Source organism: Leucoraja erinacea, chromosome 3 (genome assembly GCF_028641065.1).
Source record: "Leucoraja erinacea ecotype New England chromosome 3, Leri_hhj_1, whole genome shotgun sequence".
Taxonomy (NCBI): domain Eukaryota; kingdom Metazoa; phylum Chordata; class Chondrichthyes; order Rajiformes; family Rajidae; genus Leucoraja; species Leucoraja erinaceus.
In genome coordinates, this window is record NC_073379.1 from 46,897,346 (window position 1) to 46,969,434 (window position 72,089).

The following is a 72,089-nucleotide window of genomic DNA, read 5'->3' on the forward strand; positions in this document are numbered from 1 at the left end:
GTTAGGCATTATCGCATTTTCATGTTCACAAGTTATAAGTGCAGAATGAGATCATTTGGCACATCAAGTCTGCTCCACCATTCAATCATGGCGGATTTATATTTCCCTCTCAACCCCATTCTCTTGCCTTCTCTCTATAACCCCTCACACCATAACTGATGAAGAATCGGTCAATCTCCACCTTAAAAATATCTATTGACACCCTCCACAGCCTTCTGTTCAGAGACCATTGTTAATTTTGCATTAGCATGTAGTAAGTGTTCTCAGACTATTTGATTATTATGAGGCATTTATGGTGCAGTAATGGCCACCTTAAGGGCCTGTCCCACAGGCGACTTTTTAGGCGAGTGCAGGAGACTCTGCGCTCGCCACATGGTCGCCACATGTTCGCTGGTGGTCTCTGGTAAGTTTCCTTCATGGTCGTGAGGAGTTCTCGCATTCTGGGAACTAGTCGTGGCCGCAGTATAGTCGCCACAAATGTTTCAACATGTTGAACATTTTCTGCGACCAAAAATTGGTCGCCATGGAGAAAATCGATACTTTTGTAGTCGTAGGTGCAGTTGTAGTAGGGTCGCCATGTAGTTATAGGTAGTCGAGCTAGTCGTAGGTAGTTTTAGTTTGTTTGTGTGTGTTCCACTCTGACACTCGCCATTCCAGTTCCTGATTTTTCAGCGAGTGCCGCAAACTTGACAGTCGCCGGCAGTCCACTGAAAAATCACCCAAGTGGGACAGGCCCTTTATTTGGAGCAGCAGGAGATCATTTCACAAAGGACACAAGTAGAAACTGAGCCTGCTTCTCCCTTGGCCATCTCAATCTAAGAGCAAAGCATTCAACAGCAGAATTCCTGCAATTGGCTCGGCTCATTACAGAGCTCATTACACAGAATGCACCTTCATATCAATATGGTTCTTCTACACTTTCAGATAAATCATGGAACCACTGAATATCATTCAAATATCATTAATTTTAAATAAAATCTCACTATGTGTTTGTCGATTATGTCTCGGCATCCATATCTCCTCTGAGCCTTTTCTATTTTCCCTATTGGTCTGCCAAAGATCAGATGAGATATAAATCGTGGCATATAGATATTATCTCTTCTGGTGTTGCCATTTTGGACTTCAAATGGCAACCTATGTATCAACTGGAAGCAACTGATGAGCCCTGAGAAAATAAATGTGGAATAGACATTTTATTTTGTGGAAGAATCTAAAACAGGGATTGCACACTGAACGTTAGGATTTTTTTCTTCAATTGGGGGATTGCAAGCTTTCAGACCTTTCTTCCTTAAACAGCAATGAAAATACAGTCTTTGAATATTTTTAAAGCACAAGTAGAATATTTTTTGAAATGCAAAAAAGTGAATTTGGAGATGAAGTTTCAAACAGATCAGCGATGATCTTATTAACTGGCAGTGCATGTTAGTGTAGTTTGGAGATACATTGCGTAAATAGGCCCTGTGGCCCACCGAGTCCACACCGATCAGCGATCCCCGCACTAACACTATCCTACACACTCTAGGGATAATTTACACTTATACCAAGACCAATTAACCTGCAAACCTGCACATCTTTAGAGTGTGGGAGGAAACTGAAGATCTCGGAGAAAAGCCACGCGGTCACGCGGAGAACATACAAACTCTGTACAGACAGCAGCCATAGTCGGGATCAAGCCCGGGTTTCTGGTGCTGCAAGCACTGTAAGGCAGCTAACTCTACTGCTGCTCCACGGTGCCGCCCATGAGGCCTGTTCCTACTCTTAATTCTAAACAATATTTCATTATCCAATGTTTTTGAGGTTTCACACTGAGTAATCTAACTATTGGTCCTCAAAGGACCCACCGGAAATCTCCTGCAATATTATCACATTATCACAATAACTCTACTTGTCCCCACGAATAGCTTCTAATCGCACATTACATTTTTTTTTTACAAACTATGACTGGCCTGGATGCTCTGGATGAACTGGATGGACTGAAGAGTTTCTCATCTTTTCGATGATCTCGCTGCTTGCTAGTATTATTCAACACTGATAGCTCTCCAGTTACATATGCTGTAAATGAAGACCAGTTCTCAAAACTGAACTTAAGTTCCTGCAAGCAATAGAATCTTGAATCTAATTTTCTGTTCCTATGTCATATCTTTTAATACTTTTCCCCAACAATAGTCTGTAAATCTGAAATGTATTAAATTGTGCAAATTTCTGAAACTTGTGTCATAGAATAGTGCAGCATAGGGACAGACCCTTTGGCCAACTATGTCCAAGCTGTGCATTATACTAATCTCCTCTGCCTGCACGTGATTCATATTCCTCCATTCCCTGCATATCCATGTGCCCATCTGAAAGCCTTTGTCGTTCCCTGCATATCCATGTGCCCATCTGAAAGCCTTTGTCAAATGTTATTTCCCAATGAACCCATAATTTTGAATTTAGTTAATGAAAGAAATATATAAATCATTCTTTCATAATTTCTAACCCACTGTGCAAAATAATGCATTTTCACTAATTAAGAGGAGTAGCAAAATGTGGGTTTGGGATTTGGAAAGTGGTTAAATCACGTAGCTTCATACTAAAATTGAACAGATTGTTTAGTGCAGGGTGGGAGTGGAACCTAGGCAGATGGCTTGGGTGGGTGTTAAGGAGGAATTATATCAGTATTAGAGTATCTGTTCCTGTTGAAACAAAGCACAGTTTTAATATGCTTCCATTAACCGAATGCAGAGGCGTTAGTTGTAACTTTAATTTTTGATGGCTGGATAGGCACATCTCCTGGATATGTAAACTGAGGGAAGAACATCAACTATAATTTGCAAAGAATGTTTAACTTAATTATGAGGTATATTTTTTTGTGGGGGATTTTGTCATTACATATTTAAAAGATGTAAGTTGATACATTTCTCGGATATGAACAAATGAGACCAATGCTCATTTGAATCCATAGCGATAACTAGAGCCAGGATTTTTTACATAAATGCTGTGCCTTTTCATGCCTTGTTTGATGATTTCACCAATATAATGCCTTTTTCACGATTGAGTGCCTATTTTGGCCATTTTACCCGGACGGGACGCTGAAGGATGAGAAGCCGAAGCCAAGATACCGAACGGACATCACGCCGAAAAACAGAACGGACACGATACCAAAAGGACATGACGTCGAAAAGCTGCTGAACAGACATGTCGTCTCCGGGGACAGGATTGGTCCACCTTGTCAGTCATCGACAAAGTTCAGCGATTGGTCCAGACTCCCGCGTCCATTCGCCTGCATGTCCGATCGGTATCTTGGCTGTTCGGCGTGATGTCCGTTCGGCATCTTGGCTTTGGCTTCTGTAGCTTGTTTCTGGTATGCACCAGTGATCTCAGCTGAGGTAGAAAGACATTTTTCACAACTGAAGCGTATTACGTCTGACAGATGGCAGTTTGATAAACACCTGATAATTTGAAAAAAAATGCTAGTAATTATGTGCAACCAGCCAACTTTGGTCATTTAATGTAGTTACCTTTATATTATCATTTTTAACCATATTTTGGTGGTGGAAACATGCCTTTATGCCTTTTTTTGTCTATAAATGCCTTTTTCGTGCCTTTTTTGTAATTTTATTATGCCTATATGCCTGCCTATTTCAGAGTTTTTTAGTGCCTAAACATCCTGGCTCTAGTGATAACTCAATTCATAAGAAAACAAAAATCATTTTTCTGAAGAAGCAGCAAAGTGCAAAATCTCCCAGTTAACAGTGCGTGCCTGTAATTTTCAATGATAGATGGCAGAAAAATATTTATTTTCCAACATATATTCCATTAATATGATTTTTATTATGTTTCCTCCAACTAACATTATCAATATAATGATTGAGGGAATCTATACAGTGAAATAACTAATCCTGATTCATCCATGGGTATGTCATGTACCTTTTTAAAATATTTTTTTTGTAGACAGTCAGGAAATCCATAGGTGACTGGTCTGAGATATTCCAAATTATATTTACCAGCACACTACTAGTGGGCAGAGCAACAGTTCTGAACATTTTTTTCATATAATATTTTTCATTTAAATGGAAAAACTCTATCTGTACACCAGATTTGTCATATGAAATTGCTATTTTTATACAGTCATAAGGTCATAAGTAATAAGAGCCGAATTAGGCTATTCAGCCCATCAAGCCTACTCTACCATTCAATCATGGCTGATCTATATCTCCCTCCTAACCCCATTCTCCTGCCTTCTCCCCATAACCCCTGACACCTGTACTAATCAAGAATCTGTCTATCTGCCTTAAAAATAGCCATTCACTTAGCCTCAACAATCTTCTCAACAGCCACCCTCTGACTAAATAAATTCCTCCTCATACCCTTACTAAATGAACACCCTTTAATTCTGAGGCTATGACCTCTAGTCATACTCTGCTCAGCTGATAACATGCACGCTCCTAAACAAAAGTGAGTGGGATATTTGTTATACCGATTGTATTGGGAAGGGTGATTATAGGGTGATGGGTTGTATTTATGACTAAGAGATACTGTATAGTATATGAGGGTTTTTTCTTTTTTTTTCTCTCTTTTTTTGTATGGCTTTGTAAATATTTGATTAGTGTATAAATGTAAATAAATTGGTGTACATATAGCTGCTGGTGTACTTATAGTGTACATATAGCTGCTACATTTGTATAAGATAATTATAAGCAGTTGAATAAGGGGTGGGAATTAATAAGCTTTGGCTTCTTCCTGCTCCTTTTCGGACACATACAATTTCATTTATTTATAGATATTGTTTATGACACTTTATAAATATTCTTGTTTTGTTTTGTGTATGCTTTCACACTTGCTTTTTATTCTTTTATTCTGTTCGAAATAAAGAATTAAATAAATAAATTAAAATTAAATAATAACAGCAATGGGAACAACACTGAACCTGAGGCACACCACTAGTCACAGTCTTCCAGAACGAAAAGCAAGCTTCCACCACCACCCTCTGCTTCCTTTAATGAAGCTATTTTTTTTAATCCAGTCAGCTATTTCTCCTTGGATCCCATGCAATCCAACCTTCCAGAACAGCCTACCATGCGGAACCTTGTCAAATCTCTTGCTGAAATCCATATGCAAGTTGTCTACAGCTCTGCCCTCGTCAATCGTTTTGGTCACGTCTTCTAAAATCTCAACTGCTATTGGTATTGGTTTATTCTTGTCATGTGTACTGAGATACAGCAAAGTTTGTTGAGCTGTTCAGGCAAGTCATACCATACATGAGTACATCAGATGGTGCAAAAGTGAAAAATAAATGCGCATAATCTAGTACGACAAGTGCAGAATAAAGTTTCAGAACATAGTGTTGCAGTGCAGAATATAGAGATTTTCTTCAGCAGAATTTTTGATGCATTTTTTTGAATTTCAATGACAATGTTATCCAAAGGCAAAGACTTCTCTGTGGCAATTACAGAGGATGAGCACATTGTATTTCTTTGAATTGAAGTCCTGATAGTTGGAAACTCCCTGATTCTGTGTGCAGCATGAATGGTGACCAATGACTTTCATTCTTTTTGAAGTTAAAAAGATCCTGCCTTATTTGGGACCATATTTGCAATCTTACTCAAAGACTACAGGCATGATTTATGCGGAAAATGGAAATGTCACACTGCTGCATTAAGAGCTCCTCTACTGTGTTTCGTATAGCCAAACCACAGGCACTGAAACAAACTTTGCACTTCATCATTCTCTACAGGGATTGGAGATTCTTGAAGCGACAAAGGGTTCTTGAAATGGAAACTCCTCTTATTCTTCAATGATAACAATGGAAAATTAAATATGAAGAGGGTTCCAAATAGCTAAAGTTTTTATTCTAATGGTGTTCAGATAAATATGGAACTGCAAGTAGAGAAGAATACAATGTTGTTTCTTAAATAAAATAAGACTTTTGTTGCTCCACATATCCAAATCTGATAGAGTAACCATTGCTGTGAACTTGATAAATTCAAGGGATTAGAATTTCCTCAAGTTCACAACTCGAGTATTTTTTTCTGTTTACATAATGCTGATTCTATATACAATTTTCTTACTTTGTTTTGCCATTTCGTTTTTTGTGTCATATAGTCACAAAGTCGTACCGCTTCAAAACAAGCTCTTTGGACCAACTTTCCCATGCCGACCAAGGTGCTATACTAACCCCACCTGCAAACAATATCCAAAACAATTCAGACAACTGGTTGCTTCTGGATTTTGTGGCATACAAAATGATTAGGGATTTTATTTTTAGGGGAAATGTACTCCCAGATGGACCAGGATTCATTATTTTACTCTGTATAGCTTGTCTCAATAATGTTCATCGGAGGAAGAAGAAACAAATACTTTTGACCCAATATATATTGAAAACAAAATAGGATACATAAATGTTCTTACAACACAAACTAACACCTACTGTTCATTAAAATTGTTGTTCCCCAATTAATTTCCACGAGCATTTGTCGGAAAGTTGCAGCCAATGAAAGACCGCAATATTAGTGTGTTTTCCAAAGACATCTGGAACAGACAACTGTATAATCTGTACTGAAAAATTGTTTATGAATGGCACTGAAACTGAATCAGTCAAAATTAAAAAGATGCATAATCAAATTCGCTGGTGAAAGTAAAACAGATGTGGGAAGATTTGCTCACGAATGGAAAAAATGTATTTTAAATCTCCAGAAAACTGAAGGAATGAAAGTTACATTGCGAAGTTTACCTTTTAATGATAGTACTGTAATTTTACTTGAGTTTTCACAGCATTGAAAAGAGTACTTTGGAATGCACAATTCTGAAAATTGCAGGGGACAAGTTTGGTTCATATTCACAGTAATTTCATATATACAGTCATAATCATAGAGTGATACAGTGTGGAAAATGGCCCTTCAGCCCAACTTGCCCACACCGGCCAACATGTCCCAACTACACTAGTCATACAATATATAATATGCAGTAAAATGTTGAGCCGGAAAATGAGCCACCATTTTTTGTGGAAATCAGAAGAATGGTACAGATTGGAGTTGAATTTTTGGGTTAACCTTTGTTTGCATTAAAAAATGTTTGTGGAGTGATTATTCCTATACATATATTTGATTGAGTGTAATCTAATTTGCAAAATGGAAGGTCATTTACACAGGTTATTTTTCTTTAAATTCTGGACTAATATTTCAAAAAAATGCAATTCACACTTAAAATATATTGGCATTTAAGTAAAATAAACTTTATTTAATGGAAAAAAATGTATATTGCACATCTGCGTTGAACGGTAATTAATGGTAATGTATTCAATTCCATCATCAGGCCTCTACGATGTGAATGAAAAATTCAAACTACATATGGTTTATCACATCATCAGAACTCATTTACTTTAAGCCTATCCATGGTGAAAATGACTAACTAATCTTCACAGTATAATTGAAGAACACAGTGGCAATGGAGAACCCAGCAGGAACCATTTGCACGGAAAGGAGTATGCCAAAAAAAAGGCTTTCCTTCTCATTGTGAAAAGACTGAAGCTGAAAAGAATTTTTATTTTTACCACTAATTTCTAGAATTGGCTGACAAACAACAGTCGGAAACTTGGAGAGTTGCATTTTCTCCTTTTTCTTCCCTCAATGACATTGTCAGTCAAAATGACAAATTCCAATGAAAGGTCAGCGTTCAAATAGCTTTGAATTTGACATCTTGAATTTTCCAGCATTGACACAGATAACTTACTGGAATTGGGATTTTATTTTTTATAATCAAGTCTGAATAGCTTAGAATATAAAACAAGAACAGCAATCTTAACGTAATGCATTCTGACACATTTCCTGTGTAACAAGACAGTCGGTTATATTAATATCACTGATAATACTTTGATATATGAGGTCAGTAAACTTGTTAATGAAGGCAATTTTTGACGTTAATGCTTAACGAGTAACCATAATGATTATTTTTTTTTACCATTGACACACTCCAATTGTATTTGTAAATTCCAGAAATGACACATGCATCAGAAATGAAACTGCAAGAATGAATTAACAAATGTCACCACATCTGCAGGGGTTAAATAATATTACTTTTTGTGCTCACGAAGTTCAAGCATTTTGCATATAACACCCAAACCCCCTGCAAGGGTGGAACATATCTTATTGGTCAATCCAGTTTTTTTTTAAATTTCATGGGCATGCAAGATACAGCTAAGAAAATGCAGAAGCAACCGATCATGCTGGTGAGCGGGTATGACACAAAAGCACTTTGAGGTGCAGGGTTCATAAGTATATGACTAACAATTTTGTAGTGGAAAAGGACAGGGAGATGTAAATGAAAATTAAAATTACATAGATGCTGAAATTCTGAAACAAAAAACATTGGACACTGGAAACACTGAGCAGGTCAGAAGGCATCCGTGGATAGAGAAATAGAGCTAACATTTCAGGCTCCAATGAATTTGACCAGAAACATTAGCTCTATTTCTCTTTCCAGAATGCTACTTGACCTGTGTGGAAAAGAACTGCAGATGTTGGTTTACACTGAAGATAGACACAAAGTGCTGTACTAACTCAGTGCTGTATCTCTGAAGAAAAGGGATGGGTGGTGTTTCGGGTCGGGTCCCTTCTTTGGAATCAGTGATCTGAAACGTCACCCATTCTCTTTCTCCAGGGATGCTACTTGACCTGTGGAGTATTTGCAGCATTTCCTGTTCCTGTTTCAAGTAGATGTGAAGACTAAAAAGATGTTGTGGGTGATAAAAAATCTTCAATACGATGTGAAAACGAGAGCATTTGTTAAAGATTAAAGTCTGGTCCAAGGTCACTGAACGGCCTGAGATGGCCGTATCTTGTAACCCAGAGGTGTTGTGTTCACTTTAATGTTGGATATACTTTCAACAAATGTTATTGTGAGATCTGATGGTAGTTGTTCTTTGCATTCCACATATCTGCTGGGCTGAACATCCTGGACATTTTCGGATTTGCATAGCTTTAGTATTAATTTAGCTTTAGATTATTTGTTTGCTTCCTCGATTGTGATTTCACAAAAGGTGCACACAGTTTGATGTTAAATGGCACTAACTATGAAAAAATATTCAGTCACTTTACATACACATCTGATGAAACTCACCCTAGAGCCGCACCCACTAGGGGGCATGCAGTTGTGCTCCTGTATCACACTGCAAGGGAAGGGTTCAAACCCTTACATCAATCTGATAAAACTCCCCAGCTTCATCAGCAATGCTGTAATGGTGTGATTATGCTGTGATTCTGCACCAAGGCAGGTTAGTAATCAAACCTAGTCTAAAGATGGGACTCCATTCCTTCGCTCCAGAGATGCAGCCTGTCTTGCTGAGTTACTCCAACTTTTTGTGTCTTTCTTTGGTTTAAACCGGCATCTGCAGTTCCTTCCTACACATGATGATCAAATCGGTCAGGTGCGTCACAGCCTGAATTGAAGTTGTTCTTTGTCGATAAATAAACAAGATCAGTATCCTACCCCAGGTCCTCTCTAGATTACAACAGGATTCTGTTCCTGAGGTCTATTCATAAACTGAACTGTTTGGAGGTTTAAAATGTGGCTGCCCGGCAATATAATTAAGCAAATGTATAGGCCAAACAAGGGCAACATGCAGTTCAATCAAGAAGTTTAACTCAACCATTCAGGTATTGGCACAAATGTATTGCCCACCGAGCAGAAGATGCCTGCAACCCTGCAGTAACTGACAAAATCATCATACTACTTTCCCAAACTCTGTTTGTATGGGCTGTCTAGAAGTCAGGTATTCATCACCTGGAGAGGACCTGTAACAGTTGGGAAAAATAGTTTAAAAAAATTATCTATTTAAATTTATTGACGGCTGAAAACTTTAAATTATTGCTTTTGCATTGTGGATGTTTGCTGAAAGTTATTTTTTACTAAATAATGAACAATTTACTTATTCCAATGCTAGAACAGAACTGACAGACATCATTGAAATCTAGTGATGCCAATGGTGTAAACTGCTGTTCTCCATTAATTAAGGAATCCATGATTATATTGACCAGATTGCCATATAGTGTGGTATGTTCACAGTGACTTCACTCATTAAAAATGTAGTGGGATACATTGTCCTTTCAGAAGGATATATAGATAATTTTACCAGGGCATCATTCTATTGGCATGCAGATGAAAGAATCACCATCCACTTTTGAAGCTCTCACTTTTTCAGTTATTAACTGTTATCAATTCAACAAAAAAAAGCTTTAAGAAAAATATAAATGGAAGCTGACAAAAGAAATGACTTAAAGTTAAGAAATTAGAAAGAAAATGGCTCAAGCAAGTCCTCACCATTGTTAGTTTGTGTGCATGATCTTGTCTTATTCTTACCATATAACCATATAACCATATAACAATTACAGCACGGAAACAGGCCATCTCGGCCCTACAAGTCCGTGCCGAACAACTTTTTTTCCCCTTAGTCCCACCTGCCTGCACTCATACCATAACCCTCCATTCCCTTCTCATCCATATGGCTATCCAATTTATTTTTAAATGATACCAATGAACCTGCCTCCACCACTTCCACTGGAAGCTCATTCCACACCGCTACCACTCTCTGAGTAAAAAAGTTCCCCCTCATATTACCCCTAAACTTCTGTCCCTTAATTCTGAAGTCATGTCCTCTTGTTTGAATCTTCCCTATTCTCAAAGGGAAAAGCTTGTCCACATTAACTCTGTCTATCCCTCTTATCATTTTAAAGACCTCTATCAAGTCCTCCCTTAACCTTCTGCGCTCCAAAGAATAAAGACCTAACTTATTCAACCTATCTCTGTAACTTAGTTGTTGAAACCCAGGCAACATTCTAGTAAATCTCCTCTGTACTCTCTCTATTTTGTTGACATCCTTCCTATAATTGGGCGACCAAAATTGTACACCATACTCCAGATTTGGTCTCACCAATGCCTTGTACAATTTTAACATTACATCCCAGCGTCTATACTCAATGCTCTGATTTATAAAGGCTAGCATACCAAAAGCTTTCTTTACCACCCTATCTATATGAGATTCCACCTTCAAGGAACTCTGCACGGTTATACCCAGATCCCTCTGTTCAACTGTATTCTTCAATTCCCTACCATTTACCATGTACGTCCTATTTTGATTTGTCCTGCCAAGGAGTAGCACCTCACATTTATCAGCATAAACTCCATCTGCCATCTTTCAGCCCATTTTGCCAAATGGCCTAAATCACTCTGTAGACTTTGGAAATCCTCTTCATTATCCACAACACTCCCTATCTTGGTATCATCTGCATACTTACTAATCCAATTTACCACACCTTCATCCAGATACCTCCTGATAAACAAAATAAAAAGATAAATGGATTTTTTCATCTCGAGTATTGGGTAGTTAATAAAGACCTCAGTCCCAGGAAGTAAATAGCATATTCTAGTTTTGCGTTGTTCAAAACATTATGTTAATGATTTAACATGCTCTATCACAAAATGTCTTGTGTATTTATGACGTTAACATAGAGCTTAAAACAAGCAGTTTGTTGACAGGTTTGGGTTAATAGAAGAACCTTTGATTTATCCCAGTTAATCTTCTAACCTGAGACAACCCATCTTTAAGTTCTTCAGAAGAGAATTTTGTCAAATGGCCTCTCTTGACATCTGCTGAGTCATTGACATGTGGTACCTTGCTTAATGTGCAGTCTGGGAACTGTAAAATAGACCCCAGGTGCCAATATTGATGGGTTTGAGTCTAGCTAGAGGAAGACCTGGGAAATTGGACATGCCTGTTCAATTCTTCAGTGAAATCTGAAAGAGTTATTTGCTGAAATTGAATTCAGTGAAAGTAAATCAGCCCAAACTCAAATTAATTTGCAGAAGCATGTAAAGTTCAAGAGAGTTTTATTGTCATAATTATTGTCATAATTGTCTTATTTTATTTGTGCATTGCGTCTTCTCTTCACCCTTCCATCAGACATAATTTAATTTGTGGTTATGCATTTTGTGATTATTTTCTAACTATATTCAATCTTTATAAATTTCACAATCAGATATCCAGTGGGACTTTGGCACTTTTTGCAGAGGTAGTCAACTGCATCTTAGCTGATAGTCCATTGTCCAATGCTGTATACTGTTGTAGGGAGGTTAGGGATAGCATCAAACATGAAATTAGGGATGCGTGTAACAAAGGTACAGCAGCTTTAATGGGTGACTTTAATCTACATATAGATTGGGCCAACCAAATTGGTAACAACGCCGAGGAGGAGGATTTACTGGAATGTATACGGGATGGTTTTCTAAGCCTATATGTATCGGGCCAACTAGAGGGCTGGCCATCCAAGAATGGGTATTGTGTAATGGGGATGGATTAGTTAGCGATCTTGTTGTGCAAAGCACCTTGGGCAACAGTGACCATAATATGGTGGAATTCTGCATCGATGGAAAGTGACACGGTTAATTCAGAGACTAGGGTCCTGAACTTAAAGAAAGGAGACTTTGACGGTATGAGACGGGGATTGGCTAGGATAGACTCGCAAATGGTACTTAAAGGGTTGACAGTGGAGATGCAATGGCAAAGATTTAAGGATCGCATGGATAAACTACAAAAATTGTTCATCCCTATCTGACAAAAAATAAAAGGGGGAAGGGTGGCTCAACCGTGGCCAATGAAGGAATTTAAGGATGGTGTTAAATCCAAGGAAGAGACAAAGAATTGGCCAGAGGAAGCAGCATGCCGGAGGACAGAGAGAAATTTAGAATTCAATAGAGGAAGACAAGAGGTAAATTAAGAGGGGGAAATAGAGCATAAAAGAAAGCTTGCGGGGAATATCAAACTTATTGTAAAATCTTATTTGGATATGTGAAGAGAAAAAGATTAGTGATAACAAATGTAGGTCCCTTACAGTCAGAATTTATAATGGGAAACAAGGAAATGGCAGACCATTTCTTTCACGTTATATACTGCATCTGCCATGCATCTGCCCACTCACCGAACCTATCCAAATCCTCCTTTTTGAAGACAGAACCAAAGTACTTGTAAATCCTCATAAATCTTCTCTGTATCCTTTCCACCTTAACAACATATTTCCTATAACACTGTGGCCAGAACTGAACACAATTTATAAAAGTTATATGTATGGGATACTGAAATAACTAATTACAAGAATGTAGTTTTGTAAATTCCACATTTTGTAAATGTAAAATCTGCCCTTAGGAAAAGACTCACACTGTGATCTATTTCCAGAAACTTTCAGAGAGATCTGAAGAGTGTAAAGGATTAACCTCCTGAAACACTTCACATTAGAATCCATTTCCACGATTACCCTGAGGCAAAATGTAATGGACACTATCTCCTTCAGCATGTAATACTTTCATCGCAAAGGCATCTGAACACAGTCCTGGACTCTCAGGCGAAAATCAAGTTACCTTCTGAGCAAGTAACTCTCCATCACAAATTATAAAGTCTAAGGTCTTGATGGATGTCAGACAATTGATCATCTTACTATGGACCAAGCGGCTGGAACTCATGAGCAAACAAAACCCACAATGTATTTCTAATATTTTTCAGGTGTGTTTACTTGTTGTACAACTACAGGCATTGTTTAAATTGTAAGCAAACATCAAGAATCATTATTAAAATGTTACAGTCATGGACTTGTGCAGTGCATGACGGACCCTGAAGTCTAGCATGTCCTTGTTGAATTTTTAGCCCAACAATCCTTATCACATTAGGTTTGTATTCTTCCATGCCTTGCCTGCTTCTAAATGTCTTTTAAATGCTGTGATTGTATTTGATTCCACCACCTCCTCCAGTAGTAAGTTTCAGATATCATCCAGTTTCTGTTTTAAAAAAAACTTTACCCTCAAATACCTGTTAAAACTCTTTCCGCTCACAAACCGAATCGACATGCATCCAATCCTTTGCCATTTTCTCCAGTAATTTTCCCAACACTATCATAAACCTCCCACTTGCCTCTCACCTTTCACTCCTTCTCCTCTTTCCCATCAGACCAGAAGTATTTATTTATGATCTCTCATGCATCTCATGGCTTCACACATGGATTACCACTGTGGTTCAGAATCCCCAGTCTCCAGCAGGATTCTTCACATATTGTCTCAAAAAACATTCATCAAACCTATAATATAGTAGCCTATAATATAATTCCATCAAACTGATCACCCCTCTTTTATACTTAAACTCTATCGATATGGCCTCATCGAGTTGCAGGATGTGCTCTCTCCATACTGCTATGATGGTCTTGCTCATATTTTTGACACAGTGGCACAGGTAGTACAACCACTGCCTCACTGCACCAGAATTTCAGCTTAGGTCTTGGCCTCATTTGCTGTCTGAATAGAATATGCATGTTCTCCCTGTGGGTTCTCCATGTGGATTTCCTCCAGGTATTTCAGTTTCCCTCCTCCCCACCTCCTGGAGAAGTAAGTTAATTGGCCATTATAAATAATCCACGATGCACATGAGGGGAAGAAATTGGGGGAATTGATAAGAATTGGGGTGAATTAATGTGCTGCTGCAGCTGGTTAACATGGACCACATGAGCAGAAGCACCTATTTCCATGCCCTGTATCTATATTACTATGTTCTTAAGTTTTTGTTAATCAGATTTGCGAAATAGTTAGGGCAGATATTAAGTAGTAAGCCAGCTCCTCTAATTTGGTCTGGACCCATACAGTATTTATTTGTGCTGATGGGTATTCTTCCTGTGTTATTAAAAATGCCAAGGTTTAGACGGATCAGATTATGTGTGTTTGGAATTGAATTTGTACAGTGATAAAGAGACTTGATAAAGAGACTTTGTACTCTGAAGTAATCTTAGACCAGCAGGTTCTCAGACCTGGACCCTAGTTAATCACTCTGTTGCTGATTGTTTGGAATTAATTACCTTACCATCGTCCAATTAATAATGTTCTTATACATCCATTATTTAAAATGATTCATGGTGAACACAAAGTTTAGAAACAAATAAAATTATCCTCCCTATAGTCTTTAAAAAAAATGCACTTTTAACACAGCTGGTTAGATAGTATGGGATTATGTTAAAATGCACTTCTTTTTTGAAGCCATCAAATAAAATTCCAAGTAACTTTACCTTTGCTGCTGCTGGTCAACTTGTTCTAACTCCTCGACAGGTGTCCTCATGCAAAGTAATGAGGCCGTATGAATGTGGGAATATTCAGTGCGTGCATTCCATATTATTTTGTTAGAGCTATCGAGAATATTTGGAGCTAACTGCCTCATTCCCATCATGTTTTACTCAGGGTAACGTTATCAATGGCAATGCAACTGAGGCTCCAGTCTATGACCGTGGAATGATTCAAGTTGCCACTTTTGTTGGGATGCCCATGAGTGTTTTTACGTTTTAGGTTCTGTACTCCATATTGAGGAGTGGGAATTGCCTTATTTTAGTGTAGGGCAGCTATTTTGCACCAGTTATCACATGGGCTTGACAGAGCGAGGTCCAAGTAGGGAGTTCCAAGAGGACAGGAGACCAGCATTCACTGCATTGACTTCAATGCACATGTGTTAAGGCTGTGCCCATTGGTACCTATCACCAGACATACGCACACACATATACATACACATGTGGTCATAGAAGCCCATTCCTTCCTCCATGTGCCTCCCATCTCCTTGACATCCTCTCAGTCCTTCCATGAATTCCATTTATTTTCCTATCATCCAATTGCCTTAACATTCTCCCATCTTCCCTCAGTTCCTCCTTCTCACCAACCTTCATTTTCCCACCCTATCTTGTCCATTCTGCATCCATCTCTGCTCCAGGTAACCCAACCACTCTGAATCTCCCTTCTCCCTCTTCTGTCCTGCTCATCCTCTCACCTGGTCCTAGACACCCATTACCACCAAGTCCTCTCCAGCACTTAACAAATCTCAGGAAAGAGTTTAATGATCACAATAAGTTAAACATCCTTGGGTAGAATTTTAATTGATGCCTCTGGTGACTTGAGCAACTTTCTAGTCAAGATGCTCACCAAGACCTATGGGGATCTTTTCCAAAAAATAAGGTACATTGCAGCCTCTGCAGATCCAAGATGGTGCCTAAGCCAGGCGGCTCTTTGTGTGCCGGTCACAAAATTAGATCTGCAATCACGCATAACAATTTCTCCACTTTTTTCACTGAGGATGGCTCAATTATAATAATGTAAATAGCATTGGTCAATTTACTGTAATATCTATATTTCTCTATAACAACTAGTTTCCCTATCCCCTGACTCTCAGTCTGAAGAAGGGTCTCAACCTGAAACATCACCTATTTCTTTTCTCCAGAGATGCTGCCTGACCTGCTGAGTTATTCCAGCATTTTGTGTCTACGGTGTAAACCAGCATCTGCAGTTCCTTCCTACACAACTACTTAGGGGATATTTTCTTGGCTCATAATTTGTAGTTCCCATCACACACTCTAATTACCAACTACGACTATTCACTACCAGTTCTGCGGGGCTGAACATTGTGGGCCGAAGGGCCCAATCTGATGCTATACTCTTCTATGTTCTATGTTTGGTATCTAACAAATGTTTGAAATTATTCGTAGTTTTCAATAGCATCCCTGACCCAGAATTAACCTTTAAGCTGGTTGACTTTAAGCTGGTTGACTTGCACCTAATGTATTTCAGAAATCCCATCTCCTCGCCACATCTGTCCCTCCTATCATCCTTGATGCCCTCCTCAAATTCATTTTGTTGATATGACACGGCTCCTACTCATTCCACCCTATCTTCACTGAGCTGCTGACCATTCAACTTCAGAAACTTGCAGATTTTTTTCACCTCTGTCATTCCGCCCCTGCCTACTAAACCGGTTGTAATCATACTTGTCTCCAAACACCAATGCATGAACCTTCCTCCCCGGCAAACTACCAACCAGTCTTCAAATAATCTCTCTTCCAGCTACAGTCCTTCAACATTTAGCATAGTTTCCCATCTTTCCCGCCATCTTTCCCAGCTCAACAACTTTCTGACACATCAATGATCCTCCAGCACCAGTTTCTTGTTTGAGCCCACAATTAGTTATCACCATAAATGGCCATTGCTTTAGTTGCCAGTGCCTTTAGGTCTGGATTCCATCAAAAAAAACCCTCTCTTGTTGTCACCTTAAATACATAGTTCATCCCTGATTGTTTTAGTTTGATAGCACTCCATTGAAGTGCCTAGGTGATGTTTTTTGCTACATTGAATGTGACATGTCAATAGAAATTATAGTTGCTATTGTCAGGGGACAACCATGGCATAAAATTAACAAACTGCAATCAAGTCGTATGTGGAATAACCTCTCATCAAATGCAATTTATCTTGTGTCTTTGAAATACTTTAATTAACAAAAAAGAGCTGATGAATTATCCACTTCATAATGGCGAGAGCATTAGGTAGAGACAAGGAGAGGAAGAAAAATGTAAATTATTCTGCCACCTTCAAAATGTTGACAAGAAAATATAAAACCTATTCCCAGATGGTAAGAAATGGAATGTTTTGTTTTTTGAAATTGGAGAAAACTTATTAAACACATTCCTATGCCTTTATTGTTATATTGATTCATTCCTTTTTAAGCATAATATCCAATTATAAAGCAGATTGAGGGTCATAAAGATACATATTGACCCAGATGATCAAATGCTCTATGAAGTAATATTGTTCCTGTATTAGGCACTATATTACTTCAAAGTAAGCAAGCTATCATATCAAAAATTAATTTTTGAAAAGAAAAGTATTTTGTTAATACCATGAAAGTGCTGCCATTTTTTCAGGACTTTCATAATCTAAAATCATATTATAGCAGACTGGACCCAATCCCCTTCGAACCAGCATAATCTTTTGAAAGTATCCTGCTCAATACATAAAAACCACCAGATCAAGCAACTCTTTCATGAATGCAGAAAAGCCTGTCAGATGCAATGAAAGGACTGACATTTTAACTGCATCCCTGGCATAAATACTGCACTGCATAGATTATGGATCTGATCATCTCCCACTGCTGAGAAAACAATATCATTATTTTTGGGGCACAATCAATATCTACAATGCATTCATCTGACCTTTAGCTTCAGAATGAGGTCACATTGAAATGCGTGCTCAGTCCTTCCAGTGCATGGTCAGGGATCAAAGACAGGGAATATACAAGTTACAAAATAAGCGTGACATCCCTGAAAGGGGCAAGGAGCTCAAGGCCAAAAAAAAAAATAAATACAAAATTACAGTTAAAGAACAGGTATTCTGAGATCCATTTCTGAAAATTATTCTGGATTGACAATTATAAAGGTGCTTGAATGTTTTTTGGACTACTTGCATAACTTTATCTTTAAGACCAGTTTGCATATAGATTGAGGGGAAAGACATTTCATTCCACATAGTGGTCCAAGCCAATGAAGAGAAAATAACAAAAGAAGATTAAAAAAAATGGCTTGGTGTCGTGGGAAGGTAGGTTGATAATAATTACGTCTTTGTCATAGGGTTTCACGGGAAGTTAACCTTGGGAGTTAACCTTGGAAAGGTAGCTTGATAATAATTACTGCTTTTTCATAGGGTATCACTGTAATTAACCAAATATTCATTTACAGTTTCATAGTCGTTTTGACCTGTGGTTCTATCCTTTTGACCACTTTCTGGCTAAACGCACTATACAAAATGACAAGGGTAGAATGTGGGTCCATGATAGATAATTTCCAAGTTGCACACCTTACGATGTTGTGAAGATACAATTTTTGACATCTGTTCTTGCAACATCCTACCTTATATTATCATGGAAGCACCATGATTGCAGTGGATAAGAACAGGCTTACATATGTTAATTTCCAATAGAAATTAATGGCATTCCTGGGTCGGAGGGAGTGTCTTGACCCGAAACATCACCTATTCCTTTTCTCCAGAGATGCTGTCTGACCCGGTGAGTTGCTCCAGCTACCTAACATCCCACAGTCTGGGAACCAAATCACTATGTTTTCTAAACTGTTTCAATCACATTTGTTTGGTGCAGTGCATCATTGATGAGTCTGGTTCCCAATCTTCCCCGGCATAAGTATCTTCCTGATTTAGCTTTGCCCTACAAATGGCCTGCAACTGGGGTATAGAGAGATAAATGGGAGCATGTTTGCATGCAAGTGCACTTCCAGCTGCTGGTATTAATGTCTTCTTAAACTTAAAACCAAGGCATAAAATAAGTTAAAATTAATGGAAATAAATAAATCAAAGTATTTTAAGAAAGAGACTGCACTGTCAATATTTTGGTAAATAAATAAATGGTTGCCAATGATGGAGAAATAAGTGAAAGGTCAGGGTTAGTGGAATGCAATGATCTCAGAGATGGATATAAGAACAAGTTTACAGCGAGATTTGAAAACAATAAGAATGTTGAAATGGAGACAGCACCAACATAAAAACAATGTTAACAGCATTCATACATCAACAAAAAAAAGGTGATGGATGAACATGATTTGGTGAAACCAGGGGCATACAGCAGGCTTTGCGATGACCATGAGGGTACCAAGTGCAGAACAAGGTTAGATGGTCAGAGTCCATTTGAATTCTCTTGGTTTTCCAAAGGTAAAAGTATAGATGAACAATTCAGGAGCAGATGAGCTGAATTGTTTCATTGCCTTTTTCTTCATGGTGAAGGAGAAAAGATAGCAAGAGAGCCAGAGAGCTTGTGTCCTTCGGTGAATGCACTTCAGATGTGTTGAAGAGCTGCAGACTAGTGCGCAATGCCCGAGCAGCTTTACAAAACTTCATTACACTTGCCTTTTTGTCCAGATTTTCTGTCTTACTTTCCTTTCCATACAATGACAGGTGTGCACCTTTTCATCAGTTCTCTGGCCCCACTTCAATTTGCAATGTAATGCTGTGCTTCATCAGATGAAACATCCCGCACAGCATCTGAACTAAAAATAGAAGCATGTTCAGAAAGGCTTCAGGGAGTCACTTCAGAGCATGTTGCCAGAGGCATGGGATCATCTGATTACAGTAAATACAAAGAGTATTGGCCGTTTTCTTTATAGGAATGAACTCATGTCTGGCCTTCATTCTTCGTTATTAGCTGAGTGCAAACAGTCCAGAGAATAGAACCAGCAAAATATTATCTTTCATTTCTTAATGTTATTCTGCTTGTGAATTGTTGTGTATTGAGCAACAATTTTCAGAACTTTTTTCACTTTATCTACATTTGATTTAATGGGTACAGGTAAAAAGGACTGCTAGTATTTATTTACAGGCAGACGTTTGTCTTCTTTCGTGTGGCGTGCACAGCCTAAAGTTGTTGGACAACTTGTTCTATTTGATCTTCCGTTTGTGCATGTCAAGTTGATTGCATTAGTCGAAACAGGGTGTATCACGTGAAGGTTGCAATCTTCCACCCCGCAGACGTTTGTGAAGAAGTGGGATTTTGACTATTTTTGTAGAGCAGTCCATGTCCGAATAGAAAAATGAAAACAAGAGTTAGAAAGCAGGTTAGCATGCAGAGGCAGTGAATATCTGTCCAGGGAAATGGCTTAGTAATAGTACGACATGAGAGCAATGTTTTTGTGTGAACCCAAATAGAATATATTGCAGCCTTTTCCACAACAGTTCCTCCCACATCCCAAAGATATGTAGGCTTGTAGGTTGTAGGTTGATTGGCCTCTGTAAAATGCCGAGTAGTCATCATGGTCCCATGAAATAAATTCACATAACTTACTTCTATCAAGATGAATACGAAGCTCAATTCTGAATGGCCACACCACTCCACTTCAATTCTGATTAAACTTGATGATGCCATTGGCTCCTTAGAAAAATAGTCCAACAAGAAGAATAAATGCCAGAGAGAGCAATAAGAGATTGTTTTACACTATTGTTTGTGACCAATATCGCAAACATGTTGCTTTAATATAGGGTTGTGTTACAAAGAGAAATATCAGTGTTTAAACTGGTGAACAGAGGGATCTGGGAATAACTGTGCACAGTTCCCTGAAAGTGGAATCTCATGTAGATAGGGTGGTAAAGATAGGGTGGTAAAGAAAGCTTTTGGTGTGCTGGCCTTTATAAATCAGAGCATTGAGTATAGAAGTTGGGATGTAATGTTAAAATTGTACAAGGCATTGGTGAGGCCAATTCTGGAGTATGGTGTACAATTTTGGTCGCCTAATTATAGGAAGGATGTCAACAAAATAGAGCGAGTACAGAGGAGATTTACTAGAATGTTGCCTGGGTTTCAGCAACTAAGTTACAGAGAAAGGTTGAACAAGTTAGGGCTTTATTCTTTGGAGCGCAGAAGGTTAAGGGGGGACTTGATAGAGGTTTTTAAAATGATGAGAGGGATAGACAGAGTTGACGTGGAAAAGCTTTTCCCACTGAGAGTAGGGAAGATTCAAACAAGGGGACATGACTTGAGAATTAAGGGACTGAAGTTTAGGGGTAACATGAGGGGGAACTTCTTTACTCAGAGAGTGGTAGCTGTGTGGAATGAGCTTCCAGTGAAGGTGGTGAAGGCAGGTTCGTTTTTATCATTTAAAAATAAATTGGATAGTTATATGGACGGGAAGGGAATGGAGGGTTATGGTCTGAGCGCAGGTATATGGGACAAGGGGAGAATATGTGTTCGGCACGGACTAGAAGGGTCGAGATGGCCTGTTTCCGTGCTGTAATTGTTATATGGTTATTATATGGTTAAACAGGTTAATAGACCATTGCCTATCGAAGTATTGCACCTGCATAAACACAAACTGGACTAGTCAAAATTGCAGACTATAATAGACACAAAAACCTGGAGTAACTTAGTGTGTCAGAAAGCATCTCTGGAGAAAAGGAATAGATGATGTTTCAGGTGGAGACCCTTCTGAATTCTAATCTGAAGAAAGGTCTCAACCCGATTTGTCACCTATTTCTTTTTTCAGAGATGCTGTCTGACCCGTTAAGTTAATCCAGCTTTTTGGGTCTACCTTCGGTTTAAATCAGCATCTGCAGTTTATTCATACATATCTCATCTGCTCCATTGCAGACTGTAATGTTTGCTTTTATACCAGCCAATTTCAGCAAATGTGCTTCCCAATCAATTCACTTGTGACTTGATACAATGAAAGGGAAAAAATGACATTGATATAATACTGTTTATATTTTCAGGTCATCATAGCAAAGTACTGCTCTAATTTGGACATACAAATGTACCACAAACAGCATTATAATATAATAATGTTGGTTAATATTGGATGGAACTTCCCAGCTCCTCTTCAGCAATGCTTAAGAGAGTAGGCAAGGCCTTGATATTGTATCTCATCCAAACACTGACTCCTCTGTTGTTCAGAATCCACTCAATCCAACATAGCAAAAGTCTAGTTTCTACGTCCAGATATATGGAGAGGGACTTCAAACTATGACATTCTGATTCAGAGCAGAGATGATAACCAGTGAGCCAATATTGACATTTAAATATATCCTTAAGGTAGATAGACCGCACATAAATCAGCTTTATTTTCTCATTTTAATTGCACTTTATGATTTCATTTTATAAAAGCATTTCACATTTATCTGAAAGTATATTTTAATAATATATCACCATGATTACTGATGTTTTATCTTCACTTTTGTTTTACATCAAAGTGAACTCATAAATCCACATTTAAAATCAAACCATTTTATACCATCAAAGAACAAAATTAATCTTCATAGAAATATCTGCAAAAAATTCTGAAAAGTCCCTGTAAAATACAAAATATATATTAGCCCAGAAAACACTCTGGACCCTAAAGGCTTGTTGAGCTGATGATGCATTGGAGGGGGTTGGAAGGCCAATGCATTTTGTGTATCCCTGCATTATCCCACCTCACTGTTCAGGATGCCATAACCAAGGTGATGCAGACAATAGTTTAATTATAGAAACATAGAAAATAGGTGCAGGAGTAGGCCATTCAGCCCTTCGAGCCTGCACCGCCATTCGATATGATCATGGCTGATCATCCAACTCAGTATCCCATCCCTGCCTTCTCTCCATACCCCCTGATCCCTTTAGCCACAAGGGCCACATCTAACTCCCTCTTAAAAATAGCCAATGAACTGGGCTCAACTACTTTCTGTGGCAGAGAATTCCACAGATTCACCACTCTCTATGTAAAAAATGATGTTCTCATCTCGGTCCTAAAAGACTTCCCTCTTATCCTTAAACTGTGACCCCTAGTTCTGGTCTTCCCCAACATCGGGAATAATCTTCCTGCATCTAGCCTGTCCAACCCCTTAAGAATATTGTAAGTTTCTATAAGATCCCCCCTCAATCTTCTAAATTCTAGCGTGTACAAGCCAAGTCTATCCAGTCTTTCTTCATATGAAAGTCCTGCCATCCCTGGAATCAGTCTGGTGAACCTTCTCTGCACTCCCTCTATGGCAAGAATGTCTTTCCTCAGATTAGGAGACCAAAACTGTACGCAATACTCCAGGTGTGGTCTCACCAAGACCCCGTACAACTGCAGTAGAACCTCCCTGCTCTTATACTCAAATCCTTTTGCTATGAATGCTAACATATAACCATATAACATATAACAATTACAGCACGGAAACAGGCCATCTCGGCCCTACAAGTCCGTGCCGAAATTTTTTTCCCCTTAGTCCCACCTGCCTGCACTCATACCATAACCCTCCATTCCCTTTTCATCCATATGCCTATCCAAATTATTTTTAAATGATACCAATGAACCTGCCTCCACCACTTCCACTGGGAGCTCATTCCGCACCGCTACCACTTTCTGCGTAAAGAAGTTCCCCCTCATATTACCCCTAAACTTCTGTCCCTTAATTCTGAAGTCATGTCCTCTTGTTTGAATCTTCCCTATTCTCAAAGGGAAAAGCTTGTCCACATCAACTCTGTCTATCCCTCTCATCATTTTAAAGACCTCTATCAGGTCCCCCCTTAACCTTCTGCGCTCCAGAGAATAAAGATCTAACTTATTCAACCTATCTCTGTAACTTAGTTGTTGAAACCCAGGCAACATTCTAGTAAATCTCCTCTGTACTCTCTCTATTTTGTTGACATCCTTCCTATAATTGGGCGACCAAAATTGTACACCATACTCCAGAATTGGTCTCACCAATGCCTTGTACAATTTTAACATTACATCCCAGCTTCTATACTCAATGCTCTGATTTATAAAGGCTAGCATACCATTTGCTTTCTTCACTACCTGCTGCACCTGCATTCCTACTTTCAATGACTGGTGTACCATGACACCCAGGTCTCGTTGAATCTCCCCTTTTCCTAATCGGCCACCATTATTGCACAGAAAATTCTCTAAATTCCCTTTCCTTTGCAGTCTTTGGAGTGGCGGAGCTAGTGGGAGAACTTCACTACATTACAGAGCGTGAGATGCAGGTCCTAAAGTTGGGGGTGGTTCTTGTTGGCGAGATGGGCTGCATTTTCTGGAACGTCTGAACTTCAGTCAGGGTGCAGGGAGGAGACTGAGGCTTGAAGATCAAATCTTGGGTAGTGGAGAAGACAGGATCACAATCATCTTATGTGGTGAAATGTTTGGATTGGAGGCATGATGAAAGCAAGCCAGGTTGTGGGGTGGGGGTGAGGATGGAGGGGAGGGAGGGAGCTAGTGATATTCACAAATGAGATAATCATTGTGCTGGTCTCCATGACCAGGAGCACATCAGGTCAGCCCCCTTCAAGACACAAATCTGTCGGATTCAGCTCTCTTGTGAGGAACTCCTCCTTTATCAGTAGCTTGCTATTTTTGCAGTTCAAGTAGGTGCAAATTAATTTAGTTTGATGTGAAAACAGCCATTGCATTTTATTATATTGGGTTCATGAAAAATGTTGTTTATTGAATTCCCATCGGAAGAACCTGCATTGTAATGGATGCTTAATTTAGCAAATAGTGGGAGATCAGATCACTTTGGGCCAGTGGTTGCAAAAGCTTTGTTCGATTGAGAGTTTATTTCAACTCATGTCTCAGTCTGTTGCAGACTAATTAATGGAGATTGATCGCTACAAGAATCCAGCAACTTCATTGTTACTTTCTCATCTCAGGTCCATGATTTTTTATTTTATCAGTCTTGTCTGCAAAGTTTCAATTCAAAACGTTGACTGTCCCTTTGCCTCCACAAATGCTGTCTGACCCCCTGAATTCCTCTCGCAGTTTGTTTTATTTTTGCTCCAGATTTCAGCCCCTACAGGTGTTTCCTTTTTATTCGGCAATTCCCATGCTCCCTTATAAATGCAGAAAAAGTACTGGTGTAACTCTGGGGGCCAGGCAGCATCTGTCGAGGAAATAAATAAAGGATTTGGGTCAGCACCCTTCTTTGAATGATATCCTTATAATATCAAAAGTGTTTTCAGATGCCATGATTCCCTGAGTCCTTCATCCTTGTGTGTAACACACTGAGGCTGCAGTCGGGTATACACAGTTTCAGACACTGACCACTGGGTGGCACAAGGAGCAGATTTTGGAAATACTTTTCAAGTCATGGGTGCCATTTTTACCTTTGGATATTTCTCTTACAGTAAATTTATGCTTTAAATTTCACTTCCTAACTTGTACTTTATGAGTTTACACTATTTTCAAGGTTTCAAGGTCAGTTTATTGTCACATTTACCAATTAAGGTACAGTGAAATTTGTGTTACCATAAAGCCATACTACGTGCAAAGCAACAAGACACACAACCACATAAAAGTTACCATAAATATCCATCGCAGTGGATTCCACATTCCTCACTGTGATGGAAGGTAATAAAGTTCAATATTCTGCCTCTTGTTCTCCCGCAGTCGGGGCATCCCATTTCCATCACTGGATCCAAGCCTGAGCAATGTCATATGGAGGACAGACTGTTGCCCATGCAGCATGTCCCCCCTCTCCACGTCGCTGATCGATCCAAGTTGCAGGAGCTGCCAGACCGAGGTTGTGGACAACGACAAACTGCCTTAGAGGCTCCAACTCCGGATTTTTTTGAGGTTTACTCCTGGAGCCTTTTCCATGACTGGATATGGCCACAAGGCAGTGGAGGTTTTCCCTCTCCGAGATGGACTGCCTTCCCAGGCTGACGAGCCCCATCTGCCTGAGTGTCTTTAGTTCTCAGGTTATTATGTTTTTAAAGTTGAAATGTGGCTTCTGAAAGGAATCTTCAAAAGTGATGAAAAGAGACAACACATTATTTGACCTGAGTGGGTTGCAATGCTTTGCACTTTGCCATAACTCAAAAAACCCATGAATGATTCTGGGATTTTCCGATTGTCATGTACAACTCGCAAACTACTAGTGCAAAGGATTGACCTGATGATCAAGATTCACACTCCTCAAGCATAAACTGGTCTTAAACCAGAGATGTTGCACTCATTCTGGCTACAAACACTGAAGTCAGCTTACAGTGCAGTCTCAAAACCTCTACTGTACTCACTGATCATTCGTCTGTGTCCTGTACCGCTTAGAATACAGCATGATGCTAAACCTGTTCCCAATGAACTCTGCCCTCTGTCAGCATTTCTGCGCAATTGCCAGATGCAGTGATCATGAATAGCGGCCTCCCAAATGGAAAGGATTCTCTATCTGGAAGTTACATTTGCATGCTGATCATTTGGTTTTAATTATACAAGGAAAGACTTTTGAAGAATTCAAGGACCCAGTGATATTGGGCCTATCAACAATGGCAGAATATTTCAGGTTGGAAGCTGTGGCCAAATCTGAGTCAATCATTTCATGTTTCCTACTCAACAATCTTAATGCACATGCTCATCTCAACATAACTGACGCAGATGTGGTGTTTGGTTGGAACTTCGCCTCCATGGTTATTTCTGTAAAACTGTTTGAAGACGAAGAGTCAGGTAGTCAGCGTGGGGTATCAGCACAGGTATTTTGCACATTCACTGCACAACATTCATGCATTGGGTATCTGCTTGGGCTCTGGACATGAATTATAAACCATAATTATAAATTATAAATTAGCAATGGCTGCCTCACCAGCAGTCTGTCACGTCCCTTCTCTGTTTTTATTATTTTATTATTTTAAGTATGTTTTAAATGTGTTTCAATGTTTCTTGGGTAGTTTATATGGGGGGAGGGGGGGGGAATAGGGGGAAACTTTTTTCAGTCACTTACCACGACGGAGATGCGAATTTCTCAGTGTCTCATTTCCGCCTGACCATGGGCCCTGACCATGGGTGAACAAAGGAGGAAGATGACTAAACTTTATTGCCTTCCATCACAGTGAGGAATGTTGATTCCACTGTGGTGGATGCTAATGTTAAATTTTATTTTTTGTGTGTATTGCGTTCTTTTCACTTAGTATGGCTATATGGTAACTCAAATTTCACTGTATCTTAATTGGTTAAGCGACAATAAATGTGAACGTGAACTTAAAAATCCTACTACACTGAAATGAACATGCTAGTTATGAATGTGTTTTAAAATTAGAAACAGGTTCTTTAAAAATACACAGGCAGTTTTGCATATCAAACATCACCTTGTGCATTCAGTGATCCCTATGTGGCTTCCTTTACATCGGCAAACCAACTGTCGATGGGGTGACTGTTTCGCTTAACACTTGCGCTCTGTCCACCATGGCCTGTTGGATTTTCTGGTTGCTATCCTTTTTAATTCCCCTTCCCATTCCCATACCGACCTATCTGCCCTGAGCCTCCTCCATTGGCTGAGTGAGTCACACGCAAATGGAGGCGGAGCACATCATAGTCCGCTTGAGTAGTTTACATCTCAATGAATGAACATTTAATCCAATTTCGAGCATTATCGCTCTACTCCACTCACTTTCCTGAGCACATCCTCACTACCCCAGTCACCCTGCTACTTTCCATCTTTTGCACAATCATCTCCCATCCCTGAGTCCCCCATTTCCCTGTTATTCCCCCCTCCCATTTTCTCCTTCCCGCTGTCCCCTTCCACCCATAACCCTCCCAGAAACATTGTCAGTCCATTCGCTCCACAGCTGCAGCCTAACCTGCTGAGTTCCTTAAGCACTTTGCTTTTTGCCATTGAAATAGCAGACTTGTTGAATAATTCATTTCTGTTGCAGTTCACCGTAGAGAAATGGATAATATACTTGACATTCCACAGATGCTAATAGTGAATCAATGACTGGAATTCACGGCAGTTCATATAAGCAAAACAAAGTGCAGGTGAAAGTAATGGAAGCACAGACTGACATTCCTGAGAATGATTGTTTCCATGTGGGATTTTAAAAGCAAAGTGTTGAGGAAATTGCAGATCTCTTAGCCATAATCTTTCAAACTCTTAATGGAGAAATTGTCCTCTCAGATTGAAAAATTGCAAAGGTAACTCCAGAATTTAAGAAAGTTTAAAGTAATTTATGGAAGGTCCATCTGTTGATCTAACTGTATTCTATTTGGGAGGGGGGGGGGGGCGTGTGGAGGGGGATATTATTGCTTCAGAAAGGGTAACTAAGCACTTTTGGACATATGAGCATATAAACTTGAAGAAAGCCAACAAATATTTGTGAACGTAGATACGTTTAACTCACATCCAATAAATGTAACTTTTTTTTAGTAAATAACCTAAACCATAGATAGTATTGTGAATGGATATGATTTATTTTGGATCTCTGGAAGGCATTCGTTAGTCTTCATGAAAATCATTTTTCTCTCCAATTAAAGCCTTATGATTGACAACTATGAAATAGATGAGGTAGTGCAAGACAGAAATAGGACTAATAAGTGACTGAAATTGGCAGGAAGTGACCAATGAACACAAGGCACTGTTGTGGTAATGTAAATATTAATAATGTTTATTTGGATAATTAAGGACCATACATCCAGGAATTGTCAATGACACAACATTTGTTGGGATCTTAAGGTACATTAAAAGATAATGTGCATTGGCAAAAACTGCCCATGCAAAATGCTGTTGTTGGGATGAGTTTAAATGGGGTAAGATCGGCATGGATGCATTAGGTTGAGGGGCCTGTTTCCGTGCTGAATAACTCTATGACCAGGTAATTGAGAAGAAACAGCAAATGCATTGTGCAACTTCATAGCTAATAACCAAACGTATAAGGAGAACTTGGAATGGCTGTATGAAGGGCTATACATTGATTTGGACATTGCTCTCAATGTTAGTATTTATTGTCCATTCATACTTACCATTGAACTGAGAAGGCAGCTAAGAGTCACACATTGCTGGGTCTCTCATCACACATTTCAGTAAACATTTCCTAATATGGAACATATCAGCGAACTAGTTGAGTTTTCACAACAGGCTGGTCATGGTTCCCATTGATGAGAGTAACCTTAGTCCAGATGTGTTGAATTATTAAATTACTTGAATTTAAATTTACCATGGTGGTGTTCAAACTTGTGTCTCAGGATCAATGGTTTAGATTGCTATCTATCAGAATAATCATTTGACCACAGCACCATACATTTGAAGTAATGCAACATTCAGGACACTGCACCTTAATAAAGATGCACTGACTTCCAGAGGTATGCGCCAGAGGAGGATAGCATCTCCATGACCCTCTCTCAATAATCATCCAAACAATACTGTAACACTGATATTATGAACATGCGTGCTAGATAACATCAAGGATACATGCAAGTGCTCATCCAATGGCTGCCGTTTTAGTTTTTGTCTTTGTACAGACTCACCAAACTGGACAAATGTTTCAAAGATTTGAATAGAAGGAGAACACATCTTAAATAGACACTTTCTTTCTGATATAGAGAGAAATAATATTAGTAATTAGGATTTTGAAATGATGGGTGAAGAGATGCATTTATTTTCTGAAGGAAGTGCGTAGAACAAGAAAATGTGTGTAGAACAGTCCAGAAACTGTGTTGCACGTTGCTTTATTTTTTTCATAGTAATGTGATTGAAAATCAATGTTTCCTGGAGTGAGGCAGATGTGTGATCATTTCCAGGTTGCACTGTGTTAGTCTGAAACACGGCTGGACACTTCCTGGTGTGTGAATCACCCATTCTCTCTCCACAGAATATATTTTGGAATGTTACCGAGGATGATCAATTACATTCTCCCATGACTGAGCGTGCTCATAATTTAAAGGCATCCATACTTCAGCAGCTGATTGGGCCTTGGGGACTCGTTGAGTAGCAAAGCCTCTTACTTATCTTTGATCTTGTTATCTGCTCATCATGACACTTCCTGCTGAGACACAAACATTGACCCTCATATCCTCTAAAGCCCCAATGTCCTGAATGGCAAGTGCTCTGTCAAATATCCTCAAGCCCCCATCCAGCATTTTTCAAAGGCCCTATGGAAGTGCCGATCTCAATGCCTTTCACATTCTCATTCGGCTGAAACTTTGTCAGATCCAGCACGGTGGCACAGCGGTAGAGCTGCTGTGTTCCAGCGCCAGAGACCCAGGTTCAATTCTGACTATGGGTGCTGTCTGTACGGAGTTTGTACGTTCTCCCCATGATCATGTGGGTTTTCTCCGGCTGCTCCAGTTTCCTCCCACACTCCAAAGAAGCACAGGTTTGCAGGGTTAATTAGCTTTGGTAAAATTGTAAATTGTCCCTAGTGTGTAGGATAGTGCTAGCGTATGGGGATTGCGGCATGGACTCAGTGAACCAAGGGGCCTATTTCTGTGTTGTATCTCTAAAACTAAAACAGTGGCACAGTTGATGGATGATCCATCACGCCGCTCCAGTGACCCAGGGTGAACCCTGACCTTAGTGTATTGTTTGTGAGGAATTTGGCACTTTTTCCTGTGACCATGTGTGTTTTCTTGGGCTATCCCGGTTTCCTCTCACATCTCAAAGATGTTGGTCAGTTAATTGGTTGCTATAAATCTCACTGTGTGGGGGAGTGGTAATATCTGGGGGCAGAATATGGGGAGAATTTTTACGACTCCATGATTCTAGACTTTCCTAATCTTTAGATACACTATATGTTGCAATTTTCTATGTCAGTAAACTCTCTTAAGTATTCCAAGTCTTGCCCATCGCAAGCTTCTATTTTGATAGTTTCCTTTCATCGACATATAAGACAATTCAATCCTTTGAAATGCCAAAGTCTGCCTCACCACACATGTTAACTGGCACAAAATTACACAGATTAATTTCTCTTCTTTAATAGAACCAGCCACTATCTTGGCCTTCTTTTATACATGAACACAGATAATTGAGCCTTGATGTAAACACCATGGTAATTTTCTGCCTCGTGTTCTGCAGTAACCTAAGATTTATTCTGTTACCAGACTCCAGTTCACTATTTACCTCCATCTCATCTTCTCAAAAAAAAATGTTTTGTTCATTACTATATTATAGTTGTGCAAGATTGCCATGTCTCCGATATTATTAAATATAGACTGATGCAAATTATTTCCTAAAATCTTTGAAAATGTTTAATTGTCAAAAAAAAAGGGCTATTGTCAAAACATTTTCCCATAGAGGGGTGACATATATACAATAATAAACAGAGGCTGGTGGATGTGGAAAGTCTGGAATAGTTACAGGAACTGCAGCAAGAGACATGTTGGCTTTTATTGAGACAGGTTGAAAGGACTTCCTCAAACACAGTTTGTGAATTTGCCATCCACCCTACAGCATTGCTACAATATTTTACTCCTTTCTTTTATTTATCAGATCATTTGTAGTTCCATTTTCCAACTCCCCAGAACCCTATGAAGGCAACAGCTCACGACCTTAAGACCTATACCTTCTCTACCAAACCTTAGGCTCCTCTAAAATTGCCCTACTCTCTGCAATGCCTCATTTTCGCAGTATAAAAGCATCCTGCGATATCTGTGCAGATATTGGATAGAGATAGGATTTTTTAGGCTTAGGTTAAGTAAACTCCAGCACTCACTGTCAGGGTAACATATACCGAAAGGCACAGAAAATATCAACTAACTTGTAAAGAGAGGACTACAGGGAAGCTTTGTTATACTATGCCATCAGTGCTTGATGTTCATGTGAACTCGTTATAACTGTAGTTAGAATAAATCCAACCCTATGCTCTTAATTTATGGCATGCCGTAAATTATACTTTTCAATGGTGGAACATTTGTCTTTCAGCAGTGAAGAAAAGGAAATATATATTCATATTACCACAAACTATTATCAACGTTGTTGCTCAAGTACATTGGAAGAACATTTATCCTAGCATATTTATGCAGCATATTTTCTTGCTTTCCTTGAGGACATACAAATTATGTTACACCAACAGTTATTTAACATTGTCAGAGCATTACTTTGCTTTTCAACCGTTCAATCTATGTTACCATCACAGCTTTTTACAATAAAGGGAAAATAACAGGTATCTAGGATTGTGTATGCTGAAGCAATAAATTAATCTTGAAGTTCTTCTGATCTTCGTAAACTGCACTCGCACAGCCTGTGATGTCACAGGATCACTGCATTGAATTATTGCTTTATATTACATTACACAATGCGCAATAGCTAATAACTGAATAATATAAATCCTGTTTCCATGGCATTTGATTTCTCTACATACAGGGATGAATTATACTATCTTTCAGGGGATCTGTGGTTGAAAGCACATATGCTTATCTCTGTTGCTTCTTTCATCGACTGTGAAAATGATTTTTTAGGTCCATTTAAAACTAGTTCTGTATTTTTGTAATCTCTTTTTATGGAAGTATTTGAAAAAGCTTTATCTCAGTTTGCCAGCACCAGCAATAATCTGCTATTTTATCCATACAAATTCTTAAATCCCTGGGCATCCTTTACAACTGAGGGATGGGCTAGTGTTATGGGCGGGGGAGGGGATGGATGATAGAAAGCTTTTGGAAAGAAAATTAAAAATCAAATCCTAAATGGTGATTGAAGGTCTTAGTCCTCACTCATACTTCCAGTGTGAGACTTACAATGTTATTCCATGTTATTTATGGGATAACCTTGGTTGGTATACGTTGGAATGTAAGATTTTTTTTAAATGCTTCCCTGCGGAGACAGCATGTTCATTTTCTTCTCCGTTGGTCATAAACATAGTCCTGTGGCCAAACATGAACATTTGTATTAAAGGGCCTGTCCCACGAGCATACGACTCCATGCGGCAAGCGCGACCTAAAGGGCCTGTCCCACGAGCATGCAACTCCATGCGGCAAGGGCAACCTAACGTGGTCGCTGAAGCCGTACGGCCTCACGGGGCCAGTCCCACTTCGATCGCAGAGCCGTATGGAGTTGTGCGGGGCTCCGAAAAACTGACCGTGTTCAAAAATTCCGCGCGGCAATGGCCTGCCGGCCCGCAGCCACCTCGACGCAGTACACACCGCCTCGACGCCTTACGTCACGCGCGAACTTCCCGCGGACTTCGCTCGAACTTCATGTCACTCACTCGACCTCCACGCGGCCCTCGCTTCTGGTTTGGTTGCACTTGCCGCATGCAGGCGCATGCTCGTAGGACAGGCCCTTTAGGTTGCGCTTGTCGCATGGAGTCGCATGCTCGTGGGATAGGTCCTTAAGTAAAACAATCTATTACCAAAATGTTGCAAATTGCATGTTGCTGCCAAAGAATATTCAAATACATCTCTTTTAAACCAATGCTTTGTTATGATCTATTTGGTTTGAGGTGGAATATGGATTGTTATTAATGTCCCTAAAAAATTAAGATTCACATAAATGTATGTTATATTTGGAAGGGTGCAATGATATTCCATGATCATATTAAGTTTTCTAAATGAAAGTTTAGGCAATGATGGATATAACAACAAATGAAAGACGGCAGAATAGTGCAATGATTGTTGTGCAATCTGAAGTGGCAAAAAAACAAACAATAGTGCAATAATATTATACAGCCAAATGAGGTATAGAGTGAGACTATGTGGCAGTATCTCCGGGATGTGGGTATGAAGAGATGATTGGTTCAGGAGTTTGGTGGCCATGTTCCTAAGTCTGAATGGCTGGAATTTCAAGCTCCTGTATTTTCTCCCAAAAACTAGAAGAGAGAAAAGGGAATGGGCAGGATGATGGGCATCCATGATGATACTCCAAGACTTGAACAAGTCTGCAATGTACCTTGAAAATGGAATGTGACGAGCCTGTGATGGACTGGGCAGTGTTCACCACTCTCTGCAGGTTTAGACGGTCAAAATACTTTCTATAATGCATCTCGTTATGAATCTTCCTCAATGGCTAGGAAAGTAAAGATGCTGACATGTTTTCCTGATCACCATATCAGTGCAAAGAAGCTAGGTTGGGTTGTTTGTGATGATGCCTATGAATAGGAAGCAATTGACCATCTTTACACCAACTCTCTTGATGGGGATAACATTTGTTCAACCCACTCCCTCCTCCCCAGGATGTCTTAGGTTAGCCAGCATTGGTGAGCTAGGCATAAGGGTTTGATGACCTGGTATCATTTAGCCAGTGTCACCTTTCCATTGGCTTGGGGTGTTATGTCGACAACCACAACATGGTAGAGGTAAATTCACTCGATAGATAAAAGATACAGCATTTTATAAACAGGTATGCCAGGTGAGGGGACCAGAATTGACCTAAGACCATTATATCAGTGCACCACAAAGTATTGATCTAAGAGCACCCCCTACCACATTTCCCTTTGCCTGAGGATTCCACATGGGATCCATACAATCAATGTGGATGCCCACAGGTTTCGTCATGGGTGAACCATGTTTCAATGAAATAAAGACAAAGCAATTACTGATCTTGCTTTTATACCACAGCTTTGCTCTAGGCTCTTCAAGTTAGTCCTGGGATGATTGAACGTTAACTGGATGAATGTTGCGGAGGGGTGGTGGAGACTTTTGTGATGTTTATGCTCACAGCTGTGCTGATAGTATCGGGATCTTATAACAGTGCACAATTGCCCAGTGGGGAAATTTGACATGGTTTTCTCATCTTGCTAATAGATGTAAATAGCACACATCTATTTATTATGCTAGAGAATTTGTCTTGCCCAAATGAGTCTGCCCCATGTAACAATTCTCTGAAAATGAATGTGTTCCTTAAGATAGGTTTATTCCCAACCCCTGCAATTGGTCGATTCCTTGTTAATATCTTCCATGATCACACAGATCTCTTCTACAGAACCCTGACCCTGAAAAGCAATGGAATTGTTGATACTTGTTTGACAAGATGCAGACAACAGAGTTTGCAACCCACAGAATTAGAGAGGTTGGCAAATGAAAAGTTGAATCAGGGGTAATAACACAACAGTGTCATGTGCTTTAGGCATGGTTTGGTTGATTTGGGATTGAGGTGGAATGTTGGTGCTGGATGCGATTTGAAATTTATAGCTCAGGGCATTGTCAAAGAGGAGGCAAGAATTGTGCAATATTTAATTCAAACAGAGTGAGAAGCAAGGGAGGAGATATTGAGCAGAAATCAAATAAGACTTCCAAATGTTTAACCAGAGAAACTTTTGATTTGTTTACCATTTGATTCCAATTAGGTTGTCCACCAAAGAGCAATGGTTATGGAATCAAGCAAAAAGTAAAGCAGAATCCTAAATATATGTCTCAAGATGGAATATCTGGCCAATTAATACTTGACTGGCAACATATTTTAGGCCGTTCTGCTTGTCATGTATAATGATTGCCTCTGCTATTTTTCTTCCATTAATGTTTTCTTTCATTGACATGTCTGTGTAAATGTGGATAGTCAACAAAGTGGTTCACATTTTAAGGCAAAAGTTACGGTGAACCTTTGTCATTCACCATTATTACCACCTTTAAACTGATGGAAACTTATGGAATTTTTATATTTGCATAACTTAATATAAAGATCCCAAGCTGTCCTCTGTGACCCAAGGCTCCCAAACAGCACCGTTTCCTGTTCTGTTGACCGTAATCAAAGATAATCACGAGAATTGATGTGAATTTAAGCTATTAAGCAGACTGGGGGTCTTACTGTAAATTGCTCTGCGAATCTTGCATCTAAATTTTTAATGGAATGCCCAGCCATAATTACTGCTGAGCAAACAATTTACCTTGAAAATAATGTTTTGTGTTTGTATGCAGTAATTTGCTGAATAAATATTTTAAAGTAAAATAATTTAAACCATATTCTTCATATGTTTTTGAAGCTTTATGTATGATATTTAAGATTCTATCATAACCATATGCTTATATTCCAATTCTTAGCGAGGACTCTTTGAAAAGGGTTGATTACTGGGATCGCAGCTCTGCAATGTGCTTTGGTATTGAATTTGTTAGGCCTCTTTTCTCTGGAATAATTGTTGGGGCCCTTGGGGCATAATTGAAGCCTGTGAACCTGTCAGAGAGCTAGACAGGTTAGATACTGAGAGGATGTTGTCCCTGGCTAAGTTTACAATGAAATGTCACATTTTCATAATAAGGGGTAGGTCATTTTTAGACTGAAGTGGTAAGGTCTAAGTGGTAAGTTTTTTAGGAGATCTGAGAGGTATGTTTTTCATACAGAGAATGGTGGTTATCTGGAACAGGCTGCCTGAAGTAGAGGCAGATATAATTACAATCCTTAAAAGGCATTTGGGCAGATAGAATGAAAGGCAATAGAGGGATTTGGCCCAAATGCAGGCAAATTAAAATAGCGCAGATAGGTATCATGGTTGGCATGGATGAGACGGGACAAAGGGCCTCTTTCTGTGCTGTGCAATTTTATGATTCCATGGTCTTTCAGTCAAAGCTGGTGAATGCTTAATATAAAGTAATAACAAAGTACTCCAGAGACCGAGATCGGTAGTTTGCTGGACAAAAAAAGGAATCAAAGGATGGAAGGATAGAACAGGAAGACTGCTAAGGAAGAAGATCAGCTGCGATCATATTAAAAGGTGGAGCGGGCTCAAGGAACCAAGTGGGCAACTTCTGCTTCTTTTCTTATGCTCAAAATGTTAATTGGAAATTGGGTTCTTAGCTGCTGGGAATGTACAGTTCTCCAATGAGGATCTTTTGTATATTAGCTGCTCAGATAACTTGTTGATGTTGTGGTTGATGGTCACAAGGATCTTTTACACTGTCATGAGTTGCATTAGTTGTTGAAATAGGTCGGTAGTTTGCAAGTTCTTCATGGAACCCTATTTTCAAGGTCAGTGACAAGCACAAGAGTTCCTGGCTGGTATTTTGTTTCCCAACAAAAATCCAAACATGTCTTTCATTCTTGTCAATGTTGAACGTTCTGTTTGCCACTGGAACTCTCATGGGAATGGTCATCATTCAATTTGTTCTCAGGTCTTCCTTAACTGTTTCATTCAATTTTATCTTTTGAAAACATTTTTTATATGTTGCACAATTTAATATGACAAATTATGTGATGCCATTGGTTTGCATTGGTTGTTAAACAACAGAAGTAATCATCTTCTTACAACCAAAGTTACATCTGTAGCAGTCACCACTGTTCTTGGTGTGAATATATTTTCCGTGTCATTCTATTAAAAAATGTAAAGAAATATTGCCTACTTGTAAAGCAAGTACAGTGGTGCAGTTAGTAGAGCTGCTGCCTCACATTTCCTGTGACCAGGATCAAAACCTGACCTATATGTTGCATAGCACAGAGTACAGCACAGACGTAGACAATTCAGCCAACTATACCTGAGCTGACCATGATGCCAATTCAACTAATCATATCTGCCTGCACATGGCCTGCATCCCTCCATTTCCTGACTATTCACGTGTCTAACTGCTTCTTAAACATTGCTATTGTATCTGCTTCCTCCATCTCCCCAGGAAGTATGCTCCACACACAGACCACGCTCAGTTAAAACATCTGCCTTACAAATCTCCTTTAAACATCCCCTTTCACCTTAAACCTATGCCCTCTAATATTTGATGTTTCCACCATGGGAAAAAGAGTCTGAGCACTTACCCTATCTCGGCTCATCTCATGATTTCATATATTTTTAACTACTTGGGTTTCTTCTAGGTGTTCTCTATCGCTTAAATATTTCTGTCATACAGGTCAGTGGATTAAATAGTCTCTAATTTGTAGACAAAGTGAATGGTTGAAACTGGGTTGGAAGGGGGAAGTTGATGAGAACAGAGAGAATAAAAATAGGATTATTGTAAGATTAGTGTTAATGGATGCTTGACAGAGCAAATTTGATAAATCCCAGTCAAGGAGTGTTGTGCTTCACCATGACCTTCATCCACACTGTTTACAAAAGAGTTTATAGATGAGTTAATTTTCGAGCAAACATCATCTCGCTGATAGAGGATGATATGAACGTCTGCTACTTGACTTCTTCTGCAGTTAAAATCCTGCCAAGTCATGTCAGTGACTTTTCACAGAAGGAATAGATACCTCCTGGGCTAATCTCAAAAAGGTTCCTGAGATAGAGATGTGCCGGGCAGCCACCTCGAGCAGTGTACGCATTTCCATAAAGTATTCACAAGTCAGTCAAACAAATATATCCTTTTTAGAAATTTTGGTTGCTGAGCCAGGTCTAGAGGCAGGGCCATATTTATTAGCTGCTTTCTCTTTCGGTGGCAAACTTTCATGAAAGCAAATAACTGGTTTGGCATGCCGTCTCAAATATACATGAAGAAAAGCCTCTATCGTAATGGACTGTAATTGCTGTAATAGCTTAATCGATAGTTAAACAAGGAAGATTTTTTATCTGTTGTTATGAGATTCTATCCATATGTGATTTCAACTGTATTTAAGTTTCTCAAAGAAATTCTGCAAACACAAATTCCAAAGATATGTGGAGAAAGGACTTAATTTGCAATAAAGTGTTTTCACTGATCTCAAAATACATGACAAATAGCAAAATGTTTCAATAGAAAATGCTTGTTGATATTGAAAAATGGGAAATGATGCAAATTAGCTTCTACATATAACTCCCAATATCTTTCCTTGATGCTCAAAATATTTGGGTAAAGTGTAAACAATTTGTGCCATTCTCAGCTTTGCCAAAAGCTCAATAATCGGTAGTGGAATTTTAAATTATTCACAATAGTGAGTAAAATTGAGTAATTCTTCAAGCTGAGCAGCATGATTTTGAACTGTGAAGGTTATTCTTCACATGCATCAAAAATGAACACATATAAAATGATTGAATCATTCCGAAGAAAATCTCTGGAAAATTACCCTTTTATTCAGGAAGGTAATTATTTTCACTATTAACTCCAGTTTCATATTGCAAGAATATTTATGAAGAGATTTTACTTGGTCATTGGTGAATTCACTCAACTGTTTTGAATGTAGCCTAACAATTTACAAAAAAAATTCAGTGAGCTCTAAACTGGTTTGTGAATGTATAGTTAATTGTATTTTTCCGCCTGCAATTTTTTTTAATAGTTCGAAATCAAGAGTTTCAGATCTCACAGTGAAACAAAGAAACACACACTTGGAATCGGGTCTTGCGTTGAATTTAATGGCTGGGGAGGAAGTTATATTGATAGAAAACATGTGGAAGATGTGCCATTGAGGTTAACTGCTGTCATTTGGCAACTGGGGAAATCTATAAACCTTCATAACAAACAATAAACAGTCAGACTTGGAAAATTAATCACCACATTGTAAAAACATGCAACTAAATGGTGCTATACTGTGGAGCAAAACCAATTTGATCTGATGTTACTGGAGGTTGATTTTTTTTTTAGGTAGCTTGTATGTGCCATATAAGGGGAATAATTCATCAGTCTTTAATAGAGTTGTAAAAAAATAACCATGGTAGGACTTGGGGAGTTGCCCATTAACTACAACTAACTGGTAGGAAGTTGCCTTTTGGCTGGAGTTCCCCATCTTGAAGACATTGAGAGGTGTCATAACCATAATGGGGATGGTTATGGAGAAAGATATAAATATGGGCAGTGCTCTTCTCCACTCTTGGTTTGGAGATTGTGGAGGGAGATGTTGGACAGGTGGGGGAGGGGAACAATGCAGAGGGTTATTGCCCTTCTTAAAAAAACTACGGAATACCTTGGCTGAAAAATCTGCAAAATCTGGTCCATTGTTGCATTAAGTTGAATCTAACAATGACCTTTAAAATAGGCTCCTTATCAAGAATATAGGACTCACTTTCGAGCTGTGGCCCACAGTTTCTTTATCAGATCATGGAGCACTGATGTCAGAAATGTAATTTGTAACAATTGTTATAACTGCATCCTTCATGCCCAGACAAATGACCCACATGTTCAGGGCCGGCCTTAGGAGTTGCGGGGCCCAATTGGGAACAATTTTGGTGAGCCCCAGGTTCCCAGCCAAGGTCCGTAGATTCATAGAAATATAATTAAAGTCTATTATAGACTTTATATCTCTATGGTAGAATGGAAAGTAATCAAAATGTGCACTTAAAAAGTGCATGTGACTTAATGGAGCAAAGAGATCTAAGCTACATCTATGTACTTTTAGAACTGTGTGTGTGTGTGGGTGTGTGTGGGTGTGTGTGGGGGTGTACGGCATTTTGCATTTGAAACATATCTCCTCGAAAACAAGATGCAGAAACGCGGAGATTTTTACAATTTCGGTAGGGATTTAACGTACGAGTTCAGAAATCCTCTCCTTGGTCAATTACTTCCCCAGATTTTGAATAAAATTGTTCACAAAACTCAATTTTTAAAATATAAACACTGCTGCCAGCTGCTGACGTCACAATGCCTACATGCCCACCAATCCAGGCCCACCTGTGTCCTGGCCCCGCCTCCCCCCGACGCTGAGGATAAAAGGTGCAGAAAGATTGAGAAAGTTCTCCAGAACAAAGATTCTACAGCTGTGTTCCGCTATAGCTTCTTTGTTATACAGATCTCGGGGCAGCGAATCCTCACGTGCTGAACTTCTCCTCATAAGTTCTGCTAAACTTTCTCCTCACAGCCAATGCAGCTCATGAAGCCCCCCAGCCTGTGTGCCCCTCCCATCCCCTGCGCGCTCTTTCCAGCTGTGGTTTTCCAGAGAGTCAGAAGCCGGTGCTTCTTTGCTATCAAGCTCTCTCCTGGGCGAACGCGTCTTGCATAAGCATCTTTAAAGGGCTGTTGTCAACTGGCAGTTATCAACGGCTGTGGGCGTCTCAAGGCCGAGTTATGTCAACACCCACCCCCCCCCCCCCCCCCCCGACCCGCTCCCCTGCACTCCTCCCCTGCACCCCTCCCCTACCCCCCTTCCCTCCACCCCATCCCCTTCCCCCCCCCTTCCTCTCCTCCCCCCACCTCTCCACCCCCTCTCATCCCCCCTCTCAGCCCCCTCCCCTCCTCCCCTCTCTTGCTCCTCCCATCCGTCTCACCCCTCCTCCCTCACCTCCACCTCCCCTCACCCACCCTCCCTCTCTCCTACTCCACCCCCGCTCCCTCTGTCTCTTCCACTTCTGTCTCTGCCCCTTTCTCTCTGTCTCTCCCCATTATCTCTCTGCTCTCACTCTCTAACCACCCCGCCTCCCTCTCTAGACGCGCCTGCGAGTTGAGGGCTATGTGTCAGTGGATAGGGTGGTTATGGGGTAAAAGGAGCAAATGAATAACATTAATATATCAAGGGGGGTAGTTAGCGTGTGTGCGGGGTAGTTAATGTGTGTGATGTTGCATGCCACTCCCCCCCCCCCCCCCCCCCCCCCCCCCAGCCTCCCATCCCCCCCTGCAACCACATGTCGGGGGTACAGACCCAACGGGCCTGCACTTGGTCTAGTTTTAATATAAAATTGCATACATGTATGCCAACAAGTAACAAACAAAATGTGTAGATCACCTCGTAAAAGTACATAGTTACAATACCACTTGTTTCAGTGTTTGTGAAATGGTAAAAAAAAAAGTTACGTAATTAAATAGATCCTGGAAAACCAATAACCATTTGTGAAAAACCAGTCCAGGCATTACATTTTTGGCTTCTGCCCCATCCTACCCTTTGGGCTTCTACCCCATCCTAACTTAGTTGTGTGTGTTAGTTGTCTGTGCATGATATGTGTGTGGGAGGGAAGGAGAGAAGGGAGGGAGGGAAGGGGAGAAAGAAGGGATGGAGCGAATGAGAGAAGGGAAAAGAGAGGAAGGAGGGAGGGAAGGAGAGAAGGGAGGGAGGGAAGAAGGGAAGGAGAGAAGGGAGGGAGAGGGCCTGCGGCTGAAGCGGATGCCGGGGTCCGGGCAGACGGGTGTGAGCTGAGGCCGAGATTTGTAAACGTTGCTCCAACCCCCGGCCCGGCCCTCCGTGTATTGTTCACCGTGTGTCCCCGGGAAGAGAGAGAGGTGGAGCCGGGGCTGTGTGCGTGAAGCACGGCAACTGGAGGGGCGGGAGCGCTGCCGTGAGCAAACGACCCACCACCCCCTCTCCCCCTTCTCCATTCCCCCTCACAACCCCCTCCCCGTCTATCCCTTTCTTCCCTCTCCACCCCTCTATTCCCTCTCCGCCCATCTCTCCCCCCTCCACCCGGGGTAGTTCTACCCGAGCCGAGAGTAGATTACTCTGGCACGGGGCCCCCTGACTGGCGGGGCCCAATTGGGAGCAATCGGTTCAATCGGCTTAAGGCTGGCCCTGCACACGTGATTCAAAGTCTTAGTTTACGCTCCACGTGCTTTGTAGTCCGATTGGATTTAACAATCAATTGTAGAACACGGTTCAATTGTGCGGTGCAAAAATGGACATTTCATGGTTTAATTTCCCTTTCTTCGACTGCATGAAATCAGTCGGGGGAATATTTATATTGTGTTGACTGATCTTGTAATTCTTGTAGAAGTTTAAACTGCTTGACCAGGAAAGATCACTGCATCTGCAATTTATGAAAATCACCTTTGGATATTTAACAGCAGAAAGAGACCTGGCATGACAAGTTAAGCAGAGGCAAAACATAAAGTCAGTCACATTTTTGAGAATAACATAATAAATGAGCAGTGAGAAGGAGGATGGTAACATGAAGGAGGGAGTGCTTCTTGGAACAGGGTAGAAGTGTGAGCGATTAACAACAATGACATGTTTATATTATCGCTCTTAATTTCTCAAAAATGGTGACTGACACAAGAGGAGGAATGTCTCAATAGCTGAGATCCATTCAAAAAGGATATTGCATCGGATATCTTTGGAGTTTTATTCACAGACATTTTGATGATTACGCCTGGGTTGGAAGATGGAACTCTGGCGAAGAGGGAGACATTTTGCAAAACATTCAGAGGCTCGGGAAGGGAAAGTAAATATGAAAATGGGGTGTAGTTAGGAGAGCAGTCAGGTATTGATATTGAGTTGAAAATGGCAGATTCAAATGAATGGGATGGTAAAACCGCAGAGGGGAAATTGTTAATGGTCTCAGCTAACATGTGGATCAGGAAGGAAGGATGGGTGGGAAGCAACTTTGCATGAATATGCTCGTGAGCAATAGGTGGTTTTCTATCCAAGCTGAGGTCCAAAAGAGCATGGGACCAGTAGTAAGTCCTCTATGGCAATCGCAAGGAAGACAAGCTTAGTGGCAAATAAGTCCAAGAGCTCCTCATGCTTGTTCTTGGAGATGACGGTGTGGAGATGTAGTTTTAAGTGGCCAGTTTGCAGTGGAGATGTGGCAAAAGATATTTTTGCATTGCTGGGTAATCTCGAAATAGTGAGCAGTTTTGTCCGATAAGATTACAGCTTCACCAAATGAAGTGAAAAATGTTCACTGAGTTAAATGGAAGAATGCATTTTTCCATTGCACTGTTTCAGAGGTAGGCCATTATTAATAACAAGATTATAAAGGCATCAGATAAATAAATGCTGTAAAAAAGGAGGCAATTTCAGATGTCTGCAGGTGATGAAAACAAACAAATTGAATAAGTGGAAGTGATGGTCTTTTGGGTGTGATAACCATCAGAAAGCAGATGAGACAATTAGATGAAACAAAGAAAGAAGGAAAACAAAGGGAGTTTTAGGAGGTAGCAAAAATATATGAACAAACAATCTTGTACTTTTGAATCAATAAATTGAGAATCATTAATTGATTAATTTTGTCAGGGTGTATGGGAACAAAAGTTATTGTTGTTTATATCTGGGTACAGGTGAAAGTAGGTATGTTGCAAAACGTACCTGAAACGTCGCTGAAAATCTGTCCCAGCTGGTGTGCGCGATTTTGGCGCCATTTAGAGGGTGGCGGGTTTAAAACGCGATTTTCCCTAGGCTGTTCAAATCAAGGTTTTTCAGCCTAGTTAATTATTAACGAAAAATCGCTGGAAGATTCCCTCGCTTAAGCTATTATTAGTTTTAAGGGCTTTATTTAATTGTTATAGTAGGTTAAAAATTAACCTCTAAACCCCCGACCGCCGACAACGGGCTGGATCTCATACAGGGGAAAACGGAAGGTAGGCTGTTTATTTTTACGTTAAAAAGGGCTTCTTAAGATCCCTTTATACAAAGTTTAAAGTTGCGAGTAGCTAATTTGGGGCCCATTATATCCCGCAGTATTTTTGAGGGCACAAATCTACCGCAATGTGAACGTTCTAAACCAACGCGTTCACAGGATCCCACTAGAAAGCTGATTTAAATGGACTTTAATTTACGGCAATTGAACACTAAATTCCTTCCATTTGGCCTATAAATTAATGTAAATGAGATTTAAAAATCATGTTAATCATTTATTAAGAAATGGATAGATGTTTAGATCTAGTAATTGAAGTTTGGAATTAGCTACAATTAGGTAACTAACTAATTATATGCTTTAATTTCAGGCCATCCAAGTAAGATTATTTTATATTTGTTTCAGAATGCTTCAATCTATGATAACTGAAAATTTCATTCAGTTCACAGCTTTTTTGTTATGTCCATAGAAAATCAATAGGGAACAAGATGCTAATTTCCGAGTATGAAAATGGCCATAACTTTTTAAATACTTGAGATATGAAAGTGAATTAGGTGTCAAATTAAACGTATTTTTATGCTTTATCTGATGGGATAAATTGCAGACTTGATTTTTAAAATCTCAAAATGTTGTAACATTGCTAGTGAAAGTGGGGAATAAATTAGGGATGTCTCAGAACCTGAGATTCAAACTTACTTTCTTCTGCTTAGGGACTATCATGACTTGAACTTGTCAGGCATTGCTGAACAGGATACCTGTTCTCAAAGATTAGTTGGAAACCGTTTTCTCTTCCCCGCACACTCCCTACCCCAGTGCCCTCTCTTTAATTGAACATTTGGAGTTAACCATCTACAGACATTGGCCACAATGGAAGATGTTTCATGGGCTGATGGAAGGACAAGTAAATTCGTCGAAGGGTTGGTGGAAGTCCTGAGGAAGGGGATACCTTGTACCAATTGAGCTTAAGAATGTCATGTCAATCTCTTGTTCCGCTCTCCATTTATACGTTCTGATTTGCCTACCTTTGAGTTCTCCTATCTAACCATGTCTGAACTATGTGAGATCCAAAGCAAAATGTCCATGACATAGCATTCCTTTTTCTGCTAGCTCCTATGATGTTTCAGGCATGGTAGAATATGACAGCACTTACTTCTTTAAGATCAGGTCCTCAGCTTTTCTGAAATATATATATGGGAGCACTGGTGAAGTCTTATGCGTGTGTTCCAGAAAGCTTTCCAAAGAGTTCCAGAGGTCATCTTTATATATCCAATACCAAAAGACAAACATCTCTTGAAATAGTGTTAAAATAACCTACACCAGCATTCCCAAACAACTGGCTACACCCTGGAGAGGCCACTAGGACAAGTGCTAGAATATAATAACAGCTCCATTATTTTAAATAATATGTTTGACAACACATCTGAATACTGTGCTACATTCTACTTGCCCATTACATCATCTTGTCATTACTTACTGCAACAGCATTTCCAGGACTTTTAAATAGGAATCAACATCTCAACTGGTCTCCAGAAAGATGTTTCCAACTTGTGTCCCTGCCACGCTAATGGATACCATGTTGTTTATGGTTTGTTGTTGCTCAGGAGTACTTCCTGGAAAATTTGTGGAGATTAAATGGATGTGAGCAAGATTATTGACCAAGTTTATCGCTTCTTTATTTACTGCATTGAAAGATAAGGATGCAAAGCAAATCATTGATTGTTTGAGGTCAAAATGGCATTTAATAACCCAATACTGAGCAATAGAAGTTAATTGTTAAAGGAATGCTGCCTCTGATCCAAGAATCATGGAAAAAATATGAACAGATTAATAGAGGTCCATGGAATTATTTTTCAGGTTAAATTGAGAAAGGCTAACTGCCAAAGGATAGAGATTGTTGAATGTACCGCTTATTTTCATGCAAAGAGGCACCTTTAACATGGGTTATCTCAGGAGATGTTTCTGAGTATTTAAAGATCATAATCATTCACGTAGAGCTGAGGATGAAGTAATTAAAACCAGGCAACATAGATTTCAGAAAGAAAGGTTGCGCTTTGAAAATCCGATGGGATTCCTTTGTCAAAGTAATACATCTGGCGGATCTGGCAAAATGTAACAGATGTGGTATACTTGGATTTTTGGAAAACCTCTCAAAATTTTGCACTGGGTGAACGGTACGAGGAATTTTTAGCATATTAGATTAAAATCTAGTTGAAAAGGTGAAAGCAGCCTGAAAATTGTGCAATTTCTCAGTGTTGGCAATTGTATTCCATTTTGGAACTGATTTCCACTGTGTATCTCAGTGACCTGATGAAGAAAGAGTGTCCAGATTTGCTTATGATTTTGAAGTAAGAAGCATTAACATTAATTTTGAGCATCTGTAAGAGTAGAACAGGGTAGTGACAAGATGATGGAATGAAAAGATGCATAGAAAGTGAAACTAAATGCAAATGTGAGCATAATAAAAAATAATGCAACTATTATACTTGAAATGCATGAAGGTTTGATTATATTGAAGAACAAGTCGAGTCAGGTTTCAGAGTTGAGAAAATCAAAGCCACATTTTCAATATATAAGGGTGGCACAGTGGCATAGCAGTAGAGTTGCTGCCTTGCATTGCCAGAGAGCTGGGTTCAATGCTGACAACAGATGATGTCTGAGCTTATTTGTTTTCCATGTGACCGTAAGGGTTTTCTCTGGGTGCTCCAGTTTCCTACCACATTCCAAAAACGTGCAGGTTCGTAGGTTAATTGGCTTCTGTAAATTGTACCTAATGTGTAGAATAGAACTAGTGTATGGGTGATCTTTGGTGTGCGTGAACTCGGTGAGCCGAAGGGCCTGTTTCCATGCTGTATCTCTAAACACTAAACCAAAGCTAAAAGGCCACCGTGTCTGATAGAATAGTTAGAAGTGTTGCAATGATCCAGAGTCAAGAGTTAAGAACTGATATTCTATGTCTTACTACAGATGGTGCAGGGAGCAGTTTTGATTCCATGCTAAGGGAAACTTGCTGAGGCTGTTGAGAAGTTAAAGTACGGTTTAATTTGGATGTAGTCCGACATGAGGAAATGAAAGTACAAAGACAGTCTTTGGCCTCAGGCTGTTTTCATAAATTTGATGGAGTATTAATGAAGCAATGGGGCAAAGTAAGTGGAACATGCTATTTTAAATGATTGAAGGCTCTCAGAAGCAGGGAAAAAGATTTAAAAAAGATTAAATGTTGGCAATTTAGGACTGAGAGCAAGGAAATATTGTTTTAAACTCATGGATTAATATTTGTGGAGATGGTTATTAAAACAGAAACCCTCCATGAGGTTGGTAGCACAGTGGTGTAGCTCATAGAGCCTCAGTGTGAAAGACCTGGGTTCAATCCCAAATTTAGGTGCTATCTGTACAAAGTTCACATGTTCTCCATGTGACTGTGTGCTCTAGTTTCCTCCCATATCCCGTAGACATGCCCTTTGGAGGTTAATTGGCTGCTGCAAGTTGCCCCTCATTTGTAGGCAGGTCTTGGTCATACAGCACAGAAATGTCCCATTTGGGTGACCTAAGCTGCGAGTTTAGATGAGTTTGCCCTGGACTCAAACTCGCAGCATGGTCAACAAGAGGTCCTAGGAGGTCGCATGAGGTGGCTGGAACTCTCCTTCATGCTCGAGGGAGGTTTTCACCTACTAACGGCCTCAGCTAGGCCTCAGGATATTGAAACATTTTCCGCGAGTAAAGTTTGGTCGGCATGGGTCTTTTTCACTCATAGTGCAGTGCAGTGGGGTCGCTATTTACTTACAGGCAGTCTAGGGCCGCCGTAGGCAATCGTCTTCGCTGACCGGCCATTTTGATTGGCGCATTGGTGTTTCATGGCCTAGGAAGACCTACCGGTAGGTTAAATGGCCGCTAAACTTCATTAAACTTCTTTAAAGTGTCTCCACTCCTTCTCCCCAGGATATTTAAACATTTTCCCCCCCCCCCACCCCCCGGCAGTTCACTCTCTTTTCGCTCCTCCCCATCTTTCCCCCTACCGGTAGTTTAAATCTTTATCCCTCCACTCTTTCTATCCCCTTCTATCTCCCTTCTCTCCCCCCCCTCCCGCACTCTCTCTAAAGGACTCTGTAGCAGCCGTTTACCTTCCTCTTCATCGATCCTACGCTTTCCCTGGCCCCCACCTTCGTGTTTGTATGTGCGGTCGGTAGATGCAGCTCGCGGTTTGGTCGATCCTGCTCGCGGATTCAACGCGGCCAGTCGAGTCTTTCCAGGAGAGTGCCCTCGAGCTTGAAGGTCGACGGAGGTTCCCGCCTCGTGGATTAGGTCGCCCAAGTGGGACAGGCCCTTAACCCAACTGGCCCATGCCGACCAAGCTACCCCATCTACACTGGTCCCACCTGCCTGCATTTGGCCCAAATCCCTCTAAACCTTTCCTGTCCATGTAACTGTCAAAATGTATTTTAAATGTTGGTAAAGTATCTGCCTCAATTACCTGCTCTGGCGGCCTTTTTCAAATACTGTGTGAAAAACGTGCCCCTCAGATTCCTATGAAATCTTTCCCCTCTCACCATAAATCTATGTCCTCTGGTTCTTGATTCCCTTACTCTGGGTAAAAGATCAAGCGCATCCACCCTATTAATTCCCCTCTTATACGCCTCTGTAAGATCACCTCTCATCCTCCTAGGCTCCAATAATAGTCCTAGCCTGCCCAACCACTCTTTGTATCTAACGTCTTCAAGTCCTGACAACAGCATCGTAAGTGGGAATTAATTAAAAAATGGATGGATGTTTTTTATTACATATAAGATTAATGTAATAGTGTGGTTAATAGTCGGCATGGACTCAATGGGATAAAGGGCCTGTTTTCATGCTGTATGCCGTTCTGTGCCCCCCACTCAATCCCAATTTTAGTGATTGACTTTTAGGTAGCTGAAAGAAAGAATAAAGTTACGTTGGAACTGCAAGAATAGATGGGGTTAGAATTACTGTTTGTGCAGAAGATAAATTTTAATGTGGACTGGTTTTGCAGAACTGCCTGCTTCTGTATTTTAATTTCCATGTAATTTAAATTCTGGTACAAAAGAACTATTCAGCATTCAAGATGCACATCTCTTTAATGATGTTCCATCTGCAGCAATGATTTACTGAAGGTTTCCTCTGGTGAATATTTTAAAAAGAGATAAATATATACTACAGGAGTTAATTTTCTAATTCATAGTAATATCCGGTGTGTGGCAAAAAAGAGTAATTTTGTCCATATTTGCCAGGAAAGTCTTGCCGGTGATTTCTGGAGAATGATTGCCAATGAATCTGATCTGCAAGAAGAAACTGTAGCAGGACAAAGAGACCACTATGTTCAAGTAATTTAATGGAGCTTTCCAGATGAAGGAAGTGTATGGACTGACATTTATGTTAAGCAAGAGTGACACAGATTGCAAAGTCATTTAAAAATGCGGATGGTGTTTTTCCTAGGAGCGACATAAACCAACATTTTGAAGTGAAGCTAGTGATTGTCACTCCTGATGAGTGACATGTGGCAAGCTGAAATGCATTTAAGGTTGTCAACCATGTTTGATTGCTGCTATGAGCAGAGGTAGCATGAGAACATTATATACACTCAAAAGAGGAAGGTAATATTTGTTATTACCATCATGTGACTACAGAATCAGTTGCCCATTATGGATTAAAATCTCATCATTCTGTAAATTTTTAGATTGATTTGTAAACATAATTGCCAGCCTTAAAGAGGATGTGGAACTGCACTCTGAAGGAGGGTTCCGAACAGAAACATCACCCATCCTTCTTCCCCAGAGATGCTGCCTGACCCATTAAGTTACTCCGGCACTTTGTGTCTATCTTCGGTTTCAACCAGCATCGGCAGTTCCTTCCAACACTTGAAGAGGATGTTTCTCTGAATAAATGTTGTGGATATTGAATGGAATTAGTTGGCCTTGGTTCTTTTTTTAAAGAATCATCACACAGCAAAATGCATGCAGCACTTTTGTGCCAATAATTCAAGGATAATTCATGGGCTACCAGAATGGCTCAGAAGGCCCGGGGGCAAATTGTGCTGCGTGGTTGTCAGAGATTACAAAATGAACTGCTGATAAGTGAAGTCAAAGAACATTAAAAAAGTACAGCAAGTGAACAGGTCCACAATGCCTGTGCTGACCATGATGCCAATGAGCAGAAGACAGGATGAAATTGGAAAATTGGTGGGGAGGTGAGGTTGTGTGTGGGGGCAATACAAATGTTATGGCAGGTCCAAAAATAAAGGTGCTGTAAGTGACCTCATTGTGTAAATATGCTCCTAAAGCTTACCCTCTCTAGTCTAGTTCAGAAACAACACTGACTCAAGCACTGGGCCAACTAATCTTTATTTTTAGAACTAACACAAATTCCCCAATACGATACCTAAACTACCACGGGTTTGATCGTTGTCTCTGCCTGGCCAAGCTCTTCAGCCTCATGCAAGCAGACACTGCCCAAAAGGTCATGCAGTCCCAAGCGCCCTTCCAGAAGATTGACTCCAGTCTAAAATGGAGTCTACCTTTTATAGGTTCATGAACCTTGAGGGGCCGAACTACATAGGGGTGGTCTCTAAACAATCCAATCATACATTATTACATTATTACATTATTGACAGTTCCCCAACCCAATTACAGAGAGTCTTAAACAATGTTTCTTACAGAAGCTTCTGGAAGGAAGCTAGTTAACTGAATAATGCAACATTTACCCTGGAACACAAGACAATTCTGAGACAGATGATCAAGACAAGATGGAATTGTTAGTATGTATGAAAATCTTGCAGAGGAACTCCAGGGTAATGCGAATGCATGAGTTTGATTGTATTGCTGCAAAGGGGTTGTAAATAATGTAATAATGTTGCACGACAGTTTCTGGAGGGCTAGTATGGATGTTGTGGGCTGAAGGGACTGGTTTCCAGAGGGCTAGCATGGACATTGTGGGCCGAATGGATTCTTGGGCTGGCAGCTCAGTCACTCAAGCCTGGTGTACTGGCAGCTCACTCACTCACGGCTGGTGGGCTGGCAGTTGACTCACGGCTATTCCTTGAAATTCAATTTCAAGCAGAGCAAAGTTTCCTACCATTTCTAGCAGGGTGCAAGGCCACCAAATTCAAAAGCAGTTTCAGACCATTTCAAGCAGGGAGCAAGGCCACCAAATTCAAAAGCAGTTTCCTACCATTTCAAGCAGGGTGCAAGGCCATCAAATTCAAAAGCAGTTTCCTACCAATTCAAGCAGGGTGCAAGCCCACCAAGGTGACTTCTCCCTCCCCCATCTTGCAGAGACTGAGCCACGCCCACACTTCCGGATTTTATAGTCCCTCCCCCTCTCACCGGAAGGGGCGTGGCCTTCATAGTGGTGATTGACAGGAGAGAGAATCTCAACATTTTTTAAACATAATAACTAATTTTTCATCGATGGGAAAAATCCTCTTGTCCTGCGCAGTGGAGGGGACTCTGAGTAAAATGGCCAAAAATCACAGCCGTAAGTGATAGCATTTTTTCTAAAATCAATCAACAGGAAGTGATCAAGCTGAGATTTTTATTTATATAGATATTAGTTCCAGAATTTGTTTGTGTCCACGCTATTACACTATTACAGGAAACAGGGCTTCCACTGCAACCCACTTCTCCCAGCCAGGCATAGTGCACCAGTAAGATTGATTCCCCCAGCACAAGAACTGAGCAGTTAAGCAATTGACCTTTATACAAGATTTCCAAAGTAACTTTGACGGCTAAGGAACTTGTTCAATCTTAAAGAAAGCTTTGGTTTCACTCATGGTGAAAAGAAACTCTATGACTTGTCAACCCTTATTGTCAAACCAATCACCGAAGTGCTTCAGGGAAGAAATTCTGCTACCTTCACCCAGTCTGGCCCACCCATGATATAAAACCCGCAACTTGGTTGTTTCTTAAAATATCTATTAAATTTGAGCTTGTTCCATTTGGGCAATAAATGGCTACACAGCAGGAATTCATGTCACTAAGTTTGTACTTCCATTCCAACTCTTCATGTAAAACATGATTACTGTGTCTAGCAGATGGTGGACAAGGATCATGGCATTAGCATGAATGACTCTGTGCAGCGATTGAGGAATCGCTTTGTTGTTACAAATACTTGAATGATGGGGCAACCTTCTCCACCACATATTCCAGCATTTTTTAATGTTTAAGCACATTACGTATCGAGTGCTGGCACAAAGAAAATAATTTCTATTCTTTCAATCATGTAGTTCTGTTGAAGTTTATCAAATGCATAATGTTTGTTTTGTTACAGTGGACTTCTCCAGAGAAGATGCCAGTTAATTGTGTTTTGAAGGTTTTCTGATGGTTGAGCATTTTAATTCTCCTTATGCAGTTTGCGAGAAGGGTCATTGTCTTTCCTTGGATGGTTTGGAAAATGATACAGTAAACTTGCTATCCTTGGATCGAAACTGAATGAAACTAACAAATGGGCAGCCAAGTCCTTTGCTTGTAGTGATAGCAATAACAGAGCTGCAGTACGGGTAAAGGTTTTGTGAATGAATGCCTGTGAAATCTTTCTTTTTTATTGCAATTTTTGAGTGAATTCTATGATGAAACTGCCAATCAAAGTTTGACTTTAATAGACATCAAATTACACTACAGCTACTACTCCTTCTCATCAAAAGCACTCGCATAACTGAAAGACAAGACCATTAATGGGAAATCAATTGCAATTTTTTTCCTGTTTGGTTTCATTCCAGTGCACAGAAAATCCACTGGATGGTGCAAAATGAGGAGAAAGCACTGATGTCTTTGACCACCATTTATTTTCAGTGTTTTCCATTAAAAATAAAACTATTGATTTTCATGACGATTAAGGTTAAGCCACTCTTTCCATTTCAGATCTGTGGTCTCTGTCTTGAGAAAAAAATGACACAAAGTGCTGGATAACTCAGCGGGTCAGGCAGCATGTCCGAAGGATAGCACTGGGCACCTCTGAAGGGTGGCGTAGTGTTAAAGTTGCTGCCTTATAGCACCAGAGACCTGGGTCGATTCTGACTATGAGTGGTGACTATGAGTACAAACGTATAGAGTTTGTACATTCCCCCTGTGACCGTGTGGGTTTCCCCTGGATGTTCCAGTTTCCTCCCACATTTTAAAGATATGCAGGTTTGTAGGTTAATTGGCTTCTATGAATTGTCCCTACTGTGCAGAATAGAACTAGTTTACGTGAAATCGCTGGTCGGTGTGGATCTACACTGTATCTCTAAACTAACTAAACTAGATAGGGATAGATGACATTTCGGGATGTGTCCGTTCCTTAGACTAATTGTAGTTTGGGTGGAGAAAGCTGGAAAAGAGGTGGGGTTTATGTTGAAAGTTTGTTTGCTAGTTTTCAGTTTATGTTAAATTATAATATAATTAGTCAGCAATACTATGAGACACACTGAAACACCTTCAACTCTTGTTCGGTTTTGACCTTAAAAGATGATTTTGCTTACAAATGAAACCTTTTCTATAATTTGGAAGGTTTATGTTTTGCTCACTCCCCACACACTCTTTAATAGATCCCTTTTCAAACTACTTTAAATTCTTGGATGAATTCTCAATGCATAAATTAATCAATGATTTGCAATAGAGTATTTAGCTCATGGCCACCATTTAAAATTGCTCTAGCCTCTTTAGGCAACCCACTGTAATACTCAGAATGAGATCAGGCACTGCAACTTTTAATTTTACACAAACAACATACTGATCAGGCGAGAACAAGAGAAGGCAACCAGAGCAAATTGTTCTACTCTGCCGAGAGCTTGTTGCAGCCAGTTGTAGCCTAAACCCAATTAGCGCATCTCAGGGACTGAACTTATTAAATGCTCAGTCTTCATGGATATTGAATAGATAAACATAATGATTGATTGTGGGTGGTGGATGAGCAAAGTTTTATTTCCCTCGCGCATCCTCACAGCCCAGGGATACAAAAACCATTTGCAGCTGCATTGTTGTGATGAGTGATATGAATGGACTGGGGAAGCCAATCTCAGAGATCTCCATGCCCTGTACGGTTCAATTAGAGCACATGGTATTGGAGGTAGGGTGTTGACATGGATAGAAAATTGGTTGGCAGACAGGAAGCAAAGAGGAGAAGTGAACGGGTCCTTTTCAGAATGGCAGACAGTGGCGAGTGGAGTGCCGCAAGGCTCGGTGTTGGGGCCGCAACTGTTTACCATATAAATTAAAGATTAGGAAGAGGGAATTAGCAGCAACACTAGCAAGTTTGCGGATGACACAAAGCTGGGTGTCAGAGTGAACTGTGAAGAGGATGTTAGGAGGTTGCAGGGTGACCTGGACAGGTTGAGTGAGTGGGCAGATGCGTGGGCAGATTATATAATATAGATAAATGTGAGGTTATCCACTTTGGCGGCAAAAACAAGGGGGCAGATTATTATCTCAATGGGGTTAGGTTAAGTAAGGGGGAGGTGCAGCGAGACCTGGGTGTCCTTATACACCAGTCACTGAAAGTTGGCATGCAGGTACAGCAGGTAATGAAGATAGCTAATGGAATGTTGGCCTTCATAACAAGAGGATTTCAGTATATGAGTAAAGAGGTTCTTCTGCAGTTGTATAGGGCTATGGTAAGAGCACATCTGGAGTAATGTGTGCAGTTTTGCTCTCCTAATTTGAGGAAGGACATCTTTGTGATTGAGGCAGTGCAGCGTAGGTTCTTGAGATTGATCCCTGGGATGGCGGGACTGTCATATGAGGAAAGATTGAAAAGACTAGGTTTGTATTCACTGGAGTTTAGAAAGGATGATCTTATAGAAACATATAAAATTATAAAAGGACTGGACAAGCTAGATGCAGGAAAAATGTTCCCAATGTTGGGCGAGTCCAGAACCAGGGGCCACAGTCTTAGAATAAAGGGGAGGCCATTTAAGACTGAGGTGAGAAAAAATGTTTTCACCCAGAGAGTTGTGAATTTGTGGAATTCCCTGCACAGAGGGCAGTGGAGGCCAAATAACTGGATGGATTTAAGAGAGAGTTAGATGGAGCTCCAGGGGTTAGTGGAATCAAGGGATATGGGGCGAAGGCAGGCACGGGTTATTGATTGGGGACGATCACCCATGATCACAATGAATGGTGGTGCTGGCTATTTTCTATGTTTCTATAGTGTTGCACGGAACCACTGAGCTGTCATTAATTCTCTAAATTTATTTGTTTGCTGCCTTTCAATGCTCAACCTATCTTTAATGCAGATAGACATGTAGAATATGGCCATACAGTGTGGAAACAGGACTTTTGGCCCAACATGCCCATCTACACTAATCCCACCTGCTTGTGCTTGGTCCATTTCCCTCTCAATCTCTCCTATCCATGTACCTGTCTAAATGTTTCTTAAAAATTGAGATGTAACACCAGTCTTTTTTTCTCTTCCTGTTCCATCAGTCAGGGACTCAAAAAATTCCTTGAGGTAAGGCAGCAAATCAATTGCATCTCTTCCAATTTAGTGCACTTCACAATGTGGCCTATCTATTGCACAAACTTACTTGTCTGACCACACTGCAGAATACGTCTCAGCTTTCAGTTGCTTGAAATTTTAAATCTACATTGTGCTCCCGCTCTGGCCTTTATGCCGTTGACCTTTTAAACTGTTCCAATAAAGTCCAAATCAGTTGAAGAACATAATTTCATCTTTTTCCAGGGCATATTACAGACCTCAGGACTTAACATTGAATTACGCAAGTTTACATAATCAGGCTTTCCAGTTTTGCCTAAACTGGCCAGATCTGATGGAACATTATCAACATTTAATGTTAACTCAGTTTCATTCTGCACAGATGCTGCCAGGTCTGCTGAGTATTACCAGTATTTTCTGCTTCAATTTCAGGTTTTCATCATCTACAATATTCCCGTTGGAATCTCACAGCTCTGGCGCTTGTTTTTCTTACAGTGCTTTTCTACTTTGTATTCATCTCCATCATTTTGCATTTCCTGCAGACAGCAAATCTGTAAATAACAAGCCTCCACAGTGCTCTCTCCACTGTCAACTACACTACTTGTATCATTCATTCTCTCCTTGTCCACACTTGATCAGGGCAGCTCCTTTGTTCTCTCCACTCGTATCCCATTCTGCAAAATAAAACACTCCTGATTTTAAATTTTATTTGTTGTGATTCATTTGAAAAGTTATGTTTCTATCTCCACAGATGCTGCCTGTAGGGACGAGTCTTTCCTGCATATTCTGCTTGTAATGGCAATTTCTTAACTTTCCAATGTCCAACTTTTGATAGCCATTACTACTTGGAGATGTTGAAATATAGCTTACAGTTTACAATATAGTTTACTATCACAGATAGTAAAAACAAATCTTGCAGTCGTTATTTCTTGATTCATTGGTCTTTTTTTGAAGTAGTACAAACTAAGAAGTGATTAATATCAAGTATTTCTTATTCCAATACAAATTGTAACTTTTCGTTCTTACTAACTGTTTCATCCGTGTCATGTCGTGTGGCGTAGTGTGGCAAAAACTGTTGTATCTTCCATCCCTCGAGACTGCCCATTCACTGTGGCTACACAAGCCTCCTCAGATGTAGACACACCCTTCTACATGTCAAATCCCACCCACAAGCATACAAAAAAGATACAGCTAGAAATATCTAAACATGTTTATAATATACTAACAAGTAACTAACTTAAGCATAAATGGCTCCTACACACTGGCCCCTAATTGTTCAATGCATATAACAAAGTAATTACTAATAGATATTAAAAGGAGCTATAAAAGCTTAACATATATAAAAACACAAAATAAATATGCACTATATGTTAGCATTCAAACTTCTTTTGGCGATTCTTCGGCTTCTAAGAGCAGACATATCTTGGTTATTGGACATACCAAGATGTTGTTCTTAGTCTGAAGTTTTACAGTACACACAAAACCTTTAGCGTCTGATATCATCTCCTGTATTCTGCCCATTAACCAGGAACATTGTGGTGCAGATGAAACAACCACCAACACTATATCACCTGGAGTAAACTTATTCTTACTCTCGACCATCGTTGTTGTCCTTGGAGTAAAGGCAAATATTCCTATATCCTCCATTTCCAAAAAAGGTCTGCCATATATTGTACCTGTCTCCATCTGTGTCTAATGTACACATCTTCTTTCACAAAGAGCCCAGGTGGTAGTATTGGCTTGTTCTTCAACAGAAGAAGATGGTTAGGTGTAAGTGTTTCCAGGTCCTTTGGATCATCAGAACTCCTGGTAATGGGTCGATCATTTAAAATTGCTTAAATTTCACAAAATAAAGTTTACAATTCTTCATCGCCCAGAACTTGTTGTTTAAGCACATTTCGAACCATGCGGATCAATCTTTCCCAAACACCGCCATGATGGGATCTTGCTGGGGGAGTAAAATTCCATTTTATCTCTTGTTCAAGCATAGCATTCTGGACCTTATCCTGATTTAAGACTTTAAGTGCTTCTCTCAATTCTTTTTCCGCTCCAATAAAATTTGTGCCATTATCTGATCTCAAAGATGAAACTTGACCTCGTTGACAGATGAATCTTCATAATGCCTGAATGCAGGAGACTGTGTCAAGTGTAGATGCAACTTCAAGATACACTGCTCTGCTTGCCATGCAAGTAAAGATGAAACCATCCCTTTTTACAAGACTTTGTCCTCTCTTGATCTCTGTAGGACGGTAGTAATTTATGCCTACATCTGTAAATGGAGGTTTATCAGGTAGAATTCTCTCCAGAGGTAAGTCTGCCATTCACTGTTCTCCAGGTTTACCATGCTGTCGTCTACACACAACACTATATTTTATTATCTTTCTTGCAGCAGAGTTAGCTTTGATAATCCAGTGTCTTTTACGAAGTTGTGACAGCATGTAATTTCTTCCTCCATGTCCACTCTGTTCATGGGTATGTCATAACAGGAGTGTTGTAATGTGAAAGTTCTTCGAGAGAATAATAGGATGCTTAGCCTCTTCAGGCATCGCTAGTCATTTCAGGCGACCACCTACTCTCAGAAGTCCTTCATCCAATACTGGATCTAGCCTGTACAAATTACTGCTTCTTTTGACAGCATGTACACCAGCTTCTAATGTCGATAGCTCTTCTTGAATCTTTGTCTTTGACAGAACGAGATAACTGTGTTTTCTGCCTGAAGAAGATCATCAGGACATTAACACTGTCCGCAGTATGATGCTTTACAGACTTGTATCTCTTTATCAACCTTTTCCTTTAGTTTGCCAGGATCCTTTTCAAATATACCTTCAGCAATCTCCTTTCTTTTTAGAGCCAACACCAATAGCATTGTCCTTAGTTTAAGAAACCAAGCTACCACAATCTTCAACTTATTCCAAGATGAGAAATGGATAATTAAATCGTTTGTTGGTTCCAGTGGATCCTTGACAATGACGTTCACTGTGATGTCTTGCTTGATTTCCAGATCATTAGCTGATTTCAGATTCCAGGTTAAGCTTTGGCCATTCTCAGAGAAACTCTGGTCCCTTGACCCATCTCTTACTGCTTAGGAAACGGCCTGCTGTTAGACCTCTAGAGGCTTCGTCCACAGGTTTTTCCTTTGTGTTAACGTATCTCCATTGTGATACATTAGTAGCATCCCTTACAAAAGAGAATCTGTTTGCTACAAATATTTGAAAATATTTGGTTTTGTTGTTGATGTACTTAAGCAATGTTGTGCTAACAGTCCAGAAGATGGATTTCTCCAACTGAAGCTGTAATTTTTTTTGCAGCATTATGTCCATTCTGACAGCTAAGATTGCTGCTGTGAGCTCCATTCTGGGCATCGTCATTTGCTTCAATGGTGCCACTCTGGTATTTCCCATTATGAATGCAACATGTACTTCATCGTTATCATTTTAATAAAATATGAAACGGTACCTTATCCATTTTCACTTACATCTGAAAAGTGGTGCGGCAGTGCATATCTGATTTGACCAAAGTTTATAAGCTTCATGCACCTGTCCACTTTGAATTCCGAGATCTTGTCGAGATCTGCTAACTATTCTGTCCATCGCTGAGAGAAGGTTTGTCATCCCATCCAACTTTTTTCTTACGGAGCTCATGCATAATCAGCTTGGCTGGCAGAGTAAATAGTGCAAGAAATCCGCAAGGGTCATATCTAGAGCCAACCACTGATAGGATGCCCCATCGTGTACATGGTGGCTCCTGTATCGAAATTCTGAACTTAAACACATCTGTTGCATCACACCAGTGCAATCCCAGTGCTTTTCCATTGGCAGATTGACTGTCCAAATCCAACTCCCTGGTCTCTTTGGCTCTGTTATCTGGTGGAAATAGTTGCCAATACAGCATGGCTGTTGCTGATCCACTGACAGCATAAATCCTCCCTTTTGGCAAAGGGAAGTCAGATGTGCTGCCATTTGAATTGCTTCCTGTTCCGAAGACATGGATTTTAATAATCATCCACATAGAAGTCATCCCATCCAAATAGATGTACCTTCATCCGGTATTCAACAAGATCTTGCTGTGCATCACCATCGGGCCACCATAGGAATTGCAAATAGTCACGGAGCTCATGCATATCAGCAGCTTTTTGGCTGGCAGAGAGTAAATAGTGCAAGAAATCCGCAAGGGTTATATCTAGAGCCAACCACTGATAGGATGCCCCATCGTGTACATGGTGGCTCCTGTATCGAAATTCTGAACTTAAACACATCTGTTGCATCACACCAGTGCAACCCCAGTGCTTTTCCATTGGCAGATTGACTGTCCAAATCCAACTCCCTGGTCTCTTTGGCTCTGTTATCTGGTGGAAATGGTTGCCAATACAGCATGGCTGTTGCTGATCCACTGACAGCATAAATCCTCCCTTTTGGCAAAGAGAAGTCAGATGTGCTGCCATTTGAATTGCTTCCTGTTCCGAAGACATGGATTTTAATAATCATCCACATAGAAGTTGTTCTTTACTGAATTTGTCATTTCTTCTGGAAAGTGAGCTTCATTGTCCTCAGCGGTCTTCCTTAATGCAAAGTTTGCACAACTTGGTTATGACATTGTTACAAATAGATGTACCTTCATCCGGTATTCGACAAGGCCGAATTCATAATATCCAAGAACTTTACTTCTTCTCTGAACATGTCTTCTGAGTCCATGCTGGTACTTTCATTAAAGTCGTGATTGTATTGCTTGATTAGTAGCTCTTCTAAGTTTACAGTAGATATTCGATTGACAGCAGCAGCAGGGTAGCTAATCTTATATAGAAGTAATTGTAACTTTTTGTTCTTACTAACTGTTTCATCAGTGTCGTGTCATATGGCGTCGTGTGGGGTAGTGTGGTAAAAACTGTTGTGTCTTCCATCCCTCGAGGCTAAATTGGGTGCCCACTCTCTGTGGCTACAATAGTCTCCTCAGATGTAGACACGCCCTTCTATGTATCAAATCCCACCCACAAGCACACAAAAAAGATACAGCTAGTCATATCTAGACATGGCTATAATATACTAACAGTAACTAACTTAAGCATAAATGGCTCCTACACTGCTTTTATTTCATGATTCCAGAACCTGCAATTTTTTGTTCATTGACAATAATCAATGCAGGTCGTTTGAGTGTAATATTTGAGATGTCTCAGTTGTCACTTAATGACATTTGTTGCAAGATTATCAAGTCAAAATATCTTGCAAAATATTTTTGATCTTAGCCAAGCTTCCCAATAGATTTACAGATCTTGCTGAAGCTGCCATTGGATTCACACAGCCAAGAATAGCACTTCCCATTGCAGAGATGCCAATATCTCACTGATTATTTGCCATCACCAAGACCTGATTGACTGATCAACTCTGACTCCAGTACATGCATTGATTTTTGCACTGATATTTATGGAGCATTTTAACATTGACCACTGCAAGCATTACACCTGTTATCAACATAAAGAAAAACAACACGGACAGCTTTTAAAAAAACATTAATGATTTGTAATGCTATTATTTTTCTCGTGCTTGCAGTTTGGGGAGATTTTGTTGATTTTCATCCGTCGTGCATTGTTGTGCATTCCAAACTGTCATCATTATCAACGGTCACTTGAAACAAGTATAATTGTCCTCTCATGGAGGACGCCTGTGCGTGACTTTGTTTAACGTGGGGAGACTGGTGCACCGACAGCCACCACACAGTCCTTGACAGAATTGGGTCAGAATCCAGTGGCATGGAATCCAAGATGACTGGGGACCCTGTTCTGCTGCAGCCTTCATCTGCCTTCCCAGAGGTTGTGACGCTCCACTAAAGTCAGCCATCATCCTCCTCCTGTTCCACTATTGAGGTCTTGGTTGGATTGCTCTTTGTCAGAGTCCTCCCCCTCGACCTTACGCCATGTGTGACCCTACCAGGAGCATAGCTCCTGACGGCATAGCTCTCAGGACCACACATGCTTCTCCACCACGACAAGGTGACAATCCACAGAGAATATTGCCTCTTTAATGTAATGATTGTATCTGACTCTTCCACTTCCTCTAGTAGAGCGTTTCAGATGTCAATCACAGTGTAAACAAAAAATCCCCTCAGATCCCATTTAAACGTCTTCCCTCTGGTCATAAACCTCTGCACTATTGTTTTCTTGACATCCCTGCCATAGGAAAAAGTTTCTGCCAATCAACCCTTCCATTAGATTAGATTATTGTCAAATACGCCAAATGCAAACATTTTTGTTCAGCTTTTATGTGGACAGAACATGTTTGCTCAAATTTTCACATTGTTGGATGGCAGTTTTTGTAACTGTAGTGGAAAGTCCTGGCTAGAAAAATGTATAGTTGTGAAATGCTTTTCAGCATGACAAGTGGGTCGTTGTCTGGTCTCTTTCTCTTTGCTGTATCCAGGGCATTCAACTGTTTCTTGATATCAAATGGAGTGGATCAATGGCCAAAGACTGGCTTTGTGTGTTGTTATGTATCTCAAGAGGAAGATTAAATAGATCATCCATTGGGCGCTTTTGGCTGAACATCTTTGCAAGTGCTTTTGTTTTGTCCTTTGCATTTGCATGCTTGCCTCTGCCATGGTTGAGAATGGACATTTCTTTAAACCATATCCTCCTGCTAACTGACTGAAGAAGGGTCGCAAAATGAAAAATTCACCCATTCCTTCTATGCAGAGATGCTGCCTGTTCCGCTGAGTTACTCCAGCATTTTGTGTCTATCTCCTGTTCACTGTTTAATTGTATTCCACTATTCACAACTGGATGTGGTAGCAATATAGAACTTTGAATTGTTTTGTAGAATCACAGGTCTCTCTCTTGCATCCTGCCTGCGATGTCCCACACACACGTAGTGCTGTGTGTCAGTTTCAAGTTGCCATCTTATTTTTAGTAATGCCTGAGATTGCTGCCAGCTGTTGTTTTTGCATGCCTCATTGGACCAGAATTGATCCCCTGGCTTGATTGTACAGATAGAGTAAGATGACAAACTGAGCTATCATATTATAGGTTCTGTTGGAGAGCATGTCTGCTGCTATTGAGGACCACAGCACCTTGTATATTTGAGATGCTAGGTCTGTTGAGTCTGTCTCACATAGCATAAATGTAGTGCCACACAACATGATGGATGATGTAAAGATGGGACGTTGTCTCCACTTGGTCAGGGCAGTGCGCAATTCCACCAACTAGCAAAGAGAGATGATATCAAGTATCCCTCACGAGCATTGATACAGGCCATAGGTCTTATCTCTGTGGTATGTTGAGACCTAACCAGCTTGGTCGGTGTTTGTGTTATCAAGTTACTCATAGTGAAGGACCTTGTAAACTCCCAATATCCACCCCTTACAACAATGTATTTCTATGTCCTCACTACATTAAATGCTTCTCTCAAGTATTGTTCTGGTGAATCATTGATTTATCAGCTCAATCTGATGTATAGGGTTGGATAAGCATGAGGACAATCAGATTACAGCTGGATGAGGTTAACTTTAGTTTATTCTAGCGATGTGGTGTGGAAACGGACCTTTTGACCCAACAATCCCATACTGGTCCTTGATCTCCCGTTCACACTCGTGAAAATGTTCTTATTTTCTCATCCACTCCCTACACGCTAGAGAATTTTTTACAGAGGCCAATTAACTTTCAAGCTCACACATCTTTGGAATGTGGGAGGAAACCAGAGCATCCCCGTGAGACCAAAAACCAGAGAAAACCCACGTGGTCACAGGGAGAACGTGCAAACTCCACACAGACAGCTCCCAAGGTCAGTTTTGAACCTGAGTCCCTGGCGCGGTGAGGCAGCTGGATAGCATGCCACAAATGCTTTTCACTGTAGCTCGGTGTGCGTGATAATAAATAAACTAAACTAAATCGACCAGTTGCACCACTGTGCCTCCTGCTTCTAGAGGCACATTGAGCAGAATGATCATGGAGGGAATCTGACAAGAGTATGGATACTTTAAAATTAAGCTAAACTAGAGCGAATGTAGGCTTTTAAGCACAGTGTGACAGACAAATGGGACTAAAAGGAAATGCAGCATTCTACTTGTGCACAAGTGTGCTTATTTTTTTTACCGTTAAAATGTTTCCCTTTATATTGTGTACAATGTCAATATGCTAGACTATTGAATTTGTCTGCAAATGTGCATTCTATTTTAGCAGTCAGGATGATTGGCATTTTCCCTCCAGAAATGTTCAGTATACTTGATAGATTTTTATATATTCCTGGCCTGGGTATTCAGCGAGCAGTTGGGCTTTCGTGTCAGTGGGTATGGAAAGAGAGGAAAATCTGTTGAAGCTCTAATGAGTAAAATATCTTTGGTGAATTCTAGCCCCCTAGCTATTACTACTTTTTTTTTTCAAAGCACAGCTGGAGTCTTGTCACTCTAAAGCAGTCATGCGTTCAGAGAATTTATTTATCACCAAGGATGGTAAAATGTTGTTGCATATTTCTTCCTTAAACTCTTGCAAGCTGTGGACAGATGAGTGTTATCAATGTTTGCTGTCCAATAATGTAATGTTTATGCATTGCAGTCTGTTCCTTCAAATTGGATTTAACAGAACCACACCTCAGAAATAGTTCAATATGCTTGTTATTCTTAAGAACAGTGTCTGGGTTCACCACTGTCATTGACAGTAACAAACAGAAACAAAATTGACCGATTTTGGGGTTTTTTTAATTGACTGATTTGACGCCTCATCCTAACTTAAAACACTTCACACATCCGGACCAGATGAAGAAAAGGGTTAAAGAACCCTGGAATCCAAAAGAGACATTTGGTTTTGTTTTATGCATGTGACTGTGATTTGGAGGATTGTTCTGGCACAGACCTCAGTTTAACATCAGTCAGCAAAATGTGATAAAGAATGGCTGCACAACATACATACTGTATAAAGAGCAGCTCTTTTGGGAGTATTTGAAAGGTAAAACAATTTATGGACTTCATGTTGAGTAAAAGCAGCCTCAAACTAAATGCTTCCTCCACCAGGAAACAATAAGGTCCCTTGAACCAGGAATTGCAATTTGAATCTTCAGATACAGCTGGAATGTGTGAGGAATCTTGCACCCCATGAGGAATCAAAATACAAAATTAATCATTTATTTGTGACTCTCTCTCTCTCTCTCTCTCGCTCTCTGTAAATAGGTCGTAAATATTTCAACCTAGAATAATATTTACTGCTTTGATACTAAGTATAAGTCACTAGGTATATCTCTATAATTCTCAAGTATAAATCAATGACAATGATTCTGTAGAAATTATGGATTAGCTGATTTATCAACCTCTGGTACATAATGAAAATAACAGCCAGTCTGAAGAAGGATCTTGACCCGAAACGTCACCTAATCTTTCTCTCCATAGATGCTGCCTGTCCCGCTGAGTTACTCCAGCATTTTGTGTCTATCTTTAGAGCCAGGTTCATTGATTCTCCTTCACATACTCAGGGGTTAAAGCTAGTATCTGCCAGTGCACACGATGCCTTCCGTAATCAAGGAGAACCATACACACTGTGTGGTGTTAAAAAAATGTCATCTTATATAATTTTTTTTCCAATGGCTTAATTCTTCATTAGATGTATCCCTTCCAAAAGGGTGCACATTATTCCACAACAAATAAGCAAGTCAAGGATATTGCTTTGTATTCATTAGGAAGAGGCGTTACAACATTAGTTGCTCCAGCAGGTATGCTGTTTTGCACTTCAGTGAAACTTTGCCGATAAAATCAACTGTTTATGATCTTCTGGGGGTTTGCAAAGTCCAACAACTCCCGTTCCCAAACTGCAGCATCCATCACACACTTCCTCTTCCCCATCCAACTGCTGGATTTGGGTTTGCAGCTTTCTTTCCTTCTCTTCCCAGTCAAAGCAAGAAAGTTTTAGAAGATACTAGACTAAGTGGGACCCGTTGGGTCCCAGCATCACACAGGAGGGCTGGTCATCCAACGCAATATTCCACCTCTCCACCAATTCTAATATTGGTGGCCAGTTGGGGGGGGGGGGGGGGGGGCTTTCTGCAGTGCTAGTATGGGTGTTGTGTGCTGAAGGGACTGGTTTCCAGAGGGCTAGTATGCACATTGTGTGCCAAATGGATTCTTGGGCTGGCGTCTCAGTCAATCAAGCCTGTTGTGCTGGCAACTCATTCACTCACGGCTGGTGGGCTGGTAGTTGACTCACGGCTAATCCTTGAAATTCTATTTCAAGCAGGGTATAAGGCCACCAAATTCAAGTGCATTTTCTTACCACTTCTAGCAGGGTGCCAGGCCACCAAATTCAAGTGCAGTGTCATACCATTTGAAGTAGAGTACAAAGCCACTAAAGACAGTGAGTCGTGACCTCTCCCTCATCCATCTTGCAGAGACTGAGCCACACCCACATTTCCGGGTTTTATAACCCCACCCCCCCACCAGAAAAGGTATGGCTTTCATGGAGTGATTAACAGGAGAGAGATTCCCAACATTTTAAAAAAAAACTAATAACACTTTAATTTTTAATTGATTGGAAGAATTCTCTGCACCTGCTCGGTGGAGGGGGACTGAGTAAGATGGCCAAAAATCACAGCCGTAAGTGGTAGCGTTTTATCTAAAATCAATATACAGTGTAAACAGGAAGTAAGTGCATTTACAGTAGTGCCTTTTAACTTCAAGCCAAAGCACCCACACCCCCCATTTGCAGTAAGTAATGCATTTTAACTTCAAGCCATTGCACCCAAGCCACCATCTGCAGTAAGTAGTGCCTTTCAACTTCAAGCCACACCCAAGCCACCATTTGCAGTAAGTAGTGTCTTTCAACTTCAAGCCACACCCAAGCCACACCCAATCCATCATTTGCAGTAAGTGGTGTCTTTCAACTTCAAGCCACACCCAGGCCACACCCACGCCACCATTTGCAGTAAGTAGTGTCTTTCAACTTCAAGCCAAAGCAACCAAGCCACCATTTGCAGTAAGTAGTGCCTTTCACCTTCAAACTAAAACTCCCAAGCCATCATTTGCAGTAGGTAGTGCTTTCAACTTCCAAAGCACCCAAGCCACCATTTGCTGTAAGTAGTGCCTTTCAACTTCAAGCCAAAGCAACCAATCCACCATTTGCAGTAAGTAGTGCCCTTCAACTTCATGACACCATTTGCAGTAAGTGGTGTCTTTCAACTTCAAACCACAACCAAGCCACCATTTAGAACCAATAGACATATTCATGCCAGCTTTAGAACCAATAGACATATTCTTGCAAGCTTTAGAACCAATAGACATTTTTTGCCAGCTTTAGAACCAATAGGCATATTTTGCAAGCTTTAGAACCAATAGACATTTTTGAAAGCTTTAGAACCAATAGACATTTTTTTGCAAGCTTTAGAACCAATAGACATTTTTTGCAAGCTTTAGAACCAATAGACATTTTTTTGAAAGCTTTAGAAACAATAGACATTTTTTTTTTAAGCTTTAGAACCAAATAGACACTTTTTGCAAGCTTTAGAACCAATAGACATTTTTGAAAGCTTTAGAACCAATAGACATTTTTTTGCAAGCTTTAGAACCAATAGACATTTTTTGCAAGCTTTAGAACCAATAGACACTTTTTTTTGCGAGCTTTAGAACAAATAGACACATTCTGCAAGCATTGTAGAACCAAAAGAGACGCTTTTTGCAAACATTTTAGAACCAGTAGACACATTCTGCAAGCATTTTAGAACCACTAAGGACACTTGCATTTGAGTAGACATGTGTTCAGTGTTATTCACAGCTCAGAGAAACGTGACCCTCTGCCTTCCTCCATCTTGAAGAGACTGTGTGGCACACCACTTCCTGGTTTTATAGTCCCTCCCCCCTGCCGCCAGCGGGGGCAGCAGAGAGAATGGGGCATTTTGTAAACACATTAATATCTCTGTCATTTTTAATCAACGGGAAAAATCCTTCGCACACATGCGGTGGAGGGGCGCTCTGAGCAATGTGGCCAAAAATGATGGCCGTAGGTGGCGGCGTTCTCTCAGAAATCGCAGCACAGATGGCCAAAACCGGTCAAGAACAGACTTTTAGTAATATATATTGGCCAATCAGGGGCAAATGGGATTAACTTAGATGAGATACTGAGATGCGGGCGGCATGAGTGAGTTGGGCTGAAGGGCCTGTTTCCATGTTGTATGACTCATTCTATGATAAGACCACTTGGGAATGATTCTTCTAAATGTCCCACTGCAGCATACATCTGAAATTGCCAGTCGCTCAGTTGCGTGAAGACTGCACAACTGTCTGCATAAGCAGGGGTCATATCACGTAATGGTCATACACAACTAGAGGGGAGGCATAAAGCATTGCAATAGTTAACACACAGCCTTCTGTCTAATTCATTTTATCGTCATGCCTCATGATGAAATCAAGATGAAAGACAACTATCCTGCCACAGTGAGACTACTTAAAAAAAGGACAGTATCTAACCACTCAATTGTGACCCACATATCAACAGTATAATATTGCATTTGCATTGGACTTTTAAACAAAATTATTATCACAGGAAGCTTCACAGGAGCGACAGCTAACAAAATTTAAATGCCTTGTTCAACAAAGAGATTATATTACAGGTGCCAAAAGGTTTTTAAAAGTATTAGGTTTTAAGGAGTCTCTTTAAAAAAGAGTCACATAGAAGGAGATACATTAAAGAAGAAATGCTAGAAGTTGATCCCTAAGCAATTGCCAGTAATAGAATGACAAGAGTTAAGGGCCTCTACCACCAGCATGCGACTGCATGCTGCGAGCGCGGCCTAACGTGGTCATTTGAGCCGTACGGCCTTGCGGGGCCGGCCCTACTTCGATCGCCGGAGCCGTATGGAGTTGTGCGGGGCTCCGAAAAACTGCCACTTTCCGAAAATCTCATGCGGCAATGGCCGGTCGGCACGCAGCCGCATTGAGGCCGTACGCAGCGCCTCCACGGGCGTACACTGCGTCTCGACAACATATGCAGCGTTCCAACGGCATACGCCTAGCACATGGCATTGCTCGATGATGTCACCGCCCGGCGTGCCGTTGCATGATGATGTGACCGCCCAACGCCATGCGACATCCAAATTCAGTTGGCCCGCCTCCTGCCCAGCTGATTGGTGAGTATGATGTTGGGACCAGCTCCAGACGGCTCCGCGGTGGAAGTGGGACCGGCCCCGCGAGGCCGTACGCCTCAAGCCATCATGTTTTGTCGCACTCGCCACATACAGTCGCATGTTGGTGGGACAGGCCCTTTAGAGTGATGTAACAGCAGAGAATTTGAGGATGCCAGATGCTCAGTGATGGTGACTTTGAGGGAGTTTTAGGAGTATTGGCACTAGAACAGGTTACTAAGGTGGGGAAGAATGTGGAAGGTTTGCAAAGAAGGTTTGCATGAAGAAGCAAAGAACTGCAAATTCTGGTTTATACTAATGATAGACCCAAAGTGCGGGAGTAACTCAGTGAGTCAAGCAGCATCTGTGGTGAAAATGATTGGGTGATGTATTGGGTCGAGACCTGCAGACTGAATGGAACTGGGTGCAATTAGGGTACAAATAGCAAACCCGTTTGGAAATTGGTGGTATTCTACTTATTTGCACAAACACATTGTTACAAAGAGTCCCATGAATTCTGGCCAACTTCAATATGGTCAACTATCAGATTGAGCCGATAAATTCTTCAGTGGGGACTGTGATCACAGAATATTGGAGTAAATAGCCCATGATCAGCCATGATCACATTGAATGGCAGTGCTGGCTCGAAGGGCCAAATGGCCTACTCCTGCACCTATTGTAGGTATGTTACAAAACTTACCTTCAGTGGTGCTGCAGTTCTGCCATTGGCCTTGTGCACGACATGGCGCCTTTGAGGGGGGAGGGGGGGTTAAAATGCCGTTTTTCTCCTGCTTGTCGAAGTCGTTCTTTGTTAGGCTGTTTAGCTGCTGAAGAATAATCGATCTGACTTGCGTTTTATCAAGTTTTTTAAAAACTTCGCTGGATAATTTAATTGCTGGAGTAAAATAAAAATCGACTTCTAAAGCTGTCAACACCGCCAACGGGACAGATCTCACGTACGGGACAAAGCAAGGTTAGCCGTTTATCTTACATATAAACGTGCTTCTTAGGTTTACTTTAATCCAAATTTTACATTTCAAAAAGGTGATTTAGGCCCCATACGAACCGGCAGTGTTTTTTCCTGCCGATATGGGGTTTAAATTCACCGCAAATGCAACATTCCAATCGATCAATTTCCACAAAATCCCACTCTCAAGATGATTTAAATGGCCATTAATTTACGGGAATTAAACACTAAATTCCTTCCATTTGGCCTATAAATTCATGACAATGAGATTTGAAAATCATGTTATATTGTGAATTATTGTGTGAATGTTATTTGGACACTTAGGCTATTTAAAAATGTTAACCTTTTCTTAAGAAATGGATAGATGTTTAGATCTAGTAATTGAATTTTGTAATTAACTACAATTAGGTAACCAACTAATTATATGCTTTAATTTCAGGTCATCCAAGTAAGATTTTTTCATATTTGTTTCAGAATGCTTCAATCTAAAATAACTGAAAATGGCATTCAGTTCTCTTAATTTTTAATAAAGTTACGGGCTTTTGACTGTCCTTGATCACAGCTTTTGAGTTAAGTCAATGGAAAAGCAATTCGGGAACAAGATGCTCATTTCCCAGTATGAAAAATGGCCATAACTTTTTTAATACTGAAGATATGAAAGTGAATTAGGTGTCAAATTAAACTTATTTTTATGTTTTATCTGATGGGATAAATTGCAGACTTGATTTTTAAAATCTCAAAATTTTGTAACATTGTTACCTATTGTCTGTTGTCTGTTGTCAAACAGAGAGACGGACATCCACAAACATAGTCATAATTTAAGATAAACACAAAATGCTGGAGTAACTCTGCGGGACAGGCAGTATCTCTGGAGAGAAGGAATGGGTGACGTTTAGGGTCGAGACCCTTCTTCAGAGAGGAGGTGGATAGATAGATAAGGAAGTGTGAAGGTGTGAAAACTGGGCAAATGGAATGGAGATCAAGGAAAATGTAGAATAGATTACTGTTAGCTGGGAGAAGGTAACAACAAAGCAAAATGAGATAAAATAGTCGGACTCAGTAAGATTGGTCAAAGAACTGGGAAGGGGGAATTTATGTGTACGCTGCATCACAATGAGTGGGCAGCATCTCCACGCTAGAAACCATAATTTAGAATTAATCTTCTCCTGGACAGAGGCACTCATCCATTCACACCTGCCTAAAATTTCCCAAAGGGTTTGTTGAACACTGTTTCTCACGACTAAGCAAATCATTCTGTCCAGCGAGAATAACAACGGAAATCATGTGTTTTAATATGTGAACATCTTGATCGAATTAGAGTAAGGATGAATGAATGACAGCATGGAAACAGCCCTCGGGCACTAAAGCATACAAAATGGGATGTGATGACTCACCAAGCCACTATCGTGGCATCCTATCTTTCTTCACTTTCCTTCTCGAGCATGCCCTATCCTTTAATACATAGCACCAGGGGGACATTTTACCCAAAGCCTTTTTTATGACCCATTCCTTCTCTTCAGAGATGCTGCCCATCCTGCTGAGTTACTCCAGCTTTTTGTGTCTATCTTTGTTTTGACAAACAAACCACAGAAAAGCCAGGGTACACAAAATTACCCTAGAGGTCAACCAGAATTAAGAAAACATTGCTAAAGGGCCTGTCTCACTTACGCGACATTTTCGGTGACTGCCGGCACCTGCCATAGGCCGTTACAGGCACCGAAAATCTTCAACATGTTGAAAATCCAGTGGCGACCAGAACAAGGTACGATTCTTTGGGCGACTACTCATGACCATACAGGCTTCACCCCACGACATGTCGCCAGGTTGTTTCCTGTATGGTCGTGAGTAGTCTCCTAGTCACCCAAAGAGTCGTAGCGTCTTTCTGGTCACTGCTGAATTTTCAACATGCTCAACAGGTCGGGTAAGTGGGACAAGCCCTTAACATCCCAGATAAAACCACTGACTGGGCTGGAGAAAACTTAACTACTGTACTTCAGTTGAGCAACTGCAGGCTCCAAGCTATCACTCTAAGCTATACCATCAAAGAATAGCTGTAAATAACATTTAAACTACAATCTTTGCATGCAAATTCAACACCAGTTTTTTCAAGAACCAGCAACAAAGAAGTGATTTTTTTTACTCCAGGTTGCCATGTTAAGATTTAAATACAGAGCAACCTTCAGGCAATTGATATATGATCACAAAATATGATAATGCACAATTTTCCATCGTTTTTTACAGTCCCTCATATTTGCTTGATATTGTAAGTCACATTTTTCAAGTGATTGATCAAATAAAATTTGATCTCCTTCCCCATCTGGCAAGTGTAAGATTTTCCTCACATCCCATGGCTCTATGCCAAAGACAGAAATGGGATAGGAAGAAGAACCAGAAGTTGCCACAGTTCAAATGTAAATAATTGGCTGCAATGTCCTTTGGAGAATGGAATAGTGTTCTATCAGTCAATGCAAATTATTCTTACCAGCAACGAGAGGCCTTTGTAAAAATCGACAAAATGGATTGCATTAATCAGGTTATAAGGCATTTAACAAACTCATCA